Here is a 67,813-nt window from a genome sequence, read left to right as displayed (position 1 = left end):
TGATGATAATCCCCGTAGTGGGCTTGATTCTGCTAGTAAGGAAACTGCAAATTTGGAGGTGATAGCAACCTAGGCAACAGCAAGCCATGGTGCAGGCCTTGTCAGCCATCGAGGCTGGAACATCCCCCCAAGTGTGGCTAAGTATGCTGGATCGGTAGTCAACGACGGGTAAGATCGGTGGGGGAAATATACCAATCTAATACAGGACACAGATCATTGATATCTGCCGTCTGATGACGGGTAAGGATATTCCCCGCCACTGACAACCTAAGACAGGCACGATCCCTGCCATAAAAGAAAAAAGGGGGAGATGTCGGAGGCAGGCCCCTGGCCAGGGCGGCCTCCGCCATTAAAAGATGGCGCCTGGCTAGTTGCCAGGTTAGGATTGCCTCGTGAGACTAAGCGGAACGCCCAAAGAGGAATAAACAGCATTGGTTGCTAGCGAAGTTGTTCGTTTAGGTGCACAGCCTGATTCGCTACCTCCTGTACCCTGCTCGCTGATTGGTCATGTAAGCGTATATAAGTGTGTAGACTTGCGGAAATAAAGAGAGAGAAGATGCATCCGAACCAGGGTTCTTGTCGTCCTTGCGGGGCGAGGGCGATAAATACTTAGATACAAACACAGATAGGTGAGCAAGATGTGAAAACAGAAGAGATTGTTCCAAATGAAGGAACAAGATAAAACTTCAGGAAAAAAAAAAAGAAAATGGAGATAATTGATATAACTGATAGAGTAAGTGCTCAGAGTAATGGCATAAAGATACTCAGAAGAATGGGTGAACACAGTGAGAACTTCAACCAAAAATTAATAATAAATAAAATCTAAGAAAGTACCAAACAGAAGCCACAGAACTGTAAACAATAACTGAGCTGAAAATACATTAGCGGGTTAGAAAGATTCAACAGCAGATTAGATAAAACAGAAGAAAGAGTCAGTGATTAGGAAGACAGGGCAGGGGAACTCACACAGACAGAGCAGCAAAAAGAATAAAAAAATTTTGAAAAGTAAAGATAGTTTAAGGAACCTATAAGATAATATCAAACAGAATAACATTCACATTATAGGAGTCTCAGAAGGAGAAGAGAGAGAGAAGAGAGAAGAAAACTTATTTGAAGAAAACTATGGCTGAAAACTTCCTTGAACATTCAACCAGGTCCAAGAATCCCAGAAAGTTCCAAAAAAAGACGACCTCAAAGAGATCCATACGAAGACACATTTATAACAAAAATTTCAAAAGTTAAAGAGAGAATCTTAAAAGCAGTGAGAAAAAACAACCTGTGTAAATACAAGCCCCCCCCCCCCCATAAGACCATCAGCAGATTTTTCAGCAGAAATATTGCAGGACAGAAGAGAGTGGTGTAATATATTCAAAATGCTGAAATGAAAAAACTTCCAACCAAGAATACTCTAAATGTTATCATTTAGAACTGAAGGAGAGAAAAAAAGAGTTTTCCAGAAAAGCAAAAGTTAAAGAAGTTCATTGCCACTAAACCAGCCTTATGAGAAATGTTTTTAAAAAAGTGCTTATGCTGGAAAGAAAGGGCACTAATTAGTAACATGAAACAAATGATAGTAAAAATCTCACTGGTAAAGATATATGTAAAAACACAGTGGATTAATCACAAAGTTAGTATGAAGGTTAAAAATAAAATTAGCAAAAATTACTAGACTCATAATAATTAGTTAGGGGACATACAAAAATAAAAAAATGTAGAATGTGATATCAAAAACATAAAATGGAAGTAAAAATACAGAATTCTAGAATGTGCTCAACTGGATGGCTCAGTTGGTTAAGCATCTGCTTTTGGCTCAGGTCATGATACCAGTGCCCTGGGATCAAGTCCCGCATCAGGCTCCCTGCTCAGCAGGGAGTCTGCCTCTCTCTCTCCCTGTATATGCTTTCTCTTTCTCAAATAAATAAATAAATCTTTTTTTTTTAAAGATTTTATTTATTTACTTGACAGAGATCACAAGTAGGCAGAGGCAGGCAGAGAGAGAGGAAGGGAAGCAGGCTCCCCACTGAGCAGAGAGCCTGATGCGGGCCTCAATCCCAGGACCATGGGATCATGACCTGAGCTGAAGGCAGAGGCTTTAACCCACTGAGCCACCCAGGCGTCCATAAATAAATAAATCTTAAAAATTTTTTTAAATGTTTTCAACTTAGCTTGCTATCACCTTAAAATATATATATATATATATATATATATATATGTATATATATATATGTATATATATATATATGCCGTTATATGTGAAGCTCATGGTAATCACAAAGCAAAAACGCAAAAGATGAAAAAGGATTCTAATCATAACACTAAAGAAAGTCATCAAACAACACAGGAAGAGAGCAAGGAACAGAGAGGAACTACAAAACAGCCAGATTGTTAAGCATTGGACACTTAGACTCAGGTCATGATCTCAGGGTCAATGCTTAACCGACTGAGCACACCCAGGTGCTGCATGTCATCATCTAATTTATTATGTTTTATCTTCACACTGAAATAATCTTTTACTTTTTTATCCATATAATATCTGTTAATGAAAATCAAGAGCATTGATTATCCAATAAAAATGATTTGGGGGTGCCTGTGTGGCTCAGTGGGTTAAGCTGCTGCCTTCGGCTCAGGTCATGATCTCAGGGTCCTGGGATCGAGTCCCGCATCGGGCTCTCTGCTCGGCAGGGAGCCTGCTTCCTCCTCTCTCTCTCTCTGCCTGACTCTCTGCCTACTTGTGATCTCTCTCTGTCAAATAAATAAATAAAATCTTTAAAAAAATGATTTTAGAAATGTTAAAAAAAACAAAAAAACAAAAAAACAGCCAGAAAACAATTAACAAAAAGAGAATAAGTATATATCTATCAATAATAACTTTAAATCATTAAGTGGACTAAATTCTCCAGTTGAAAGTTGTAGGGGGTACCTGAGTGGCTCAGTCAGTTAAGCATCGGACTCTTGATTTCAGCTCAGGTCATGATTCAGGGTTGTGAGATCAAACCCTGTGCTGGGTTCTGCACTGGGTGTGGAGCCTGCTTACGATTCTCTCTCCCTCTCCTTCTGCCCCTCCCCTGCTCTCTCTCTCTCTCTCTCTCTGTCTCTAAAACAACAACAACAAAAGAGACATAGAGTGACTTCATTGATTAAAAAGAAGAAGAAAATCCAGACCCATTTATATGCTACTTACAAGAGACTCACTTCAGATGTAAAGTTACACACAAACTAAAAGTGAGGGGATAAAAAAGATGTTTCATGCAAATGAAAGAAAACAAACAAACAAAAGGTTGGTAACTATACTTATGTCAAACAAAATAGATTTTAAAATAAAGACTATGACACCTGGGTTGCTCAGCTGGATAAGCATCTGCCTTCAGCTTAGGTCATGATCCCAAGGTCCTGGGATTAAGCCCTGTGTCGGGCTCCCTGATCAGCAGGGAGTCTGGTTCTCCCTCTCCCTCTGCCCTCCCCTCCATGTTTGTGTTCTCTCTCTCAAATAAATAAATAAAATATTTTTTAAAAGACTGCAATAAAAGAGAAAGATGGACATTACGTAATGATAAAGAGTTCAATACAACAAGATCTAACATCTGTAAATATTAATGCACTCAATACAGGATCACCTAAATATATAAAGCAAATATTAACAGGGAGAAACTGACAGTAAAACAACAGTAGGGGACTTTAATAAGCTACTTACATCAATGGATTGATGATCCAGACAGAAAATCAATAAGGAAACATCAACATTAAGTGACACATTGACAAGATGGACTTGATAGATATACAACAGAACATTCCATCCAAAGCAGTAGAGTACACATTCTTCTTAAGTGCACATGGAACATTCTCTAGGATAGATTAAATGTTAGGCCACAAAGCAAGTCTCAATAAATTAGAGGACTGAAATCATATCAGGCACCTTTTCCAACTATGCTAGTAGGAAGCCAGAGATCAATTATAAGAAGAGAACTGGAAAAAAATCACAAATATGTAAAGATTAAACAACATGGTACTGAAGAATTAGTGCATCAATGAAGAAATGAAAGGAAAAATCAAAAACACATTGGGACAAAAGAAAATGGGACTACAATATACCAAAATCTATGGGATATAGAAAAAGCAGTTCTAAGACAGAAGTGCACAAGTGATACAAGTCTACCTCAAGAAAAAAAGAAAAATCTCAAGTAAGCAATCTAACTGTACTGAAAAAGACCAAATGAAATCCAAAGTTAGTAGAAGGAAGGAAATAATAAAGTTCAGGGCAGCAAAGAAATGAAATGGAAACTAAAAAGACAGTTGAAAGGACAACATAACTAAGAGCTGATTCTTTGAAAAGATAAACCAAAATTGACAGACCTTAAGCTAGACTCACTAAACAAAAGTGAAAGGGCTCAAATAAATAAACCAGAAATGTAAAAGGAGAAGTTACAACTGAAACCACAAAAATATAAAGGATCATGGGATGCCTGGGTGGTATAGTCGGTTAAGTGTCTGACTCTTGGTTTTGGCTCAGGTAATCATCTCAGGATTGTGAGAATGAGCCCCACATGTGGCTCCACATCCAGTGTGGAGTCTTCTGGAGATTCTCTGCCCCTCTCCCTCTGCTTGTCCCACTTGTACACATTCTCTCTCTTTAAAATAAATGAATAAATCTATAAAGTTTATATATAAAGGATGATGAGAGACTACTGTGTACAATTATATGCCAACAAATGGGAAAACCAAGAGGAAGCAGATACATTTCTAGAAATATAAAATCTCCCAAGACTGGATCGTAAAGAAACAGAAAATCCCAGAAGACTGGTTACTAGTATGGAGATTGAATCAGTAACCTAAAACCTCCAAAAAAAAACAAAAGTCCAGGACCAGACAGTTTTTCTGGTGAATTCCACCAAACATTCAAAGAAGATTTAATACTTATTCTTCTCAAACTCTCACAAACATTTCAAGAGGAAGGAATGCTTCCAAACTTATTTTTATTTTATTTTTTATTTTTTATTTTTTTTAAAAGATTTTATTTATTTATTTGACAGAGAGAAATCACAAGTAGATGGAGAGTCAGGCAGAGAGAGAGAGAGAGGGAAGCAGGCTCCCCGCCGAGCAGAGAGCCCGATGCGGGACTCGATCCCAGGACCCTGAGATCATGACCTGAGCCGAAGGCAGCGGCTTAACCCACTGAGCCACCCAGGCTCCCCCAAACTTATTTTTAGAAGAAGAATGAGGGGAGGGAGGGGAAGAGGGAGGAAGAGGAGGAAGGAGGAGGAGAGAGGGAAGGGAAGGAAACGAGAAAGGAAAGAAAAGGAAAGGAAAGAAAGGGAAAATTAATTACAGGCTAATCTGATGAATAATATGATGCAAATCTGATGCAAAAATCCTCAAGAAATTCAACAATACATTAAAAGGATCATAAACCATAATAGAGTAAGATCTATTCTAGGGATGCAAAGATGATTCAACATTCACAAATCAACTAACACAATACACCACATTAACAAAATGAAGGATAAAAGTCATATGATTATCTCAGTAGATACAGAAAAAGCATTTGACAAAATTCAACATCCATTTGTGATAAAAATTCTCAAAATGTAAATAGAGGGAATGTACCTCAACATAACAAAGACCATATATGAGACACCTACAGTTAACATTATACTCAATGGTGAAAAGCTGAAAGCTTTTCCTCTAAGATCAGGAAAAAGACAAAGATGCCCACTCTCCCCACTTTTATTCAACATAGTACTGGAAATCCTAGACAAAGCAATTAGACAAGAAAAAGAAAGAAGACATCCAACTTGGAAAGGAAAAGGTAAAACTATCATGGTTTGTGAATAATATGGTTTTGTATATACAAAACCCTAAGTATTCCACCAAAAAACTGTTAAAATAAACAAATCCAGTAAAGTTGTCAGGTACGAAATCAATGTACAAGAATCAGTTGCCTTTCTATACATTAACTATTATTGGAGAAATTAAGAAGTTGACCCTACTTACATGTGCATCAAAAAGAAAATATCTAGGAATAAATTTAACCTAGGAGGTGAAAAACTTGTACACTGAAAACTATAAGTCACTGATGAAAGAAATTGAAGGAGACTCCAAAAAACAGAAAGATATTCTATGCTCATGGATTAGAAGAATTTATATTCTTAAAATGTCCATATTACCCAAAGCAATCTATAGATTCAAGGCAATCCCTATCAAAATTCCAATGGCATTTTTACAGAAATAGAACAAATAATTCTATTCATTTTTTTTTTAAGATTTTATTTATTTATTTGTCAGAGAGAGAGTGAGCGAGAGCGAGCATAGGCAGACAGAGTGGAAGGCAGAGTCAGAGGGAGAAGCAGGCTCCCTGCAGAGGGCAAGGAGCCCGATGTGGGACTCGATCCCAGGACGCCGGGATCATGACCTGAGCCGAAGGCAGCTGCTTAACCAACTGAGCCACCCAGGCGTCCCAGAACAAATAATTCTAAAATTTGTGTGGAACCCTTAAGGCCCCAAATAACCAAAGCAATCTTTTTTTAAATTAATTTATTTATTTGACAGACAGAGATCACAAGTAGGCAGAGAGGCAGACAGAGAGAGAGGAAGGGAAGCAGGCTCCCTGTTGAGCAGAGAGCCCAATGTGGGGCTCGATCCCAGAACCCTGGAATCATGACCTGAGCTGAAGGCAGAGGCTTCAACCTACTGAGCCACCCAGGAGCCCCAATAACCAAAGCAATCTTGAGAAGGAACAAACCCGGAGGTACCACACTCCCTGATTTCAAACTATACTGCTATTGTAATCAAAATAGTGTGGTATTGGCAAAAATAGACACATAGATCACCAGAATAGAACAGAGAGCCCAGAAATAAACTCACATGTATATGGTTAATCAATTTATGACAAAGGATCAAGAATATATAATAAGGAGGGGTGCCTGAGTGTTTCAGTCTGTTAGACATTTGCTTTCGGTTCAGATCATGGTCCCAGGGCCCTGAGATCCATCCCTGCATTGGCCTTCTTGCTCGGTGAGCAGTCTGCTTCTCCCTCTCCCTCTGCCTACAGCTCCTCCTGCTTGTGCTCTCTCTTTCTGTCAAATAAATAAATGAAGTCTTAAAAAAAGGGGGGGGGCTGATAAATTGGACTTCATCAAAATAAAAAAAAACTTAAAAAAGGAATAGAAAATGAGGAAAGAACAGTCTCTTTAATAAATATTGTTGGAAAAAACTGGACAGCTACATGCAAAAGAAGGAAGCTAGACCTCTATGTTACATGATACACAAAAATTAACTCAAATGGATTAAAGACCCAAGTATAGGACCTGAAACCATAAAACTCCTGGAAGAAAATATAGGCATTTAGCTCTTTGACATTGGTCTCAGCAACAAATCTTTGGATTTGACTCCAAAAGCAAAAGGCAACAAAAGTAAAAATAAACAAGTGGGACTACATTAAGCTAAAATGCTCTATACAGCAAAGAAAACCATCAACAAGATGAAAAGGCAACCTATGGAATAGGAGAAAATATTTGAAAAATATTTTTCCAATAAGGGGTTAATATCCAAAATATATAAAGAACTTATGCAACTCAATAACAATAGCAAAAACAAACAAAAACAATAATAAAAACCCAAAACCCAAAAACCCAAACAAAAAACCCCCCAAACCCAAACAAAAAACCCCCAAATAACCCAATTTAAAACTGGACTGAGCATCTGAATAGACCTTTTTCCAAAGAAGACATACATATGGCCAACAGGCACATGAGCAGGCAGAACCTCAACATCACTCATCATCAGGAAAATTCAAATCCAACCCACAATCAGATATCACATTACACCTGTTAGAATGGTTATTATTTAAAAGATAAGAAGAGGTACACGGTAGTGAGAACGTACAGAGAAAGCAACCCTTGAGAACTGTTGGTAGGAATGCAAACCGGTGCAGCCACAATGGAAAACAGTATGAAGATTCATCAAAAAAATTAAAAATAGAGCTACCATGTGAACCAGCAGTTCCACCCCGGGAACTTATCTGAAGGAAATGAAAACACTAATTTGAAAAGATATATGTATCCTTACATCACTGCAGCTTTATTTACAATGGCCAAGATACAGAAACAACCTAAAGACTCATTAGTGGATGAATGGATAAAGAAGACATAGTGTATATGCACAGCAGACTACTATCAGCCATTAAAAAAGAATGAAATCTTGCCATTTGCGACACTATGGGTGGACCTCAAGGGAATTATGCCAGGTGAAATAAATCAGACAGAAAGACCAGTACCATATGATTCCACTTATACATGGAATTTAAAAAAACTAAGCAATGGGCACCTGGGTGGCTCAGTGGGTTAAGCCTCTGCCTTCGGTTCAGGTCATGATCTCAGGGTCCTGGGATCGAGCCCCACATTGGGGGGGTGGTGTCTCTGCTCAGCAGGGAGCCTGCTTCCCCCCCCCACTTCCTCTGCCTGCCTCTCTGCCTACTTGTGATCGCTCTCTGTCAAATAAATGAATACAATCTTTAAAAAAAATAAAAATAAGATAAAAAACTAAGCAAATGAACAAACAAAATAGATATGAAGAACAAATGGTTGGTTGGCAGAGGGGAGGAAGGTTGAGGGGTGGGTGGAGTGGGTGAAGGGAGTCAAGGGGTACAAACTTCCAGTTATAAAATAAATAAATGGAGATGTAATGCATAATATGCTGACAAAGGTCAATAATATTTTGTTGCATATTTGAAAGCTTTTAAAAGAGTAAATCTTGGGCGCCTGGGTGGCTCAGTGGGTTAAGCCGCTGCCTTCAGCTCAGGTCATGATCTCAGGTTCCTGGGATCGAGTCCCGCATCGGGCTCTCTGCTCAGCAGGGAGCCTGCTTCCCTCTCTCTCTCTCTGCCTGCCTCTCCATCTACTTGTGATTTCTCTCTGTCAAATAAATAAATAAATAAATAAATAAATAAAATCTTTAAAAAAAAAAAGAGTAAATCTTGAAAGTTCTTACGACAAGAAAATTTTTTTTGTAATTTTGTACAGTGATGGATGGTAATTAGACTTATTGTGGTGATTATTTCACAGTGTATAGAAATCTTGAATCATTACATTGTACACCTGAAATGTATATAAGGCCATATTTCCATTACTTGAAATGTTAAAGTCATTTTGTCAAATTATGTTGAATGTTAAAGTCAAAATGTCAAATTACTAATAGAATGTAACATTATATTAGTTTCAGGTGTACAACATAATATAATATATAACATATAATATAATAACATATTTTATTATAATACTATGTATAATATATATTATGTGTGTGTGGTATTTATATGTCTATGACTTGAATCGGATTTTAATATCAGGTATATTAAAATTTTGTCAATAGTCAAAACACTGTTTATAACCTTGGATTATTTTATTTCATGTACCAACTTATTAAACCATGCAAAATAGCCATAAAAAAGACACAATTTGTAATAACGTGAAAAATCAATTACTCAGGAATATATATTATAAAATATACATACGATCTCTATATTAATAACTGTGCATTACTGGGAGAAATTAAACAAAGCTTACCTAATGGGAATATTTATGATGTTCATCTATTAGAAATCTTCATATTGTAATATATTGATTCTACCCAAATTTAGCTTTAGAGTCAACGAAGTTCCAATTTATTAAAAAATAGGATTTGGGGGGGATGGAAACTACAAGCTGATTCCAGAATATTTATACAAAAGGCCAAGAATAATCAAGACAATCCTGAAGAACAAAGCTGGAAAATCTATACTACCAGATATGACTTTTTATAAAGGTATAGTAATAAAAATGCTGTGACATCGGTGCAAGGACGGACAGACAAATTGTATCTGTCAGAGTCCAGTGAGGACACAGAAACAACACTAGTGATGATGTTGACATGGATGGCCAAAGCCAAGGTTTTACATTTGGTCACTCCTGAATATCAGGTGCCTAGGAGGACAGAGGCTCAACCTTTCCAGTCCCCGATATGTCCCCAGCACCACCTGCCCACGGTCCGGCTCGGAATAGACACAAGCAGTTCCTACTGAATGAACCTCTGGACAAGCCAGTGAAGAGACCCCTTCCTGGACAGATTGACCATGAATGCTTATGGGCTGGGAGACAGAGCCTGCGTTTCCTTTGGAAGGCGAACCCCTGCCCCAGGGGGCACAGGAGACAGAGCCTAGGCGAGGGTCAAAGGCAGGGCTGATGCCCTGGTCCCATCACCTGTAGATGGAGGCCAAGGGGCAGGTAAGCCACATGTTGTTGGTCAACTTGCCCAATGGGTAAATGTCAAAGATGAAGTATGGCTGGTTGGTTTCCTTGACATGGTCGCAGGGTGCAAGACAGGCTTCCACCTGCAGTTCAGTCCGCAGACGGCTGGAGTGCGTCTTCTCCCCTCTCAGGTAGAGCCAGCACGGCATGGCTTTTTCCTGGGGCTCCTCGATGTAGCAGTAGCCCAGCCGCTTCCGCTCCCCAGGCTCCCCGCAGCGGTTACAGTCCTGCCAGGGTTCCCAGTGGGTGAAGACGAGCACACGACCACCCAGACTCAGGGTCTCGTTCTGCAGGGGCTTCTGGCCCAGGCCTTTGTGGGTGATGTGCAGGGTGCTGACATCTTGGAAGTCAATCTCGTACTCTACCACAAGGGCATTGTCACTGTCCTGGCAGTGATAGAGGCCTGTCTGGGAGGGCTGAGGGTTGGTCAGTTGAAGGCTGCCCCCAGGAAGTTTCTTTATGTTTGGCACAGAGGAGATCAGGAAGGGATCTTCCCCCAGAATGGGAGAGAAGTACCAGAGTGCCTTGGGGTAGTCACATTGCAGGACAACATCATTGCCCGAGACTAGGGCCTGCTGGCAGAGACTCTTATAGGAACATCTGATTAATATCTCTGCCCACAGACTGGGGAGAGAAAGGCTAAGCAGCCACAGGGGGGCCAACATGGTAGCCTGCTACAAAAGGATGCTGGGAACCACCCTGGGCATTATGAAGTCACCCACAGAACTCGGGCTTCAGCCCTGAGTGGAATGAAACCTGGTCCTGCCTCACTTTCTGGAGAAACAGAAATCACTGGTCTGTACCATCTCTAAAATCCACTAAGGAAATACAGCAAGGTCCTCCTGTCTCATAACTCGGGAGGACTGCTTCATTAGCATAGCACCAGATCAGCTCATGGAGGTGGGATGGAGGTGTTTTCTAAGTCTTTGGTCCCTGTGCTCATGTATCCCGTCTCCAGAGAGATCTCTCTTTTTCCATTACTGACCTTGGCGGCATCTGAGGTGGCATTGAGAGAGGTGTTCTTCTCCCCTCATGAGCAGTGTTTTTGGCCTTCTTCCTGCCTTCCAAAGTTTGGGATCTAAGGATTCTTAAAAGCCTCCAGCCAACTCCATTGCAAAAACCCACATCTGCAGTTTGGCTGAAGATGTTCCCCATCGGGCACCTGGGTGGCTCAGTTGGTTAAGCAACTGCCTTCGGCTCAGGTCATGATCCTGGAGTCCCAGGATCAAGTCCCACATCAGGCCCTCTGCTCATCGGGGAGCAGGCTTCTCCCTCTGCCCCTTGCTCCTTTCATGCTCTCTCTCTCTCAAATAAATAAAATCTTAAAAAAAAAAAAAAAGATGTTCCCCATCTCTCTCCCTCTCTCTTTCTCTGTCATTGCAGAAACACTGTATCAGGCATCTGTGGAGAGCCATATTCTCCATCTCTCTCTCACTGAGCCCTTTTGCCTACCTGGGAGTATCTTAAGGATTTTCCAGGAGTATCTTAATTCATTCAGAGATTTTAACAATGGTTAATAATAATTTAATTCGGGCTGTACCCTTGATTTTATCCTTGGCAGAATGGGAGTGCTCATTGGATTTTGTCTCTCAAAGGCCTTCCCAATTTTTGGCCAATTTTAGTGAATTTTCACTCCTATTCTGTATTCCAACTGTTTCCCTCAAAGCTGCAAGTTCATGAAGTATATTATTTTGCCTTTAAAAGTATCTCAAGCAACAGTCTCCATCCTGCTGCTTTCAAAGACATTTTCCTGTTCCCTTTGCTCTGTGTCAAAGCCAATGCCATGCATTTTTATTTTTGGTTACAGCAGCATGTCACTCGGGACACTGATTTCTGTATCATTCAAGGTAGTCTATTTGCTTCTATAGCAAACTTACCCCAAATCTCAATGACTTGCAAAAACAAATGTTTATTTCTCACTCAAGCTCCTTGTTCATGGTGGGTTGGCATTATAATCACTCAGGGAACCAGGATAATGGAGCAAAGTCATCTCAAACATTTCTAGTTTCATGCCAGAGGAGGAAGAAAGAGAGATCTGTAGGATTTCGTGTCTACCATTAAATGTTCTGGCCTTAAATGACAGTTGTCACTTGCTCACAAACCACTGGCCAGAAACAGTTACAGGGCACTACCACCAATCTACCAACCCAACAAAGGAAACAGAATTCTACACGCCCAGGAAACCTTTGGCAAAAGGAGATCAGTAATGATTACTGCAGTTGATGTTTACTACGAGGAGTGTTCTTTTATATCATAAAGTTGAGATCATTTCCAAAATTATCCCATCAGATATCCTAAAGTCTCATTGGCCAGGATTAGGTCCCGTGTACAGACCCACATCAATCTCCAAGAGAAAATAGAATTTCCATGATTGGCTTAACAATCAGATTGTGTCTCTAGGACTGGGGAGGTGTGACCTTCTCTGACTACAGAAATCATTGAAGACAAACAAAATCAGGGCTTTGTATACAGGAGAGATGTAGAAGAGAATGCTTGTTTGGTGAGAGTAATTCTGTTATCTAGAAGCTGAGAAGAATGTGGTGAAGCTAAGACAGTAGTCATGGGACTTGGGAGAGGAGAACGTTTGGTATTTTGTGGGTTGGACCATGTTCTTGTCTTATCTTTTCAGGCATGATTATAGATTGATCTCATCTTTTCTTGGTTCACAATAGTCACAGAGAGGCTTTGTGTGATGTTGTTGTGCTGTGGAATTGTTTATGTTTGACAACATAACATGATCTAGATGTAAGTTCTAGGCTAGCTTCTAGGAACACCGACACTGTTATTAGTGTCAGGTCCTCTCCCAGCTATCCGAGGCTGTTTTTTTCTCTTTCTCAGACATTTAAAGAACTGCAGTGAAGTCTCTTCCTGCAATGGAATTCTGATCAAATGGCTTTCTCTTTGGGAACTGGTTTCCTCATTTTCAAAATAGGTGTTTTAATAGTACTGGCTCCAAAGGGCACTTTTGAAGATTTGATGAGATTTTGTAAATAAAGTGATCACCCAGTGTTGTTACTGGGGAATGCATAAGAAGGACCTTGTCCTCTAAATATCGGGGTTCTATATTCTGGTTGCATATTACTACCTCTGATCACAGAAGTGCAGTCACAGAAGCAGACCACCATTGGTTTGACCCTCATTGGCTGAAGCAGCTCCCAGGAGATTTAAAGGGACAGCCTCTGGGTTTTCTCCCACTTTCCCCCCTTTTGGAAGCCAGACATTTAGGGATTAGGAGATTTGTAAGCAACCATACATAATGTAGGGAAACTTCATCGCATGAGCCCAGGGAAAAATGCCAACTCAGAAGAGCTCTGAGATGAACCCTAAGTGTGCACCTCAGGCAGACCCCCAGCATAGAGTTACCTTACAAAAACAAATACTGCTAGTAAGCCCTGGGGAAGGGAGGAGAATTATGATTTCCAGAGTTACCACATTATAAGATTCAAATGTCTGTTTTTGACAACAACAAAAAATCATAAAGTATAAAGAAACAGAAAAGTATGGCTCATTCAAAGGAAAAATATCCCCAAGGAAGCTCAGGTGGTAGACATACCAGACAAAGACTTAAATAGTCTCAAAATGCTCAAGGAGCTTGAGAAGATATGGAGAGAGACTGGAAAATGATGCATGAACAGAATGAAAATATCACCAGAAATGTAGAAAATATAAAAAAGAACCAAACAGAAATTCCAGAGCTGAAAAATACAACTACTGAGATGAAAAATTCATTCAAGCAATTCAGAACAGATGTGAGGAGACAGAAGACACAAACAGTGAACTTGAAGAAGGTAACCGAAATTACTGAGTCTGAGGAACAGAAGGGAAAGGAGACTGAAGAGTGAACAGAACGTAAGGGACCTATGGAAGATGATCCTGCACCACATCCGTATTGTTAGAGTCCCCGAAGAAGAGAGAGAGAGAGCTGTTACAAAATTACATTTGAAGAAATATTGGCCAGAGACTTCCTAAATTTTATGAAAGAATCTAAAAATCACAGAAGCTCACTGAACTTCAACAGAATTCACCCCAAAAGATCCACACAAATACATACTGTAATCAAACTGGTAAAAGCCAAAAAGACAAACTTGAAAGCAGGGAGAGAAGCTACTTGTTACATAAGGGTTTCTCCAGTAAGAGACTGGGAAGATTCCCCATCAGAAACCCTGGAGGCCAGAAGGTAACAGGTTGAAATTTTCAAAGTGCTGAAAGAAAAAAAAAAAAAATACGACCAGGAATTCTATAATTAGCAAAAGTGTCCTCCAACAATTAGAATTAAAATACACCCAGATAAGCAAAAGCTGAGAGTTAGTTTGTTGCCACTAGATCTGCCCTGAAAGAAATTGAAATGAAAGGGTGTTTTAAAAAAAATATTTTGTTTATTTATTTGACACAGAGAGAGAGAGATATCACAAGTAGCAGAGAGACAGGCTCTCTCAGCAGAGAGCCTGATGTGGGGCTCGATCCCAGGACCCTGAGATCATGACCTGAGCCGAAGGCAGAAGCTTAACCCATTGAGCCACCCAGACACCCTGAAAGGATGCTTAACAATAACCATAAGCCATGAGAAGAAATAAAGATCTCCAGCAGAGGTAAATATATGGACAATTATAAAAGCTAGCATTTTATAATGCTAATTATAATAGTTATAATTATAATTCCACTTTTAATGGTCTACATGACTTATAAGAAAATCCATAAAAATAATTATTACTCTTTGCTATTGGGAAAACAGTACATAAAGTGCAGTTTGATATACCAATAACGGAAAGGAGGTGATAGAGATGGACAGGAGCAGAGTTTTTATATGATATTGATGTTAGACTGGTATAAATTCAAACCAAAGTGTTATAACTCTAGGGGGCTTTATGTGTAATGCAATTCCCAGGATTACCACAAATAAGATTACCATAGAACACATACAATAGGAAATGAGAAGGAAATCAAACATTTTATTATAAAAACATTAGCTAAACACAGAAGAAGGTAGTCATGGGGTAAATGAGGAGCCAAAAAAAGCTATAAGGCATACAGAAAATAAACAGCGAAGTGGCAAATATAAGTCCTTCCTTATCAGTAATTTCTTTAAATCAAAAGACAGAGATTGGCAGACTAGATAAGGAAAATATGATCCAACTATAGGCTGTCTACAAGAGACTCACTTTAGATTCAAAGACACAAGTAAGTTGTAAGTGAAAGTATAGAAAAGGATATTCCATTCAAATAGTAACAAAAGAGAGTTGGAATGGCTATGCTAATATCAGACAAACAGACTTTCAACTGAAATTGGTTTCAAGAGACAAGGAACGACAGTATTTATTTTTTTAATTAATTGTTTATTTTTTATTAACATATAATGTATTATTAGCCCCAGGGGTACAGGTCTGTGAATTGCCAGGTTTGCACACTTCACAGCACTCACCATAGCACATACCCTCTCCAGTGTCCATAACTCAACCACCCTCTCCCTACCCGCCTCCTCCTGGCAACCCTCAGTTTGTTTTGTGAGATTAAGAGTCTCTTATGGTTTGTCTCCCTCCCGATCCCATCTTGTTTCATTTTTCCTTACCTACCCCACAAACCTCCCATGTTGCCTCTCAAATTCTTCATATCAGGGAGATCATGTGATAATTGCCTTTCTCTGATTGACTTATTTTGCTTGGCCTAATACCCTCTAGTTCCATCTACATCGTAGCAAATGGCAAGATTTCATTTCTTTTGATGGCTGCATAGTATTCCATTATATATATATATATATATATATATATATATATATATATATACCACTTCTTCTTTATCCATTTATCTGTTGACGGACATCTAGGTTCTTTCCATATTTCAGCTATCATGGACATTGCTGCTATAAACATTCCGGTACACATGCCCCTTCGGATCACTCCATTTGTATCTTTAGGGTAAATACCCAGTAGTATGATTGCTGGGTCATCGGGGAGCTCCATTTTCATCTTTTTGAGGAACCTCCATGCTGTTTTCCAGAGTAGTTGCACCAGCTTGCATTCCCACCAACAGTGTAGGAGGGTTCCTCTTTCTCTGCATCCTCGCCAGCATCTGTCATTTCCTGACTTGTTAATTTTAGCCATTCTGACTGGTGTGAGGCGGTATCTCATTGTGGCTTTGATTTGTATTTCCCTGATGTCAAGTAATATGGAGTACTTTTTCATGTGTCTGTTGGCCACCTGGATGTCTCCTTTGCAGAAATGTCTGTTTATGAAAGACAGTATTTATTAATAAATTTTCAACAGAGCAAGAAGCTATAACCAATATATTTATACACCTATAAAAAGACCCTCAAAATGTGAATAGAGTTGCACAAAGAAATAGGTAGTTCAACAATAACGGTTGGAAACTTCAATATTCTACTTTCAACAATGGATAGAACAAACAGGTAATAAGTAAGGAAATAAAAGACTTGAACAATACAATAAAGCAACCAGCCCTGATAGAAATAAACACTCTACCCAACAAGAAAATACAAGTGCACATGAGACATTTTCCAGAACATACCATGTGTTAGGCCATCAACTAAGTCTCAGTAGATTTTAAAAAATAGATATGAATCAAACTGTCTTCTCTGATCACAGTGCGATTATGTAAGAAATCAATAATAGAAGAAACAGAAAATTTACAACTGTGGAAATTAAACACTCTTAAACAATGAGTCAAAAAATCACAAGGAGAATTAGAAAATACTTAGAGATAAATGAAAATGCAATATACCAAAACTTGTGGGATGCAGCAGAGAGTAATTTATAGCTTTTAATGTCTATATTTTTAAAAATCTTAAATTAGTTACCTGACATTATACCTTAAGGAACTAGAAAAAGAAGACAAAGGATCGAGTCCCGCATTGGGCTCTCTGCCCAGCGGGGAGCCTGCTTCCCTCTCTCTCTCTCTGCCTGCCTCTCCGACTACTTGTGATTTCTCTCTGTCAAATAAATAAATAAAATCTTTAAAAAAAAAAAAGAAATAGAAAATCTCAATAGATATATAACAAGAAAGAGATTGAAGCAGTAATTAAAAACCTCCCAGCAAAGAAAAGCCCAGGAACAGATGACTTCACAGATTAACCAAATATTTAAAGAAGAATTAACATCAATCCTTCTAAAAAACTGAATAGGGAGAAAACACTTCCTAACACCCTCATTCTATGTAGCCCGCACTATCCTGATACCAAAGCCAGATAAAGACATCAGAAGAAAAGAAAATTACAGACCCAAGTTCCTCATGAATATAGATGCAAAAATCACAACAAAATATTAGCAATGCAAATCCAACAGCTTATTAAAAGACTACTCACCATGACCAAGTGGAATTTATCCAAGAATATAAGGGTGGTTCAACATAAGAAAACTAATCAAAGTAATACATCACATTAATAGAATAAGGAAAAGAGGGGCATCTGGGGGGCTCAGTCGGTTAAGCATCTGCCCTCTGTTCAGGTCATGATCTCAGGGCCTGGGATAGAGCCTCAGGTCGGGCTCCCTGCTTGGAGGGGAGCCTGCTTCTGCACTTCTAACTCCCCCAACCCCACACTCATGTTCTCCCTCTCTCTCAAATAAACAAATAAATTCTTTTTAAAAATTTTTTTAATTAAAAAAAAATTTTTTTTAAAGAATGAAAAGCAAAGAAACACAATTATCTCAATTGATGGGGAAAAGACATTTGACAAAATCCAACATCCTTTACTAACAAAAACTCTGTGAAAATCAAGAATAGAGGGAAAATTCTCAACCTGATAAAGGGTATTACGGAAAATCCACAGCTAACGTCACACTTAGTGGGGAAATATTGAATACTTTCCCTCTAAGGTCAGGAGGATGCCTACTTTCACTGTTGCTTTTCAACACTGTATTAGAAATCCTAGCACAGCAATCAGACAAGAAAAAGAAGAGGATCCATTCATCCAAATTGGAGATAGGTAAAGTTAATAAACTTGAGTCTCCTGTAGGGCTCCCTGCTCAGCAGGGAGAGCCTACTTCTCCCTCTCCCTCTGCCCCTCCCCCCGGGGCTTGTGCTCTCTCACGTGCACGCACTCTCTCGCACGCTTTCTCAAATAAATACAATCTTTAACACAACCACAACCACAACCAAAAGGTGGAAACAACACAAGTGTCTAACAATAGATAAACGGATACACAAAATGTGGCATATACGTACAATGAAATACTATTCAGCCATAAAACGGGAAGAGACTTCCATTGTGATATATCCTAAAACATGCACGAACCTTGAATACATGACACGAATGAGCCAGCATCATGAGCACATTATGAAGGCACACATGCGATTGCGTCTTTCCACAAGGTGAGCTCAATCATAAAGCAAAGTTAAACCACAACTCTAAAGCGGGTTCAGGATTCCAAACCCGATGACAACTCACCACACGATTGAACTTGGCTTCTTACACAGCGCACAGAGCTGGACCGAAGACAAGTCACACAACATAGTGGAGATGCGGTCTCAGTCTGGTCCGGGTCAGCTCTCCGCATTCACAGCTTCTGATGGTCAAGTGGGGAAGGATCTCGGTTATGTTCAGAGATCAATCAGGCAGAGCCTTTGAGGGGCAGCTGCCTTTTTTTTTTTTTTTTAATTTTATTTATTTGTTTGACAGACAGATTACAAGTAGGTAGAGAGAGAGAAGAGGAAGCAGACTCCCCGCTGAGCAGGGAGCCAATGCCGGGGCTCGATCCCAGGACCCTGGGACCATGACCTGAGCCGAAGGCAGAGGCTTTAACCCACTGAGTCACCCAGGTGAGGGGCAGCTGCCTTTTTTAAGTGGTCAGACATAAAGGGGTCAGGTTTGAAGAGTCAGAGTTTACTGGCCCAAATCCTTCCCTTTTCAAAGGGATTGAATCAGTTTTTGGTCTTTGCAGACCTCTGGTTCTGTTCCTTATCAGTTCTGGGGTGTCAGGTGACATTGGTCCCAGGAGTATCCCCTAGCTGTGGTACCTTCCTGTTTGAGTCATCACTTGACACAGGCTTCAGCTTGGCCTGAGCCTCCATTTTGCTCTCTACAGTCAGACATAACAAATGTTACATCTTTCCATTTATATGAGGTACTCAGATTAGGCAACTTGGTAAAGAAAGTAGAAAAGAGGTTATCAAGGGCTGGTGCAGGTAGAAATGGGGAGTTATTGTTAAATTGATAGAATTCATATAGGGGAGGATTAGGTAAGTCTGTGAATGTAATTAAAAACGCCACTGAATTGTGCACTTACAAGTGGCTAAATGTTAAGTATAATGGTATGTGTTTTTTACACCCCCCCCCCACACACACACAAGAGGTGAGGGAGGGACGTGAAAGAGTTGACATTTTAGAAGAAATGACCTTTAGGTAAATCCCTGAAGGAGATGGAAGGTCATATGGCCACTTGCAGGAAGGATGTGCGGGCAGAGGGAGTAGTAAGGGGAACAGACATTCCAGAACCGGGCGGGGGTTGGGGGAGCGCACCAGTGTGGCTGAAGTTGAGTGAGCCGGGGGAGAGGGAAAGGAGGGGCGGTGAGAGGTCTCAGGCCACTGTAGTTTGGCTTCTTCTGGGAAAGGGAGCGCCGCAGGAAGATTTGGAACAGATGTACGTGATCTGACCTAAATTCTAACAGGATGCTGCCGAACAAAGCATCCCTGGGCACTGCACGGGCCACCAGCGGCCAGTTCGCGACCTCCAGAGAGTCTCTCAGAAAAGGCGTCTAGGGCTTCCCAGGAGGCGCTTCCCCTCGCCGCCTTCGGGGGGCAGAAGAACCCCGCTGAACGCCCCGCGTTTCGGCGCCTCGACGTGCCCCGCCCTAGGGCGCAGGTGGCCCTGGCCCCTGCAATCCTTGTGCGGAAACCTATTCCTACTTACGCGCCTCCACTCGGCCCCTTTAAGAACCAAAGCGCCCCGAGCGAGGGATGCCCGGGGGCTGAACCGCGACTATGGAAGGGGCGGGGGAAGGCGGGGAAAACTTCCGAAAGTTTCCTGGGCCTGATTCCCCTCCGGCGTCCCTAACAGGGCAGAGCTTCCTTTCCGGAAACTTCAGTCGGTTCTTGCAAGTCGTCTAAGTGGAAGGCACCAGAGGCCCGTAGCTACTCGGCGCCCCCCGGACGGTAGCCTCTGCCAGCCCAAAGCTCGCTTAGACTCGCCCCTCCCCGCAGGGTGTACCTAGGCGGGTCCATCGCCAGCCGGGGAGAGGGGTGTGGGCAGAGCGGAGACAGGTGCAAGGAGGGACCCGCCCCCCGCAACAGGTGAATCACCCCATTTGGGCCTCGGTTCCCGTGAATCACACTCTGCTAGGCTCACCCGGGGAAGGAGAGGGCGGGACAGGATACCCAGTCTGTACGCGCCCTCCCGGCCTGCTGGTCACTTGGTTCCGACCCTTGGGGCCGGAGCGCACCTGGGTCAGCCCACTTCCGGGGAGGGAGGTGGAGGAGCCCCTCCCCGCCGCCCACCCCCTGGCCCAGCCCTCTGCTCTCACCAGTGTACCTGGGTCGATCCATTCCCAAGAGTGCACAGGGGGTGGAATGGCTCGGAGAGCCACAGTGGGTCAGGGAAGTTTGCCCCCGAAAGCTGGAAGGGTGCTCCTCATCCACGTTATTTCCTCTCATTAAAGTCCTGGAAGAGGGCAAAGTGGTCTTGGAATAGGGACAAGGAACGGAAGCGGGAAGGGGAGGAGCACGCACCCCTCCCAGCCTTGGTGCGCGCCGCGCCCCCGACCCTCTCGGTACCAAGTAGGGGACGCGCGGGCTGGACGCGCCCAGACGGCGGCGATGGCGCCGGTGGCCCGCGGGCTTTCTATGTGGATGGGCCCCAACCCGGCCTTTCAGGGCTGGGGCGCGGCCTTTTTCGTGTGGCTTTTTCTCACCACCTTGTGCACAGGTACGGAGAGCGGGGCCTCTGGTGCGGCGGAACGGCGGGATGGCACTATAGAAGGGGGATGGATGGAGTTGTACATCGCCGAGCTGGCTGAAGAGCTGGGGCAGGGGGAGAGCCGAGATTAGGATTTCCTGATCCCCAGGGTCTCGGGAAATCCCTTGGGTGCCAGAGGGAGGGAAAGTCCCCATTGGAGTCAGGGAGCGCTCCCCCGCCCTTGTTCAGAGATAGCAGGAAGTGAAACTCCCTGGACCGCGAACCCTGGAGCGGCAAGGAGAATAGGACCCTTTGTGGTGTAGGGGTGAAGGACCACCCGATCACTTGGCAAGGCCGGGATGGGGACTTGGGCGCACCCCAAGATTTCTAAGTCTTGGGGTAGCGGGGAGCGGGTACTCGAGGGCTGGATCAGACGTTTCCTGGAGAGAGAGTTCAAGAAACCATGCCCAGGCCTCAGGTGGGTGTAGAACTGGGGAGTCCCCAGCCCCCAGCCCCACCCATGTCCCAAAGTATCTGCTTAAGGGTCTGGTGGGATGGACGTATGGACTTGGTGTGAAACCATCCTGTTGGCAAGCTTTCACCTGGCTCGGGTGTTTGTTTGTTTGGATGGGGTTGTGGAGGGGACTTTATCTCTCCCCAAGCGCTTGTTGTGTTCCTTTGAGATGGCTTGGGGGAGGATGAGGTGGGACGCTGCTGGAGCATTATGGGAGCTTTACCTACTCCATGGCAAAACAGTTCAGTGAAACAATTCCACAATTCTGCGCCCACCACCGCACCCCATCCACAAAGCCCCGCATAACTTGGGACCTGTACTGGTTGTTTTTGCGACTGGACCTTGAGTGTGGGCGGCTTTGTGGTGGTCATTTGTGCCTTCCTGTACAGGCCACAGAGGGAGGTACTTTCCATGAAAGAATGGCTAAGGGAAGAGGGAGCTGGGTTCAGAGGCCACAGTCTGGGAAGAAGGATGGACGGGATGTTCCAAGAAATCTGGCTGTGTGACCTTGTACTTGCCACTTTAGCCCCATGGGTCTAGAAAATGGGCACGGTTATCAGAGCTTACCTCTCCGGTTCCAGGGATTAAGAAACAATGTATGCTAGGCACTCTGTAAAGCCATTACACTAGTAAATGTCAAGCGGGCGGCACTCATTCCTGCTGCATCTCACAGAGGCCCTGGTAACTCTCTTCTCGCCCTCAGCCCCAGCCAGCGCCATCCAGGTGACGGTGTCAGACCCCTACCACGTGGTGATCCTATTCCAGCCCGTGACCCTGCCCTGCACCTACCAAATGACCACGACCCCTACGGCGCCCATCGTCATCTGGAAGTACAAGTCTTTCTGCCGGGACCGCATCGCCGATGCCTTCTCCCCGGCCAGTGCTGACAACCAGCTCAGTGCCCAGCTGGCAGCGGGCAACCCAGGCTACAACCCCTATGTGGAGTGCCAGGACAGCGTGCGCACTGTCAGGGTCGTGGCCACCAAGCAGGGCAATGCTGTGACCCTGGGAGACTACTACCAGGGCCGGAGGATCACCATCACAGGAAGTATGTTGGGCGGGGCAGGGGGGTCGGAAGGGGCGGGGCTTGCTGGGGTGGTGGTGCTGGCTCCGTTGTACCTTTGCCTGGTGTTCCCACCGGGCAGCTCTTGAGCACCAGTGCCTGAAAGGATTGATGAAGGGAGGTTTCCTTCCTTATATCCATCCATTCATGCATCTATGCTTTATTGAACAGCAAAGATTTATTGAGCCCCTAAGATAGGCAGGCGCTCTTTGAAGCTGGAAATAGAGCAGTAGACGCATTCATCAAATCCTCTCCCTCCTGGAGCTTGCATTCCAGGCAGGGAGGCGAACAAGATAACACACGCTGTCAAGGGCTTGGAACATAAAATTGGGTAATGAAGAGAAGGAGGGGTTCTCTAATAATAGGAATACCAGCACCAAGAAGTAAAATTTATGTAAGGAACAACTTAAAAAGGGCCTCCTATGGGCCAGGCTCTCATCCAGGTTAGACCACACAGTAATGGTGTGAGTAGATTCTGTTGTCATTTTATAGAGGTCCAGAGAGGTAAAGCGACTTGTGCTGGGTCGCAAAGCTAGGAACAGGGCTAGGATTCTAAGTTAAGTGGCTGTCTAGGCCCACAGGTAGGCAGGGGCTGGAGCTGGGATTTGAACCCAGGCGGACCTCAGAAGACATGTACTTAGCTGTAACGCTGAGAGTTAATAAGTGCCTACTGGGACGAAGGGGGAGGTGGGGAGTCGTTCATTCATTCTTCTGGTATTTATCCAGCATCACCTAAGTGTCAGGAGCTTTGGTGCTGGGGATGTATGTGGTGATCAAGACAGCCAAGGTCCCTGCCCCCAAGAAGGTGACATTCTAGTGAGGCAGGCTATAAACAGGCAGATAAAGAGAGAGTTTCAAGGAGGACTGAGTGCTACCAAGAAAGCCAGCTAGGACCAGGTGCTATTTGGAATGATGACTCTGGGGTGCACACTTCCAGATTTTTCGCAAATGTGATTTTAGAAGGACCAGACCCTAAAGAATCTTGAGGAAGGTGATGGGCTGCAGTGGGCGAGTGATGAACCCTTAACCCACTTAATGGATTTAGCCTTTCACTGGGATTAGAGTATTAATCTTGGGGATGGGGACAGAGCAGGGAAGGGAGTGGCCCCTTACAGACCCCAAGGGACCAGGCAGGCCATGGAGCACAATCCCTCACTCCATCTAGAGACAGTGGACGAAAGACAGCTTCCAGGGACCCAGCCTTTTAATCATGTTTGGGGGAGGGACTGGACCTGCTTGCCCCTCATTTTCCTGAGAAGTTCAGCCCAAAGCATCTTGCTCTTTGGTGGTCAGAGAGCTTCTTGGGGCTTCAGCCTGTACAGGCCCCTCTCCTAGAGCCCTGTGACCTCTCGGGCCTGGACAGGCATGATGGCCCAGCAGCCCGGTCAGGACAACCTGAAAAACCGAGAGTGCCCTTGAAGGCTGGCTGAAATCATGCCTCCTCTGCTGAGTCTAAAATTCTAGAGTGACCCCCAGGCTCTCCTGGCAGTAGACTCTCCGTGTTCCAGAGGCCCCCAGCTTTCGGTGATCAAGCTGCCTTGAAGTGCTCTTGTGTTTGATACAGGCCATAATTTGTAAATATCCATTGTGTGTACGTCCTGTCAGGAAGCCTGGGAGCCGAGAGAGCTTCCTGCATTTCAGCTTTGAGCATGGAGAAAAGTGGACCTCCTTCTAGTATTCCTGGGTCACCATCTGTCCAGGTTTTAAACAAAAGCTGTCCTAGGCAAACTATAATGGTGTCCACGCTCAGTGTCCATTCGTCCCTGCTCTGGGTGATGTGGAGTACTGGGATGCTTCTCCCTTGCCAGGCTGCTGGGGGCTCCTGGGACCCCTGAGATGAGGGTTGCCTCTGCTCTATGCAGATAAGGAAGCAGAGACCCAGAGCTATAAAGAAGGCCCGGCATCTTCTCCTGGCACCTGAAACAATGAGGGCAATGCCCAGTCCAAGTGATGTCAGGACCAGACATAGGCCAGGAACAGGGTGTGCCTTGCAGGAAGGAGGTGGGCCCAGGCCTTAGAATTGATCAAAAGAAGCTGGAAGGCCATATTTTGTGTGGGTTTCGCAAACATTATGCAGGCCAAGCAAAACACACAGAGGCCTGGAGCCCAGATTTCAACTCCCGGCCTCTGAACTTTTGCAGGAGCAGGGGGTTCCCATCAAAGTCCTCAGCACTGCGCAGGGACCTGCCCCTGAGCTTTGGGGAGAGATGTGGTTGGAGTCTGACTTAAGGATATAGGTGGAAAATCAATGGGCCAGCAGGGTGTTACAGAGAAGCAGAAAGATTGGGGAGCATGTGGTTCTATGTTGTATGAGGGTTCGATGAAGGAGTGCATGGGTGAGGGACCCGGCGCAGGGACAGCTCAGTACTCGGTGACTGGATGCATGATGCCGAGGGGAGTCACGTCCTCTGCCCCTTCACGGCTCCTTGGAAGGTCACCTTCCCACGAAGGTTTCTTCCAGTTCCCCCTGAAATTTGTACAACTCCCCACTCCACTCTGGGACTTTCTCTCTGCCTTCCCTGATTGGTTTTCTCCATACTGCTTATCACCATGTGATATGTGATCTGTTGACATTTTTTTATTTGTCTTTCTCTCCCAGTTAGGATCTGAGCTCCGTAAGAACAGGGATTTATGTCAGCTTCTCAAATGTGCTGGGGGGCGGGGGGGGGGGTCTCTATGTTTTTTTTTTTTTCCTCTCTCTCTCTCAAATTCTTCCAAGAACCTTGTTTTTATAACTAGCGGACTGAGAGAAGTTTGAAAAATATTCATCATGACAATAACAAACTCATTATAGGTTGACATAAATTACATGCTTTTTATGAAAAAGATAACCCTATTTTCCAGAACACAGCAAAAGACCTCAATGAAAAGTATGGCATTGCCTCAGCTTTATGTTTTTGCACATCTCCTTCAAATCTGCCTGAATAGGAAAAGGTGGATTCTCGAAGCTGCTCCTGCATTCAGCTCATGGTGATGGCACACACTAGGCTCTGGAAGACTTCAGTGCCCACTCATGAGAGTGTCCGTGAAAAAGGCAGATGACATCTTAGTATTACTATGATAATAACTTTGACCTCAAGGATGCTCCGAAAAGATCTGGGGGGCTCCGGGGCCATAGATCAGACTTCGAGAACCATTGTTCTCTAGTACACCACCAGGGGCCTCGGATACTGCCAGGAACGTAGGCTGCATTTGGGAATTACACATTGAATATTGAATGAGTGTATCAGGTGCCTATTTGAATATAGCCACGTATGTGTCGAGAATGCTGGAACAGGTGGCAAGAGGGAAGGAAGGGGAGCATGAAGAGGGAAGGGGTCTACTTCCTGGTCCTGGCCAAGGTGTCCGTGTCAAGCACGGGGGTCTCGGCACTGGCCAAGAGAGACCAGATTCTGCTTGCATGGGGTCCGCATTCTCCCAGGTGGGAGGTCAGCCCCTCCGCCGGTGGACGCAGTTCAGCAGTTGGGTGGGGGTTATACTTGTAGGATGGAACCAGGCCTGTGAGCATCTGGGAACCAGTGCCGGCCAGAGGGAGTAGCACAAGCCCTGGCAGGTGTGGGCGCAGCATCTTGGGGGACAGTGAGGAGGCCAGTGTGTCTGGAGTCTGGTGAGCAAAGAAGAACAGGGTTGAGGCCGGTGTGGTAACCAGTAGCCGGATCTTGCCAGGGGCCTTGCTGGCTGGGGTTAGATGCTTGGAATGGTAGAGGAAGACATTTGCAGAGGGTTTTTTTTTTCTTTTTCCTTTCTTCTTTTTTTTTTCTTTTAGAAAAAGACTGTGAGTGTGGGGGAGGGGCATAGCGAGAGAGAGAGAGAGAGAGAGAGAGAGAGAGAACCCGTGTGCCCGCACAGCCCAAGCAGACTCCCTGCTGAGCGTGCAGCCTGACTGGGTCTTGATCTCAGGACCCTGAGATCACAACCTGAATCGAAATCAAGAGTCCAGTGCTTAACTGACTGACCCACCCAGGCACCCCAAGAGGTTTTTTCTGTAGACCTGAGGTCTTTCGAAGAAGGAGGAAGGCTCCCATTCTTTCATTCCCTCAGCAACGGACTGGTGCCCTGGTGGGTGCGGCCCGGTGCAGATAGAGGCGCACCCAGTTCCTGGCCTCCCAAGCCCAGTGGGGAAGGGCGGTGGGTGCAAGGGGTTGGGAGGGAGGCAGGTCAGCCGGAGCCAGGGAGAAGGAGCCGCTGGGGAGCTCTGGGGGTGCTCACCTGGGCCTGTTCCTGTCTGCAGTCGCCCGAGGTCCCGCCCGCTCCCACATGAGTGGATGGCCAGAAGGATTTAACTAATTAAGGCCTGAGGAGCAGAGAGGAAACCGGATGTGCTGACTTTCATTACTGCCCTAATTGATGGGCTCCTCACCCGCCTGAGCGTCCCAAGCCCTGGGCCTGACCTGGAATGTGGGGCTGATGACTTGGGAGCTGGGGCGGCCCTCGGCTCCCTCTTACAGCCACTCTTTCCCATGCCTGGGCAGCACCTGGTTTTGGAATCTGGCCTGTTTATGTCTGCCTCACCACCCAGGCCCCTTGCCCTGGGGGCTACACCGATCTCTGGGGTGGTTCGTGTTGGGGGAGTTAGCTTTGCTGTGAGAAGGGGTACCACGATGGCTCTAGGTCTGCCGCCCAGGCTCTAGATCAGCCCCATTCAGGATTCTCTGCTGGGGCGGATTAGGTCATCTTGCCAGACCTCTTTTCTTATCTACAAGACAGGAAAGGTTACAGGACTCACCTCACAGACTTGCTGAAACACCCTATGTTAAATAAGTGTTTACAACCGAGTCTAAAAAGTAGCCCGCCCTTGGTACAGATCATTGAATGCTCCCTCCGTCCATCTGCAGCCCCACTCTCCTGCCCCGTTCCTTCCTGATGTGCTCGTGGGGAGGCACCAGTCCTCCCCCTCGAGGTGTCCTCACCTCTGTCCTGTTGCAGATGCTGACCTGACCTTTGACCAGACAGGTTGGGGGGACAGTGGTGTGTATTACTGCTCCGTGGTCTCGGCCCAGGACCTTCAGGGGAACAATGAAGCCTATGCAGAACTCATCGTGTTGGGTGAGTGTGTTGGGCCGCAAGGGCCTGGGAAGGGGTTGGCGATGGGATCAGGGGCCCTTCTTCAGGCACCTCTGTACATCTGCCCTCTGCCCTTCCGCTCACTCTCTGCACTGTCGCCTGCTTCGCTCTCATGGCACCACCAGTCACTGGGGCTTCTCTGCCCTGCACCCCAGGCAGGGAGCCTTCCCTCCAACATGTCAAATAAGCCAGAACCAAGCTGAGAGTGGAGAGAATTGGGAGACTCTCCCTCTCCCCAGGCTCCTTTTTTAATAAAAATCCCCAAATTTTCAGAGGTAATTGGCAGTGAGTGGGGAGGGAAAATGGTGGGTCTCACTGAGGGGAGGCTGGACCCGCTCCCTGCCCCATCCTGGGGGCCACAGCTCACGCACATCCCTGGCCAAACTCAGGAACCTCACCCTCTGCCCCGAAGGGCTGGCATTGTGTGGCTGACACGGTGAGGCCACTGCCACGTGCTCAAGGGCAGGGTGGGATACCCACCAGCAGCCCTGCCCCGTCTGGCCTTGAGCCCCGCTGCCCCGTGTGGCTGGGATGCTGCCATTAGCCAGATGCTCTGTTCTCAGCCAACACATATGGTCTTCGGCAACGCGTGCTGTATGGGTGCTGCTGGGCTGTACGTTGCCATCATCACATGCATGATGCAAGGAAACGCATGTGTGAATGAGCACACATGATGGTGGGGGGGCGTGCACCAGGGTGTTCTGATCACGACAGAGCTCGTGTGTGGGTGACAGAACGCACGTAGCAGGGCCCTGGAGGACTCCGTGTGTGGCCACATGCACAGCCTACGTCCGCAGTTCCCAAAACACAGCATCAGGACCTGCTTGACACCGTAAAAAATTCTTGAGGATCTCAGAGAGTTTATGTATACATTTTTGTGGATGTTGATAGTTGCTTAATGTTACAAATGGAGAGCAGGCGGGTTTTTTTTTTTTTTTTTTAAGATTTTATTTATTTGAGAGACAGTGAGAGAGCTTGAGAGAGGAGAAGGTCAGAGGGAGAAGCAGACTCCCGGTGGAGCTGGGAGCCGGATGCGGGACTCAATCCCAGCACTCCAGGATCATGACCTGAGCCAGAGGCAGTTGCTTAACCCACTGAGCTACCCAGGCACCCTGAGCAGGTGATTTCTAAAGCACAAGGCACTCGAGCACACAATCCACTCTAATCAGAGCAGTGAGGTCACCCCTTCTCACAGAGCCTCTGGAACACCCATGGGAGAAGCAGCGCGAAAAAGGCAAACGGGACTTGGTGTTCCTCTGAAAGTGGTCTTGTCCTCCTGGGCAGGAAGGCGCTTTGGGAGCCCCTGCTTTGCATGCTAGAACCAGGGGCAGGTGGCGCAGAGAGGTGAGCCCTACTGGCTAGAGCTTTGCGGGCGTAGAGCCGGGTGTCCCCGTGATACAACGCTCACGGGATGCAGAGAACTGGGGGCACTTAAGGGGAGGCCCTAGGTGGGTCACGGAATTTGTGTGGGGGACAGAATGCGTGAAATGAGCTGGAACTCCGGGCCACACTGTGACTTGTATGGGCTGTCAGCACTTCTGCCTTCATGGGCCTCTTCCCTCGTGTTAAAAAATCAGATGTTTTGTGATTGCATTGCTGCCAAGACCACTCGTTATTATGGAATCGATATTGCTATTTTTCTCCTTCAGATTTTGAAATAAAACAAAAACATTTTCTTGGGTCCTAGGGCACTGTGCCTACCCTGCCTGATGGAACAGGACTAGCCCTCTCACGGGAGATGGAGCCCTTGGGGGTGATAGGACCCGTGTATATGGAGAAGATGGGGTGCCCACACTTGAGGTTGAACCTTCAGAACCCACGGGATGTATTCTGGAACACTTTGGGGTGACAGAATTCCCCAAGGCATGAGAGAGTGGGTGAATTGTGGGCCTGGAAGCCTTCTGGAAAACAGTACCTACATGGTTGAGGGCAGGGAGGGGAAGGAACCATGGAACCATGTGCTAGGACCCTCCTAGCCCCCCCCCCCCCACCGTTTCAGAACAGACCTTCACCCTGAAGAGCCTGGAACGAGGCTTCAGGGTAGGGGCAGGCTGGGCTGGCCCTTGCCAGCATAATCTGTCTTTCTTTTGTCCCTCCAGGCAGGACCTCGGGGGTGGCAGAGCTCTTACCTGGTTTTCAGGCGGGGCCTATGGAAGGTACGGGGTGGAGCCCCCCCCATCCTAAACCCCACTCGCTGTGTGGACCCCCACTAACCCCACCTGATTCCAACTCTGTGGCCTCTAGTGACCTGGCTCTGGGGTTTGGGGTGGGCTGGGCTGGCTGCAGAGGGGCCTGGGGTGTAGACAGGGGACTCCTGTTGACTGGTGCCTGCGGTGCTCTTCTAAAGGGTGGGATCTGGGCAGCTGGCTCTCTGTCCCTCCTGTCAGCTACATCCTGTTCTTGCTCCAGCCAGGTGACCTCTGGTTTTCTGCCTGGCTGGAGGAGCCCCGTGCTTGCAGGTTCCCTGAATCCGGGACTGGCCTGAGAGTGGGGGGGGGGTGCCTCTTTACTGCCGCGGCCCCTGCACTTGGCTGGAGAATCCAGCAGGGGTCGCAGCTTTCCCAGGAAGCTTCAAGAATCACCTTGCCCTCCCCCTGACTCTGCATCCCCCCTGAACAGGGACATGTTCCCTGTTCCCGCCCAAGCCTCCTGGGAGGAGGGCCTTCCTTCTCAGGGCCCGTTTCCTCTCTCTGCAGACTGGCTGTTTGTGGTTGTGGTCTGCTTGGCTGTGTTCCTCGTCTTCCTCCTCCTGGGCATCTGCTGGTGTCAGTGCTGCCCCCACACCTGCTGCTGCTACGTCAGGTGCCCTTGCTGCCCGGACAAGTGCTGCTGCCCGGAAGCCCGTAAGTGCCCCTCACGTGCCCACCCCTGCCCGCTTCCCCCTTGGGTTCCAGGACAGGAGGTGGCCATGCACTGGCTTCCCAGGGCAGTGCCATCGGTCTGGAGGGTATGGGGTGATCAGCCTGGGAGAAAGTGGGCCAAGGAGGATCTTGCTGTCTTAGGTGATCATTTACATATGCTTCCAACTTTGCATTCATTTTAAACTTTCACTTATTTTGAGGTGTTTTAAAAGCATCATTTATGCACAAGGTGAGAAATTATCAAATAGTATACAACATCATTCACTGGGAAGTACAGCTCCTTTTTTTTTTTTTCTTATTTATTTGAGGGAGAGTGGGGGTGGGATGGGCCAAAGGAGAGGAAGAAGCAGACTCCCTGCTGAGCAGGAAACCTGAGGCCAGGGGAGCTCCAACCCAGGACCCCGGGATCATGACCTGAGCAGAAGGCAGGTGCTTAACTGACTGAGCCACCCAGGCGCCCCAGTAAAGCTCCCTTTAAAAATAAACTCTTAAATGGAAAAGCTAAGAAAACAAGGTTTACAGCACTAATATAATCTATATAATTTTCAAATCCCACATCCACACAAGCACCCTGGTCTAAGGACACCTCTAGCATATCAGAGTAGGTCCCTGGGGGCTGGGCGTGGAAGTGAGACTGGAGATGAAGGGGAAAGAACAAACAGAACAGGGAAGGGGAAACCAGAGGAGAAGGCGGGGTCTCCCTCTTGCCACTGCCCCCCACTTCCCCTCCTCAGGGATGGCTTTGTTGCCATTTCCTCCCAGAGTGCCCGAGCAGGGCCACAACTCTGCTCAGTCCAAGAGGCTTTCAGGGTGAAATCCCAGGCAGCTGTCGTTGGCTTGGGCAGGTGGAGGCTGGAGGCCTGGCTGGGTGTTTTCCCCACTGGAAAGCCCAGGCAGTGACTTCCCCTCGTGCTTCTGGCACTCAGTGCGGGGCTCGGCCCACATAAGTGCTCCGCACCCTTGAGCTGCTGGCCATGTTACTGTCAGCACTGGTCATGACCAAGGGCCAGGAAGCACATTGGAGCCATGCCTCAGCTACCACGTGGCCTCAGACAAGCAGAGCTCCCTCTCCGAAATGGTTTCCTTCTTTATAGGGTTCCCACGTGGCGGTGTGAGCATTAGAGGAGGATGGTGTGTGAGCACCCAGCACAGGGCCGCCGCTCGATGCATACTGGCTAATTTCCTGAGCACTGAACACCCCAGTGGACCGCCCCGTCCCGCCAAGTGTTGCTGCCCTGGGAAAAATCCACTGTCCTCTGGAGGCGGATGCTGGCCCTCCTGTGTCTCTTGTCGTTTCTATTTGAGGGCTTAAGCCTCAGGTGGTGGGCGCTGGTCTCAATTACAGGTGTGATCCCCACCCCAGGAGGGGGATCTGCAACCAAGTTTGCAGTTACCCCACTGATTAAGGCTGGGCCCAGGATGTCCAGTGTCTGTCCCAAGGCCATGCTCCTTCCATCCAGAGACCCTGATACCTCAAACAGAGGACCCATTAACTCCTTGCCAGAGGCCCTGTTACTTTTGCCAGGGCCACAGCCCTGATGAGGCAGCTGGGAACAGCAACTCCCACAGCTTATAAAATGCCAGCTCCCCCGAGCTCCTGAGGGGGCCACTCCTGGGGCTGTTGAGCCCTGAGCCTCCTGCTTCCAAATTGAATCAGAGGACGTAGCTTCCCCGGACTCCCATCTCCCTGTCACAATCCCAGGGAGGAAGCGACTTGCTCTGTCAGGCCCAGTGACTTTGACAGGAGAGCAGCCACCTGAACCCTGCCTCTTGCGGGAAGGAAGAGGGCAAGGAGGATTTGCCCTTGAGCTGTCAAGCCTAGCAGGCGGGGGCGGGCTGGGAGAGGGTGTGGCCCGGGGTTGGAAACACTAGAGGTACTTTGAGGAGTTGCTGAGCTGCTTGGCCGCAGGAAGTGAACGCTGAGGCTCCCACGCTTTTGCCTTGGAATGAGTCCCACTGCATCTGAGCCTAGAGAACCCAGCTGCCATGAGGAGTGGGCATGGGATTCCCCCTGCCCAGATGATGCATTTTCTGGAATGGTGGCCCAGCTGCCAAAGGGGAATACTGGAATTTGGTTAGAGGGTCCAGCACGTGGGCTTTCTCTAAAGGGGCATCTTTGCTCCCTATTGCTCTGTAAGAACTCGGGCCAGCGTGGCCACCTCTCCTGATGGAGTGGTTAGAGAGCTGGGATTTTTGATAAAACCTCATCAAACGAGGGCAAACCATCATATAGTCAAACAACCATAGTGTCTAGCCAGATGGGGCCATGGGCTGCTGGTGTGCAACCCCCGCTGCCCAAAAACTGTGAAAAAACACAAACAAGGTGTGAACCAATGAAGTCGATGGCCTGAGTCTCAGGAACCCTCCAGAAACCAATCCAAGTGCCTAGGGAAACCCCATGGCTCAGGGGTTGGGAGGAAGGTGCAGGCACATGGCCCTCCTGACACTCTAACAGAGCAAAGGGTGGCATGGCTCCCAGCTGCTTTCTCATACTGTGTGTCCTCCCCAGTGTATGCTGCAGGCAAAGCAGCCACCTCAGGCGTCCCAAGCATCTACGCCCCCAGCACCTATGCTCACCTCTCCCCTGCCAAGACCCCGCCCCCACCAGCCATGATTCCCATGGGCCCCATCTACAATGGGTACCCTGGCGACTTCGACAGGAACAGCTCAGGTGAGGCCTTGAGTAGCCGGGAAGGGGCTGGGGCAGGGGTAGGCTGGGCATTTGGGCACTAAGGGGCCTGGAGCCAGAAGAAAGGGGATTGGAGGCTGGGTCTGGAGGGCTTTGATCCATGCAGGCGGCCACTGACAGTCCAATTTCCCCAGTTGGCGGCCACAGCTCCCAGGTACCCCTGCTTCATGACACAGACAGCAGTGTGACCTCTGGTGAGAACCAATTGTTACAAGGTTGGATGTGTCTTTATGGGAGGGGGCTGGGTCAGCATCTCTCCTCCTAAACTTATCACCTCCATCTCGTGTCCTTAGAAGTCCGCAGTGGCTACAGAATTCAGGCCAGCCAGCAGGACGACTCCATGCGGGTCCTATACTACATGGAGAAAGAGCTGGCCAACTTCGACCCTTCTCGACCTGGTGCCGCCAATGGCCGTGTAGAGCGGGGTGAGTGGGAGCCTTGTGGTTTGAGGGGTTTCTGAGTAAGGAGGGAGCAGCTCCAGGTATGCTTGCTGGAAATCCTGGACATAGTACCTCCTTTCCTACGGTGGCCACAGTGAGAAGTGTACAACACTCTGCATGTCAACACTTAAAAGATGAGAAGTCCAGGGCCCCCTAGAAAATACATGAGCCAAGTGGGTGACTCTCCTGGGCCCTGGAGTTCCGGACCTCCCAGCAGTCAGTGATATCCCCCCTTCCCTACAGCCATGAGTGAAGTCACCTCCCTCCACGAGGACGACTGGAGATCCCGGCCTTCCCGAGGCCCTGCCCTTACCCCAATCCGGGATGAGGAATGGGGTCGTCACTCCCCTCGGAGTCCCAGACGGTGGGAGCAAGAGCCCCCTGTAGAGCGGCCAGGGAGTGGTTGGGGGGCCGGGCGGCCCCGTGCCCGATCTGTGGATGCTCTGGATGACCTCACCCGGCCGGGCTCTGCTGAATCTGGGAGGAGGTCTCCCCCAAGTAGGGGGAGGAGAGGTCAAGCCTATGGACCACCCAGAAGCCGAAGCCGAGATGACCTCTATGATCAAGATGACCCAAGGGAATTTCCACCCTCCCGGGATCCCCACTATGATGACTTCAGATCTAGAGACCGCCCTCATGCTGACCCTAGGTCCCGCCACCACCGGTCCCGGGACCCTCGGGAGGATGGCCCCAGGTCTGGGGACCCCCAGTATGATGGGCGGCTACTGGAAGAGGCCTTGAGGAAAAAGGGGCCAGGTGAGAGGAGGAGACCTTACAGGGAGGAAAATGAGGAGGAGCCCTACTACCCTCCAGCACCTCCCCCTTACTCTGAGACGGACTCCCAGGCATCACGGGAAAGGAGGCTTAAAAAGGTGAGAACAACCCTTCCTGCTTTCAGACCCTTCCTGGATCCTCTCCTCCAGTCCTCCCCTGCTCACACCCATTTTCTTTCTCCCTTGCAGAACTTGGCCCTGAGTCGGGAAAGCTTAATCGTCTGATCTCACGTTTTGTATGTACCTTTTGTACTTTTTTTTTTAATTTGAGGGACTTATTGATGATCTGCCCTCTTAAGACTAATAAAACTTTCGATCACAAGGCTTGTGTCTAGAGGGTGGTGTTTCTTTTGCTGCACGAGGTGGGTAACCCGGCAGCTGCTGTGTCTATGGGTCTATGTGTGCGCGTTGCATGCCTGCGAGTCTGCAGAAGGCCGCGTGTCCAGCTTTCTCCCAGGACTTGCATCCTGGGCCAGGAGGAAAGCACCGGCTTTGCCTTCCTCCCCGGGCCAGGAGTACGTGCCCCACGCTGACTCCGCCCGGCCCTGCGTGCGCGCCCCGGCCCCGCCCGGGCGTGCGCATGCGCCCTGGACCTCCGCCTTCGCGCACCCCCGACCGGCTGCCGGGAGCGCGCGTGCGCGCTCCTCTCCCCTTCAACCCGGTTCACCTCCCCCCAACTCCGACCTACTTTACTGTTTCCAAACCCCGCAGCCTGCCTCGTCCCCGGCGACCAGAGCCCCTCCTCCGGGTCCCCCGGCGTTCTATCCGGGGCCGCGTTCCACTCGGTCGGCCCGCCGGCGAGTGCCGGGCGGCCGCGGAGGCGGCGACGGCGACCTCGCGCCCCGCCGAGACCCGGGCCCGCGCGCGCCCGCCCGCCGTCGGAGACACACAGCGCGCGCGCTCCCCGGGGGCTGCCCTCCCCCCGCGCGCGTCGGCCCCGGGCTCGCGCCGCCGCCGCCGCCGCCGCCGCCGCGCGCGCGCAGCTCAAGTAAAGGAGGAAAAAAAAGGGGGAAAAAATAGAAAGCAGCGGCGGCTGTAGCAGCGATCCGCCGCCGGACTGGGCCAGGCCGGGCGGCGGACGCGCGAGCCGGCGATCCAGGGGAGAGGCGGCAGCCATCCAGGGCGGGCCGGGTTTAAAAAAAAAGTCGCGGCGGCGGCGGTCGCTGCTCAGGGAAGGAGGCCCGAGGGCCGCGTGCAGCGGGCGGGGGGCGGCTGCGCCGCGTCCCGGAGCCGGGAGCCGCCGGGAGCCGGCGGGCGGGCAGGCGGAGGCGGCGGCGGCGGCTGCAGGAGCAGCAGCGGCGGCGGCGGCGGCGGCGGCATCTCCTCCTCACATGACCCCACTGTTTGTCCCCGTGATCAGCGCGAGCGGCTCCCGTGTCTCCTCCGTCCCCTCCTGCCGCGCGGCGTGAGCGCCGGGCTCGGGGGCCCCCCCCGGCCGCCCGCCCCCTCCCCTCCCTCCCCTCCCCTCCCCTCCCCCCCCGGGCCCCGCGCCCCCCCCGCCCCCACCCCCCCCATGGACATGCTGGACCCGGGTCTGGATCCCGCTGCCTCGGCCACCGCTGCTGCCGCCGCCAGGTAAGAGTGCCCGACCGGTCCGTGCCCCCGCGCGCCCTGGCCCCGGCCCTTCGGCCTGGCGCCGGGGCCGCCATGATCCCGAGCGGCCGCTGGGCCCAGCTCAAAATGGAGGCTGCGAGGGAGGGGGAACCCGCGCTAATAGCCTCGGCCCCGGGTCCTAGCGGTGCCCTAGCTCCAGACTGGGCCGGACGGGACGGGGGCCGTGCACCTGGGCAAAGGGGCGGGGGCGCGGTTGGCCCTGACCCCCTCTTCTTCCCGTGCTCCCCGCAGTCACGATAAGGGACCCGAGGCAGAGGAGGGCGTCGAGCTGCAGGAAGGTGAGTGCTCGCGGGTCTCACCGGGGCCGCGGCCTGCGCCCGGGGAGGGGACTGGGGGCGCCTTGGCCGCGTGACCACTGACCATGCCCCCCCCCTTCGACCGCAGGCGGGGACGGCCCTGGGGCGGAGGAGCAGACTGCGGTGGCCATCGCCAGCGTCCAGCAGGCGGCGTTTGGCGACCACAACATCCAGTACCAGTTCCGCACAGAGAATAATGGAGGACAGGTGAAGCTGCGGGTCGGGAGCCCGCGGGCAAGTGGAGGAGGGTTGAGCCGAGGGTCTGACCGGCGAGCTGGGAGGGGCTCAGACCTGGCCGCGGCCGGGACCCCGGAGCCGATCTCGCTGCTCTGCCGCCCCCTGCAGGTGACGTACCGCGTAGTCCAGGTGACTGATGGTCAGCTGGATGGCCAGGGAGACACGGCTGGCGCCGTCAGCGTCGTGTCTACGGCTGCCTTTGCCGGGGGGCAGCAGGCTGTGACCCAGGTGGGTGTGGATGGGGCATCCCAGCGTCCTGGCCCCACTGCTGCCTCTGTGCCCCCAGGTCCCGCAGCGCCCTTCCCACTGGTAGGTGCCCACAAGCCCTGTGGGGATGGAGAGGGGACACTGACGCTGTTCTTGGGAATCCCCAGAGGGTGGGGCAGGTGGTACACTGATGCTACCTTTAGACCATCGGGGGGGTGGGTCAGATCCCAGTTCTTCCAGGTGAAACTTGGGTCAAGAGCTTTGATACCATTTTTTCTTTCCTTAAGATGGGGATGATGGTAACAGGGAAGCCTCCTAGATGTGAGAGTGGATCATGCTGTCAATTGATTGCTGGGCCTGTGCTCAGTTCTCCGGCTAAGAGACAAGGCAGAGTGGCACACACAGAGGGATTTCCCATGGTCCTGAGCGCGTGGGGAACGTCCAACATGGCAAGAAGGGGATGGGTTGGTGAACAAAGATGGCTAAGTGTGGCCTCTGTGTCCTCCTACTCCCCAGGCCGTAATCCAAAATCCCTTCAGCAATGGCGGCAGCCCGGCAGCTGAGGCTGTCAGTGGGGAGGCCCGGTTTGCCTATTTCCCAGCATCCAGTGTGGGAGATACCACAGCTGTGTCCGTACAGACCACAGACCAGAGCTTGCAGGCCGGAGGTAAAGGAAGGGCCAGGGCGGAAGGCAGGGGAGGCAGCAGGCTAGCAGGGAGGGAAGCCCCCCCAAGCTGTTTCTAACTGCCCCTCCCCTCCAGTTTTGGCCCTAACTCCCGCTTTCCCTGCAGGCCAGTTCTATGTCATGATGACGCCACAAGATGTGCTTCAGACAGGAACGCAGAGGACGATTGCACCCCGGACACACCCCTACTCCCCGTACGTGCAGGGGTCCCCAAGAGCGGCTGGTGTGAGGGGTCCAAAGGAAGGGAAGGTTTTCTGGAATGGGAGCCAGACAGTTGTGCACACAATAAGCAGTCAGTATATTTTCTGATTTCTAATTTCTAATTTTCTAATTTTGCTTTTTGAGTGTAAGCAAGGGAATTAGCATTTTTCCTCTTTTTGCACTGGAGTTTACTTTGCAGGGATAATTTTTAAGTCTGACTCCTTAACAGATGTGTAGACAAATGGGACCTGAAGGAACCCGTGCCTATCTTCTTCCTCTTCTAGGAAAATTGACGGAACCAGAACACCACGGGATGAAAGGAGGAGGGCCCAGCACAACGAAGGTACAGTCTGGGGGAGTTTCTGGGCCCCACAGCCACCACCAGGCCCAGTCCTTTGTGTCATAGATCGCCAACACGCCATGAGTGCTTAAGACGTGTTTGGTGAATGCTGGAAATGTAGAAACAGGTAGAAGTTCGTTGTCAGGAACAGATAGGCAGGAGGTGTGAACTGGAGGTTGTTTTTTCATGCTGGCTAGTGACCTTGAACTCACGGTCAGCGTCTTAAGTGGCAGACTGCATGTTTACCTGTGGATTTTCTGCCTCTCTTGAAAAATCGGTTTGCTTTGGTTTCCCTAGGACTGCCTTCCCATGTGGCAGCTGTCGTGCTCTTGTCTGTCAGTTTCCCCTGTTCCCCTGCCCATCTAATTTCTAGAAGCAGCTCTGGTCTGCTGGGGAGCATGTCAGAGATTGCAGCTCCCAGAAGCTGTGCCCCTCGCTGGCCAAGGCTGCACGTCAGGTCCTTCCATTAAACACTGGATCCCACCTTGAAGTCATTTTGGTTCTTAATACTGTCCCTTAGTCCTCCACTGTGTTCCCTCCTCCCTGTCATGGTAGCATGCATGTCCAGGGGAGCACTATGCCTAGACAGTCATCCCTCTGCGAGTGTTCCCTGAAGTTGGAATCTAGGCTGGGTGGCGTGCACCCTGGGCTGGTCTGGAGCCTGGTCTGCGGTACCAAGGAGGCTGGTGTCTTTCACAGAGAGCTGGCCTTTGGGGGAGACTGTCAGGCAGAGGAGAGCACCGGCTGGGGGGAAGGCAGAATGAGACGAGGCTGCTTCGGGGAGTGCTGATTTGGTCAAGACAGAGGTTGTGAAGTGTTGGGGGTGGGGGACCAAGGAGGACTAAGGCAAGTGTTAAATGTCAGGGTGTGGCCTTGAGAGTCCTGAAGGTGTCCAGTTGGGTTTGAGCCTTTTCAGCTATGACCCGAGCAGCTCACTGGGCTCGGCCTCTAATACATCTGTACCCCATATCTGCCTGGCTTTTAGGCCCTCGGGTCCTGGGGGTGATAGAACAAATGAGGTCTTGGCTCTCACAGTGTTCCTCCTGGTGAGAGAGACAGATTACACAAGGCTGTGGTGTGATGTGAGGTCACGTAGGTCCCGAGGAGGAGATAAGGCCCCACGAGAAGCTGGAGAGTGATAGCGGCAGGGCGCTCTGTGGGCCTCTCAGAGATGTGACGTTGGAGCAGAGAGGTCTGAACGGGCCAGCCAAGTCCCTGAGGAAGAGTCCCAGGCAGAGGGATTGGCAAGTGCAGACCCCCAGGCCCGAGCCAGAGCAGACTGGATGTGTTTGAAGAAGAGTGGAATTCAGAGAAGGAAAGAGGAAGTTGGTGGCGATGCGGGAGGGCTGGCCAGGTCACGCGGGGCCTTGTAAGAACAGCATCCCTACTCCAGGGTTTTTATTCTAGTCAGAGGGGAAACCAGCAGAGGGGTCTGTGTATGGAGGTGACAGGACACCAGAGGCTGGGACATCAGAGGAGGTGACTGTAGCTGTCAGCCTGAGACAGGACAGGGCATGAAGTAGGGGAGTGCGTGGGGCAGAAGATTCCGAGGCTGGAGAATCAAGGTTTCGTGGTGGCGTCAGGTTGGTTGGAAGGGAAGAGGGGAGGGTCCGAGCTTGGTTTTGGGGCACGGTGTGTTTGAGGGGCCTCCAGTAGGCTACCCACGCAGTCCCGGCCTGGCTGCTTACTGGCTCTCTGACGTCGGGCTGCTTCTCAGACCCTGCATCTGTTGAGTTGCGTGTGAAATGGCCTTGGCTCGACTTGCCCCGACGCTCGTGGCCAGTTCTGCTACTGCAGACACGCAAGCCTGTGGCCGTGCAGTGGGCCACATGGTAAGGCTGCGGCCTGTGACTCAGGGCCCCCCTCCACCCTGCTCTGCACGCTCTGCCTGTTGCCTGCAAAGTCTTGAATCTTTCTCATCCTGCAAAAAGCAGTCAGCAGTCTTTCTCATAACCTTGTCCTTCCACTCCTGCTGCATCCATTCTCTTGTCTCCCAACCTGCACACGTCTTTGATCCATCCTCTGTCCCCCCTCCCTGGACCCTGGGCCATTTGGCTCATTTCTCTACCAAAAGAGGTCTGTCTGAGGTCACCCATGACGACCTCATTGCCAAATCCACTGGCTTCCTTTCCTGTCTGTGCTCCAAGCCTCTGACCCTGCCTGTTCCTTTCGGGAATGTTCCTTGCTGCTCTGTGCACACTCATTTTCCTGCATTCTGCTTTTCCCTCCCGGTTTGCTTAGAGCAGAGCTTCCCAGTAGCTCCAGGAAGCTTGTTAACAGTCACGATCTCCAGGGCTGTCCTCTCAAGGTTCAGAACGAGTAAGTCACAGGAAGGCCCAGGAGCTTGGATTTGAACAAGTTATCCATGTGATTCTTCCCATTGGGCAAGGCTGGAAACTGCTTTGACTCTTGGTGTCCCTAAAGGTCTGGCCTGTCTTCCGTTGGCCTCAGGAGAGTTGAAGCCTTTGGGATGGGACTTCATCCCGGGGATGGTTAGCATCCCCAAACCTGTCCCCAGTTGTAGGCATTCATCATTGCTCCAGAAAAGAGTGATTCTGACAAGGGGAGTCCTCCCAGGGCTCCCCGTCGCCCTGGCCCCTGGCTGTGTACAAAGCTGTTTCTATTCCATTCTTCTCTCCTGAACTCCAGAGCCATAATTTGAACCACCCCTTCAAAATCTTCATATCTGGGTGTCCTTGAGACACCTCATAACTCAGCTTGTCCAAAACAAAGTCAGTCCCACCACCCCTACCCCCAAAGGCTCCCATGCAACATGTCCTTTCCCAGAGGGAAAAGGCACCCCTGTTAGAATTACCCAAGCCAGCACCAAAAGTCAGGGCCACCCTCCACTCTGCCTGGGCTCCTTCCCCCACATCTACAAATCCCAAGATTCTGTGCTGAAGTAGATCTCAAATCGGCTTCTCTTTCTCCTTTTTCCCCTCTTTGCCACTGTTTCTTGGGAACGTCAGAGCCCATCTCCAAGCCCCGTGGGGAACTGGAGCCTGTGGGGCCAGCCCATTGCAGCCGGGTCAGAATTTGGGCCACTGTCACCGGGGACCTCTGAGGAGCCAGAAGTCCAGATCTTTATGTGAAATCTGATTTTCAAATGCCGGATGGGATTGCTTTTTCTATTTCATTAGTTTCTCCTCTCAATGTTGCTAATTCGTTCCATCTACTTACTTTGGGCTTAATTAGCTTGGAGTTTTTTCCCTAGCCTTTCAAGATGATTTAAATCTTTCTTTTTTCCCAACACAAGCCTTTCTAGTTGTAGATTTCACTCCAGTGGTGCTTCAGCTGAATCCTTTTGGATATATTGGTTTTCATTATCATTCAGTTTAAAATACTTTGCAATTTTCCTAATGATTTCTTCTTTGACCCCTGGGTTATTTAGAAGTACATTGCTTAATTTCAGAAGGTTTGTGGCTTTTCAGGATATTTTCTCGTCACTGATTTTTAATTTAGTTCTGTTCTGATGGAAAATGCACTCCTAGTATATAATGTTAGTCCTTTGAGATTTGTTGAGACTCATTTTATGGCCCTGAATATGGTCTGTGTTGTGAAAGCATCCACATGTGCTTGGAGAGAATGTGTGTCTCTACCACAGTGTGGAGTGCTCCCTCGGGGTCAGCCAGCTCAAGTTGGTTGACACTTGTCAGGTTTTCTTTTTTTTTTTTTTTTTTTTAAGATTTTATATATTTATTTGATGGAGAGAGAGAGAGATGATAAGTAGGCAGAGAGGCAGGCAGAGAGAGAGGAGGAACCAGGCTCCCTGCTGAGCAGAGAGCCTGATGCGGGCCCCAATCCCAGGACCCCAGGATCATGACATGAGCTGAAGGCAGAGGCTTAACCCACCGAGCCACCCACGTGCCTCATTTGTCAGGTTTTCTATCCTGACTTTTTTGTCTGCTGCTTTCCTCCGTTACTGAGAGAGGAACAATAACATCTCTAAGCGTGTCTGGGACTTTGTCCGTTTCTCCCCTCTCCTGGAAGATTTCATTTCTGGCTAGTTTTCAGTATCCTATGGGTGTAACTGAAGCTTGTCTCTGGAATAGGTGTGGCTTTGGTCTTGACGGGTCATCTTGTTTCAAATGTGCCAGGATGGTCTTCCCCAGCCACAGGCCTGCCCACCGTACTACCTGCTCAGTGAAAGGGCCAGGGCCCATCACCAGAGCATTCGAGGCCTTCACAGCCTGGTCTTTTCCACCCCCAGCTGCACCCCAGAGTATATCCAGACATTTCTGCATGTTCCATGCCTGTCTGCCTGATGCCCCTCCCTTCAGAACCAGCCCCAATGTGCTCTCTCCAAGTCTTTCTCTGAAGGCCCACCATGCCCCAGCGCCATGCAGAAAGCATTGGCTCACCCTGGCATGCCCCCTGGCATGTGGTGCAACCTTCAATCTTAACACTCCACCGGTATCCATGTCCCCTGTTCATACGCATTGCATGGGGTGCCACGAGCACCAGCGGGGCGGAGCCAGAGTCCGCCACAGACTCTGGGCTTGCAAGGTGCACCCCTGCACACAGTCAGGCAGGCAGAAAGGTTTTTTGGTTTGGGGTTTTTTGGGGTTTTTGAATTTTTATTTATTTGGGGGTGCAGAGGGAGAGAATCCCAAGCAGACTTCCTGCTGAGTACAAGCGTGACCTGGGGCTCAATCCCACAACCCTTTGATATTGTGACCTGAGCCAAAACCATGAGTCAGACGCTGAGCCTCCCAGGCGCCCCGGGCAGTCAGTAAGTTTAAAGTGAATGCAAACTGGAGAAGATGTGCCTGCTCTCCACCCCCACACCCCTGCCCTCTGCTGGCTGGAAGGGAAGAATACAAAGTAGGAGGCCTGGTGCCCGGGCTTGAGAATGCCAGACCGCATGAGGGGAGAGCAGGAAGCGGAGAGGCCGTCTGCTGTTGCGTTCCTCTGCTGAACCCTGGACATAGAGCGCACTGCTCTATTTGGGGATGGGGTGGCCAGCGCCACCAGGCCCGGGCAGACTCTTGGTTCCACTGAGGTATTTAGCCACAGAGTTCCCAGGTTGTAGGACATGGCCATCCTCCGTGGGGAGCTGCAGCTCTCCCCAGGGTGATGGGACGTGGGCATTGCACACTCACCCCAGGGCGACTGGTGACTGAAGTGGAGGCCTGGAGAGCAAGGGAGGAAGAGGGACCAGGGAGGAAGCGAGTCCCTGGAGGGGGGGGGTGTGTCATAATCCAGACCGGAGCAGGGGGAACCTGGACGTGGGAGGGGACTTGCGATGGGCAGGCAGAGCCAGGTGCCAGCAGCCAGCATGGGATTAGCTGATGAGCAGCCAGGCATGTTTGTGAGAACAGCGGGGTCAATGGCGGGGACCTCAGAGTCCATGAGGAGTGAGGGGTGTGATTCTGGCCCACCCTGCCTTTTCACTCTTCCCCAGACCCCTTCTGGCAACCCCCACTAGCACTGCCCAGCCCCGAGAAGATACTCCTTTGCCCCGCTTTGCACATCCCACCTGTAGGCGGCGTCTGTCCCTGAGCTGTCCTGGCAGGAGGGAAGACCAGGGTCTGTGATGGTTGGGGAAGGTGTCTGGACCTTCTTGGGTGTGTCCACACCGGCGCCTAGGATTGCGCTTGGAAGGTGAGGAAGATTCTAGCCCAGCTTTGCTTCTGTGGGTCCTGAACCCTAGTGTGAGGTGCCAGTGAGGGCAGATCCCAAGCAGCTGTCTCGTAAGGTTGTGACGTGAGCCTGATGAGAAGCTGGAGGGAAGGCACGTGCCCCATCTGGATGGGGTACCTGCCACTCAGGTCAGCTGACAGAGTTTGGGTGAGATGGCTGAGTGTTAAGAGAATTAAATCACAAGTCTGAATTTTTCAGAAGTCGTCTTCCATTGGCCTGTCAGCCCTGGCCTTCAAGGTAGAGTTCACATTGCTCTTGGGGGACTCAGTGCCTGGTGGGGCCAGGCCCCCGAGAGCCACAAGTGCCAGCCTGGGACTCACTGCCCGGGCTCTGGAGAGGGATTTTAGTTAGGGGCAAGACATGGTCAGACTATGATTTTAAAGATAAAGGAAAAACAAACTTGGGGAGCCCAAAGGAAGGCCTGAGTACTGAAAAATGGAAGGCAGCAGCCATGCGGGAGCAGATGGGGGTGCCGGGGTCCTGTGGAAAGGGGCCCTGGCTCATTCCAGCCTCCTAAGAACACAAGCCACAACTCCCATTTTTCAGAAGATGCCAATTACTACGTGAAATTTAATTTCACGTAACATTAATTTAAATGTTGGCTCCGATTTTTTAAATCTGCCAGGCTGGTCAACAAAATGAACCCACCGTCCCCAGCTGTTGATTCTGCCCTAAAGGTGTGTGCGTGGCCCTTGAGGCCGAGACCTTGTTCCTCTCGAGAAGCAGCGGGAGGCGGGGCACAGGTGCCTGCGTCTGGGCACTGCTGCGCTGTCCCCGTCCGCGCTGGTGGGAGAGCGCCTGGCACGCAGAAAGGTTCCAGGAGCCCTGCCGCTGATGCTCCTCTTCCCTCTTGCAGTGGAGCGGAGGCGGAGGGACAAGATCAACAACTGGATCGTCCAACTTTCCAAAATCATTCCAGACTGTAACGCAGACAACAGCAAGACGGGAGCGGTAGGTGCCCCCCCCTCCGCCCCACTCCCACCCTGGCCCTCCAGACCCCCATACCGCCCGGGACAGGGCCCTGCCCGAGCCTGGCCGGGCCCCTGGGCTTGGGCAGGCACCATCCGGGGCCAGCTGGCGGGCGGCGCTCACTGGCGCCCTTGCCCACCCCCCAGAGTAAAGGAGGGATCCTGTCAAAGGCCTGCGACTACATCCGGGAGCTGCGCCAGACCAACCAGCGCATGCAGGAGACCTTTAAGGAGGCCGAGCGGCTGCAGATGGACAATGAGCTCCTGAGGCAGCAGGTGAGGGGCGCGATGGGAGGGGCCAGGGCGGAGCCAGCCCAGGTGTGGGGAGCCAGCCCCTGGCTCCTCGTCCCCTGGCGGGTCCCCCTGTCGTGTCATATGTGCCAGATCGAGGAGCTGAAGAACGAGAACGCCGTGCTCCGTGCCCAGCTGCAGCAGCACAACCTGGAGATGGTGGGCGAGAGCGCGCGGCAGTGACGCCCACCCCACTGCGCGGCGGGGGCCCCTCCGGCCCTGCCGCCCCTTCCCCAGCCCTTAGCACAGAGAGGGACAGACGCCCCTCCCCCAGCTGCGTTTTTTTATAGTAGATTTTTAACAAAACGGGGAGAAATAATGCATTTCTGTGGATAAGCACCCACTGCTCTCCTCAACTTGGGAAACGATATCCTCCCTCCCCTCTGTCTGTCTCCCTTCTCCGGCCCCCACGAAGCCCCAGCACTTCTAGTGGTCTTGCCTGGAGGCACGAGGGAAGAGGACAGAGACCCTGCCATATCCCACTGCCTCCTTGGTCTCTAGAGGTACTGAGACAGGGTGCTTTAGGGAAGGAGGGGAGTCTTTAGGGGGCCATCCCCGGGGCCTGGACCTACGCAGGGAGGCCATGTCCCACCCCACCTCTTGTTTCTGGATCCCTGCTCCCCTTTGAGTGTGTGTGTGTGTTTTAATTTTCTTTATGGAAAAGTGGACAAAAAAAATAGAGAGAGAGGTATTTAACTGCAATAAACTGGCCCCATGTGGCCCCGCCTTGTCTGTCTGTGTCTCTGTCCATCTTGGGTGTGGGGAGGGAGCCCGCCGTCCATGCAGAACTCCGTGAGGGCAACTCTGGGAGCATGGCCTCGGTGTGTGTGGCTGTGGACCCCGGTCTGTCGGTGGGTCAGATGGGTGGAGAAATTAAGGACTATCCCCTTTGAGGCTCCAGGTGCGCATATGTGGTGTGGGGGCGTGGGGCACTAGGGTCAAGGACATGTCTCATGTTTTCCGAGGAGAGGCTGGGGTCTCTCCTGTCATCTGTTACTAAAAACAGCACTGGCTTCTGACCCTGCCCTTAAGGGTTGAAGCCCTCCCCTCTGTACCAGCCAATGGTGGAGCCTGGCCTTGAGCCCCCCACCCCCAGGAAGGGCAGATGGCCAGGAAGCCGGGCTTGGCCCGGCAGCCTGTCGCCTCACCCTGTGGCTCTGGCGCCTGCACTGTGACCCCTGCCCCGGCTAGTGATGAAACCTGGCCTCAGCTGCGATGCGGTGCTGCCTGGGGCTGCTGGGGGACGCCACTGCGTCTCCCTGGGGCTGAGTGTGCAGCGTGGCCCTGTGCAACCCCCAGGACGGAGGCCGGTCCTCCTGCTCACCTGGCCCACCTCTCCACCTGCTCCCCATCCCAAATGCTCCCAACGGCTCCCAACTGGTCTGCCCCCTGATGGGCCCTGTCTCCCTTTACCCCTCTGACTGAGGCCGTTAGAGCAAAGATGTTTGGCGCAGGGGGCGGCCTGCACTTCCCAGACCCCACTCCCTCCACTTCCCTGGTTTCAAGTGGGCCTTGGCAAGCAGGTCAGGGCTGGGAGGAGTGTTCATTCCTTGGCAGCATTGCCCACAGGCCGTTAGGCTGGAGCTGACCCTGCCTGGGTGGTCCCCAAGTGAGTCAGGGAGGCAGCGGGCCAGAGGCCTGTCTTCGGAATCAGGGTTTGTGGTTCCCTGGACTACATGCACCCAGAGACGGCTCAGAGTTTGTGGGAGTGAGGTTGCCAGGTCAGGCCACCTGTCTCATCTTTCCATCGGCGCCATACTGGAGAACCAGCTCTCAAGAAAAAAGGCCCAGGTTTATAGAGTCAGCCAATGTCTAGGGTTGAAATATTCCCAGTGCCAAGGTGGGCCCTGTCTAGCACGTTCTCCTGTGCCCTCCTGTGCTTGAGGGGAGACAGCCAAATGGTGAGAACACAGGCCCCCGTGTCAGGCAGCTCAGGCTGTAGCACTAGCTCTAGCCTAGCTTTAACCCTAGCCCTGGCCTCCGACCGGGGGAGTTGAGCAGTGTCCCAGTCTCTTCCTACAGTTCCTAGAAAGTGAAGATGACAGGCTGGGCGCTGTGCTTAGAGGGAGCACGGTCTGGGCAGCCAGGCCTCGGGGGATTAGTGGCAAAGGAGGCAGCCGGGGTCCCTGAATGCAGAGCAGAGCCCAGCACAGGGCCGGCAGGAGCTGCTCGGAGGACAGGTGGCTGGGACGTGGGTCAGTACATCTGGCATAAAAGAAGCAGCGTCCAGTGTTAGTAACTAATGAATACTGCCGGCTCCTATGGGCAGAAGTTCCAAAGAAATTCTGATACTCAGGAAACCACCCGCATGCTGGGGGCTTGTGCTGACACAAACTCGTGCATCTAGCTGCCCAGTGTTTCCTGCTGGGATCTGCGCCCTGTGAGAGGGGAGTCTGAAGCAGTGGCCTGTAAGTGATGGCCAGCCTCCCAGGGGATGAGGACATTGAGAAAGGGTGGGGAATAGGAGGTCACTTCACTCCTGCTCATCGACTGGTTCAACTTCTGGGTCAAAGGGGGAAATTCTTTTTCTGAGGTCAACCGGGTGATGCCCTGTCAGGGAAAGTGTTTCCCAGGTGGCCCTTCTGCCCCACCCCCAGACACACCTCTGCTAAGGGTGACATAACACTGTTCCCTGTCACTCTGTTCCCGCTTATCTCCCGTCTTGTCGGCGCCACTACCTTCTTGGAAATGAGTTAGGACAAAAGGGGCGGCGAGGAGCGGGGGGGCTTACCACCCCCGCCTCCTCCAAAAGCACCCATAAAAGCCACTGAAACGGGGGACCAGACACCACAGCCGGTCCTGAACCTAACAGCAGGACAACCTAACAGCCAGACAGACAGCACGATGGTACTGAGCCCGCGGATCCAGGCTGCCGGCCTCCTGTTCCTCCTCCTGGCCAGTCTGGCCAGTGGCTCGGTTCTTCCACACCAGGTGAGTCCGCAGGGCCTGGATTCAGCTCAACGACCGAGACCACTGGAGAGCCAGGCCCTAGGGGGGGCAGTGCTGAGGGCAGCTGGAGACCCCTCAGCATGGGGCAGAGCTTACGGCAGGGCAAGGGGGGTCGGGGAGTTGCCCAAAGTACAGAGCGGGGGGCCTGAGTATCAGGGACCGGAGGCCCCAGACGAATTCCACAGCGGGCGGCGTGCCTGCTCCGTGCTAAGCCCAATTCTGGACAGTGGGGAGTGCCCCGCAAACAAAGAAGAGTTTTCCTCTTGCGGAGTTCACAACCCAGTCAGGGAATTAGTCCCTGAACCATCAAAACATAAATGAGATCATTGTGTCTCGGTAAATGCGTTCCATGGATAACAGAAAATGATGATGATACTAGAGGGACCAGGAGGGGTCAGGGGAGGACTTCAGACGGGATGAAGTGCTGGCGGCGAAGCGGGAGGCATTTGGTGAGAAAAAGAAATTTGACCTAGGACAGGGAGGATAAGAGAAAGGGACAGCAAGCAAAGGCCTGGGAGAGGGCAAGTGTGGTGAACGTCCCCAAGGATCAGAAGGTGTCATGAGTGAAGGGGACGGTACTTGGAGAGGAGATGGAGGAGGGGACCTGCCGAGTCTTGTGGACAACTGCGGAAGTACTGACTTTGCTCCACGCGCAAGGGGAGCCCCCCAGGCTTTTAAGCCGACTGATAAGGCATGGGGAACACAATGTATGTGGCAAGACCCAGGAAGCCTTGTTCCAGGTGGTGGCAGCAAGCCAGGGAGGGTGACATTCCCAAGGAGAGTAGCTGTGGAGAGAGGAGACAGATCTGGGGCGTCTATGGGAAGAGCTGTGTGAGCAAGGGGGAGCAAAGGCCAGACCACGGGGCAGCTCCTAGGATACCCACGGAGCCGCAGGACACCGACCCTTGGGGAGGAGCTGGTGTGTAGGGGCAAGTCTGAGAGCTCCGCGGGGCCCTGGCCATCCTCACCACCCCTTCTGCTCCCGCAGACAAGACAGCTTACAGCCCTTCAAGCCCAGGACACAGCCGGAGCTGAGGCTGGCTTGACGGTAAGAGCACCTGCAACCCCCCTTCCAGGCCTCCCCAGCCCTTGCCTGGGCCCAAGGTCCGCTCACTCTCCCTTCTTCCCCACAGCCCACGCTCCTGAGGCTGAGACGAGACACCCACTTCCCCATCTGCCTGTTCTGCTGCAACTGCTGTAAGCGATCAAAGTGTGGCTTTTGCTGCAAGACATAGAGCCTCCCCGGCCTGCCCCCCCCCCATCCTCCCCGACCCTCGTATTTATCTGCCTTGCCTTCCAACCCTCTGTGACCAGACTTGGAATAAAATGGTTCTGTCTGTTGTTTTCCACACTAGAGTGTCTGTTGTCTTTTCTTCCTGCCTGAGGCCTATGCCAGAGGCTTCTTCTGGCCCCTATTTGGTCCAGGTGTGTGGGGTCGGTGGGTACCGGAGTCGGCACTGAGGTTTGGTGAAGGAGATCTGTTTCCTGCGCTTCCTTTCCTTCCCCTCTTCAGAAGACCTAAAACCTATGTCGCAACAGCAGGAGCTAGAAGTTAAACCAGGTGTCCTCTCCCTAAATAAAGCCTTCTTGAAACAAGGGTGGCAAATTCAGTGACCTCACAAGGGTTCTCAAAGTAAGGTCTGGGGAACCCCCAGCAGGGCTCCACCAGGTGGAAACCACTAGAATGTCCTGTGCCTTTCTCACTCCTGTCGCAGGTCAACAGGCTCTGTGACGTGGGATCCACATCATCACTCTGACAGGAACAGGCTATGTGCCCGTGTGCCTTGTGCTTTCCCAATATCCTGGTCTCCATTTCTAAGAGTTTCTAAGACGTGGAGCAGCTAGAAACAGAACCCACGTAAACAAAATTTCTGGGGGGAGTCCTCGATAATTTTGCAGAGTAGAAAGGGGTCCTGACACCAAAAAGTCTGAGAACCACTGGCTTTCCAAGCAGGCATAGTGACCGAATGAGGGGTGCTGGCTGGGTTTCAGAGGACCACGGTAAGGGGCATCCACTCGGTAAGGACATATCACCCTGCGAGACACTCAGGAGAAGACTGCTCACCTCCCCAAGGGGTTAAGTTCCCCCCCATTCTTCTTGAAACCATGTCCCTCTCAATGTATCCCATTTCCCCACTTTTGACAGAAACAGAGACAATGCATTTCACTGTCTTCTTAGCGCCTAAGAAACCGTCAGCACTAGCAAGGCAATACACGGCCTTGGCTATTTGGGCCTGGTGAGGAATATCAATGGGGAGGCCTGGGTTAGACCATGAGAGGGACCAGGAGTCGGGCTTGTCACACCCAAAGAACTAGAAGAGTCTTCAGTGTTCAGCTCATCGGGCCGTGTGACTGCTAATGAGTTATGAGTTGAACTCTGTGTCCCCCACCCTCCCAAATTTAAATGTGGAGGCCCTAACACCCAGTACCTCTGACTGTGACTTGATTTAGAGGTAGGGTCTTTATAGAGATAGTCAAGTTAAAATGAGGTCAGTAGGTTGGGCCCTGATCCCAGAGGACTGCTGTCCTTGTAAAAAGCAGAGATTTGGACTCAGAGGTCTGTCTGCAGGGAGAAGACTGTGTGAACATGAAGACCGTCATCTAGAAGCTGAGCTGAGGAGCCTAGAACAGATCCTTCCCCCACCCCCAGCTCTCAGAAGGACCAACCCTGCCAACCTCGATGTCAGACCGTGGCCTCCAGCACCGTGAGACCATAAATTCTGTTTTGTAAGCCACCCAGTCTGTGGTACCCTGTCACACCTGCCTGGTTTTGAAGGCTCGGCTGGATGGGAGCAGTGGCTCCCCCTTTGGCCAGACACAGGCCCTCCAGTGCCCCATCCTCCTGGGGCCTGGGAACCTGGGATTGCAGATTTCAGTGACAGTGGCCCCACACTGGCTTGTGCGTCCTGCCCCCAGGGACAGCCTACGGTTCACACCTAGAGAGGGGATGGACCCCCAAACTGTGCAGGCCCAAGACTCCAAGGGGGTTGGCATTGAGGTTGAAGGCTGTGACATAGGAGTACTCCAGGATCTCAGTGGCCTCCTCCAAAGCCCAGGCACCAGGGCCCTCTCTTCTCTAGGACCCAGGCGTCCAAGCCCCACCCTGCTCTCAATGGGCCTTTGTCCCTGTCTGGGAAAGGCACGGGCAGAGTCTGACATCATGAAGCCTGAGGTGGGGGGTGGCACTCCCCCTCCCCCTCCATCCAGCCTTCTCTGACTCCGCACACTTGGGTCTGAGGGATTTCCCTGCCCTTCACCCTCCCCACCCTGGTGAGGTTCTCCCCTTGGAGAAAGGACCCCCCCACCAACTCCCCGAAAACCACTCTGGCCTAAAGGACAGAAGATACCCCAATGTGACTGAGCAGCTCATGGTCAAACCATTACTACACTTAGTCACAGTACCATGGCTCCCTCCATCGCCCCCCCACACGAGCACCTTGCAAAGGTCAAGACCAAGGGGAACAGTTGGGCTGGGGGGAGGGAGGATCACTGTAAAGTCGGGAATCTGTCAAGCATCATGCTTCATAAGCCCCGCTGGGCACCTGGCACTGTGCTAGGGGACCGAGGGTGAAGCAGACAGGCAGGCAGAAACCCAGTCCTCTGGGAGCTCCCACACTAGTGGGGAAGGAGGGCCCCCGGAGTGTGGTCAGCAAACGCACAGAGGCATGTGGAAGGAGAGGGCAGCATTTGAATGGAGGGGCTTGGTGTGGTGAGAGGGGCAGGGCAGGCTCCAGAGGAAGTGGCATCTGGGCTGAGAGCCTAATCGATGTGCCCGGCTGTGGCCTGTGGCAGAATGGGGTGCGGGATGGGGTGGGGAGGCCTGTCCAGGAGGAAGGAGCAAGCGCACATGTCGCCAGTCAGAAGGTGCCTCTGGCTATTTGAGGAACAATGTGTGCACCCACCCTGTGGTTTTGAAGCTTAGCCTGCTGCCAGGAGCCATTCTACAAACAGGTTATTGCCGGCTGATCATGTTCTTGTGAGAGGAGACAATCAATGCATACGTTCATTTCCGATGGCAAGAAGAGTCTGGAAAAGAGACCAGGATGTGGGCACCAAACATGATCCAGGGACGTGATTCAAGAGAGGGTGGAGGCGACGCTGAAGCCAAGAGTGGGCAGGTCCTCTCTCCTGCTCGGCTCTTCGGTGGCCTCTTTGGTCTAAGGTCATACCTGTCCCGGCCACTAAGATTCCCTAGATGCTGAGAACCATGCTTTTGTTTCTTAGCCTGAGACTTCCAGAGATACTAGAAGACCCTCCCAGGGACCCAGGACCAGGGTGCATAGTGATGGAGGAGGGAGAGCAAGTGAAGCTGCCTCCCCCCATCCCCTCCAGGAAGGAGCTAGTAGAACCCAGGCATCAGACTGCCCAGTTCCAGCAGTGGTGACAAGGGCCCCTTTGTGCCCCCCTCCCTCGGGGGCAGGGAGGAGCTGGGCCCTGGAGGCAGGCGGCCCCTGGCACCCGGGGGGAGGGGACGGGCTTGCAAGTGGGGGCCTGGACCCTAGGAGGCCAGGGGACTGTGAGCGGGGCTGGTGGAGCAGAGGGACAGAAGCAAGAACATCCAAGTGAGTACTCAGCCGAGAGGGGCCGGCGACCCGGTGGAGAGCGGAGGATCGGGGCTGAGAGGGTGGGGCAAAGGGGGCCCAGAAGCACGTGCGAGGCAAGGTGCTCTGGGCCATGGATGGTCACCGGGAGCTGCCACAAGTTTAGGATGGGGCAGCGTGCTGCTCAGGACAGCTCAAGGAATGGGCTGGGACCGTGGCAGGGACAGTGACCGGGCTTAGGGAATGAACCACAGAAAGGAAGAACACAGGGGTCTTCTCAGCATCCCTGGGGTCTGCAGGAACAGCTGCCCTGGGGCTCCTGAATTTGGGGCAGACTGGGGTGGGGAACGGTGGTCTGGGCCTGGAAGAGGAGCAGAGGGATAGATTGGGATCCTGCCATCTGTGAGGGGGCAGGGGCAGAGAGCTGTGGGTGCTGAGAGTTGCGAATGAGGCTGTGTTAGCACCGGGGTGCACGACAGGTGTGTGTGTGTGTGTGTGTGTGTGTGTGTGCGCACGTGTGCACGCACGTACCTCCCCTGGGTGAGCTTCCATCTACATCAGCGTTCCTCAGCCTTATTTTCATTATATTCCACTAGGGCACAATTTTAGAGCTCTTTTTCCTAATCCCATTCCCACCGTGAAATTTTATGACCACAGACGTACAGTGTTTGTGTTTATGAACTGTGGCCCTTCAGAGAGTCACAGCTCACCCTTACAGCTAAGACAAGAACCAGTCTTTGCCCCCATTACAAACAGGTGGGTTGCCCGCTTACATCCCAGGTGTGCCCGGGCCCGGTAATCGGCCCTCCCCGGGGCCCCGTCCCCTCCTGTCACAGTGTGTCCATCCGCCTGCATCCAGGTGGGTCTGTCCTCGGCCACCCCCTGGTGTGTGTGTGTGCGCGGGTCTGTGCATCTTTGTGAGCACGTGTGTGCCTGAGTGCCCATGTCAGCCCCATGGTGTGGAGGGCAGGAAGCAGGACAGTGTAGGGGTGCCTCTGGACTGTGTGTGGGGGGCAGTCTGTGGGTGCAGGGGGCTCGCTGCCCTGCCCGGGTGTGTGCCTGCGTCGCTATTGTGTGAGCCTGTTCCTTCTGGTTGGGTCTAGATCTGTCACATTTCAGACCGGCATTTGCATGTGTCTGACTATGCATGCGTCCGTGTCCGTGGGAAGAGGGCGGTGTAGGCCAGGCAAGGCAGCCACTTGAAACCATGTCTTTGACCCTGGGGCGACCCACAGAGCAGCCGGGTGCCAGTGACTCATAAACTCCCAACCCCAAGGTCCTTCCTGGCCCTGCTCCGAGCCCAGCCAGGACCACCCGACTCTTCTTTCATCCCACCTACCTCTAGAAGCCCCCCAAGATGAGGCACCCTTCACTTCTTCCCTGAGGGAACAGGGCTCTTTTGTACCGGGCCCTGGCCTCTGTTGAGGGTGGGGACAGCAGGGGCCATCTGTGGGGTGGGAGAGGGCGGCAGGAATTCCCGCGGCATGTTGGGAATGCTGATGCTGTGAAACCCAGTCATTGATGGGCTGGGTCCCTGCCCGCCACCCCCAGCCCTCAGCCGTGGGACATCTGCTCCCTCACCCCACTCACCACACGGCCTGCTTCACCCCCCACCCCAACGCGCTGCTGCTCCCCCTTCCTCCCCAAAGTTCTTCGCAATCACAACTTGGGGGCGGGCAGGCCATGACTACAGAGTAGCTTCCAGGCTATGTGGGAGCGTCCCCAGCATCCCCAGGCAGCGGAGACCACGTGGGCAGCCTCACAGCGGGCCACCACTCAGAGCGGACGCAGAGAGAGGGCGGCTGGCCGGGGCTACACCTGTCTGGCTCTCATTCCAGGTCGGCTGGCTGACAGCTTCAAGTGAGACCCGAAGGCGTTCCCAACTCAGGGAGACTGAGGTGAGGGGCAGGGTTCCAACTTCTCTTTCCCCCTGGTTTCCCCTGCTTCCTGCAGCCGGTCCAGCCCTGGCTCTGTCCTTACTTTCTGGAGATGCCCCGGGGGGGGCACGATGGCGATGAAGATAATTATCCACATGTCATTACGAAGTGGTGGTTAAGTGTGCAGACCTGGAGCTTGGCAAATGGGGTTTGAATTCCAACTCTGCCACTTACCAGCTGTGTGGCCTTGGGCAAATGCCTTAACGTCTCTGGACTGCAGCTATAAAATGCTGGTTCTAACTGCCACTTTCTCAAAGGGACCAAATGAATTAATACAGCGGAGTCAAGCATTAGGGCCTGGGGCATGGTCAATACGTTAGAAATGTTTGTAATTCCAAATAATGATACCAGCAGTAGCCAACTTCTGAACAGGCCCCTCCTGAAGCCTTACCAGGGGCACCCTTCACTTCTTCCCCGTGCCTTTAGTGCTCTCCTCTCCCCTCTCCAGCTGTCGCTCACTTGCTGGACAAAATGATTTTCCTCACGACCCTGCCTCTGTTTTGGATTATGATTTCAGGTAAGGACTAGGGGTGCAGGGGATCCTGGGGCCTTGGCCTCTGAGCGGGCTGGGGCTATTTCTGTGGGTCCCTGCAACCTCCAGGGGGGTGGTGGAAGGTGATAGGAGTTGTGTGCCTTGAAGGGTGGGGCGTGATGACCTGGGAAGGACATGTCGCTCCACCTCAGTGGTCCTGCTTGCCCACAGCCTCTCGCGGTGGTCACTGGGGTGCCTGGATGCCCTCATCCATCTCTGCCTTCGAGGGCACGTGCGTCTCCATCCCCTGCCGCTTCGACTTCCCCGACGAGCTGCGGCCGGCTGTGGTGCATGGCGTCTGGTACTTCAACAGCCCCTACCCAAAAAACTACCCCCCAGTGGTCTTCAAGTCTCGAACCCAAGTCGTGCACGAGAGTTTCCAGGGCCGCAGCCGCCTCCTGGGGGACCTTGGCCTGCGTAACTGCACCCTTCTGCTCAGCAGCCTCAGCCCGGAGCTGGGCGGCAAGTACTACTTCCGCGGGGACCTAGGGGGCTACAACCAATACACCTTCTCGGAGCACAGTGTTCTGGATATCATCAGTGAGTCCCCAGAGCGCCTGCGCGCGGAGGGTGGGGGTGGCACCAAGTTTTTCCTGCCTTTCCAGGGAGGTTGGGGATGGCCAGGCCCGAGGTTTCTCAGTCTGGCCTGGGGTGCACACCCCCCACACCCACACAGAAGAGGAAGATGAGAGAAACAGACAAAGCAGGGCCCCCAGTCTTGCTGCCCTCAGAGGAGAAAACGAGGGTTCTTCCTCTTCTTCTAAAAACAACTGGAAGAAAAGCAGTGGGGCCCAGGGGTTAGAGGTAAGGCCTCTGGATCCCTGGGTTGTCTGGGTGACTATGGGCATGTTACTTAATGTCTCTGGACCTTGTTTTCCTCCTCTGTAAGATGGGGAAAAGACTAGCACTTACAGCTCAATGAGTGAATCCTTGTGGGGTGCTCCGAGCTGCGCCTGGCTCTGGGTGACCAGTGCTGGGGGACAGTGTGGACATACTGCTCTCAGACAGTCTGAATTTTTAAGAGAAACCAGAACTGCCTGTTTTTCTGTGCAATCTCCTAGTTCCTAAACATTGGCTGCTGATTCTGATTTTTAAAAACAAATCCTAAATTTAGGCCAAAGAGCATGCAGTTCTGGGCCAGATTTGTCAATCAGAGCAGGGCACGCCGCCCAATTTCCAAGAGGCCCTATAGCATGGAGCCCCTAGATTCCCGTTCCCCATCTGCATGGAGTTCTCATGAGCCAGATCACAGCCCCAATGCAGGACGAGACCCCACTGGCACAGCCAGACATAGATCTCCAAGACATCACACACACACACACACACGCATGCACACTGACATATGTGACAGGAAAATAAACCAAAGCAGACATGGGAAAGGAGAGAAATTTCTTGAGGAGGAAGCCGGAGTGAGTTTGAAGTTCATTTCTACTCCACACTAGCTGTGGCTCCAGTTTCATCATCTAAAAACTGAGCAAAGTAATGTTACCCTCCTTCTAGCTTGGCTGGAAGGACTGGCAAGGGAACCACTGTCAAGTATTCAGCCCATTATACTGTGATTTTCATTATTACACGTCTGTGGTCAGATGAGGAGGGCCTCCAGGTGAAGGGTATCCAGGGAGAGAGAAGGTTGTAGGGAATTCTTTTGGGGAGGGGACTGCGAACTGAGAACGCTTCCTGGACCCTTTTGTTCCCTCCCTCTCATCTAGACACCCCCAACATCGTGGTTCCCCCAGAGGTGGTCGCAGGCTCTGAAGTGGAGGTGAGCTGCATGGTGCCAGACAACTGCCCGGAGCTTCGCCCGGAGCTGAGCTGGCTGGGCCACGAAGGGCTGGGGGAGCCCACCGTGCTGGGTCGGCTGCGCGAGGACGAGGGCACCTGGGTGCAGGTGTCGCTGCTACATTTCGTGCCCACTAGGGAGGCCAACGGCCACCGGCTGGGCTGCCAGGCCTCCTTCCCCAACACCACCCTGCAGTTCGAGGGCTACGCCAGCCTGGACGTCAAGTGTGAGCCTGGGGACTGGGCGGGGGGCGGGGCGGGGAGCAGGGCCGGGGGCGCGGTCTGCGGGCCCGAGCCCGCTGACACCCGCCCCCTCCTCTTGTCGCGGGCCTTAGACCCCCCGGTGATCGTGGAAATGAACGCCTCGGTGGAGGCCATCGAGGGCTCGCACGTCAGCCTGCTCTGCGGGGCGGACAGCAACCCGCTGCCGCTGCTGACCTGGATGAGGGACGGCACGGTGCTCCGGGAGGCCGTGGCCGAAAGCCTGTTCTTGGATCTGGAAGAGGTGACCGCCGCGGAGGACGGCGTCTACGCTTGCCTGGCAGAGAACGCCTACGGCCAGGACAACGGCACCGTGGAGCTCAGCGTCATGTGTGAGTGGCCCCGGTGTCCGGCACTGGCTGGACAGAGGAGGGGACAGACAGAGGAGGGGAAACCGGCGCCCGCCTGCCCAGCTGGGCGGGGGCGGGGCCGGGAGCTGGGCCGGGAGCGGGGGCGGGTGCGGGCGGGCCCACCCGAGCACCGCCAAGGTTGAGGCCAAGGTGGAGTGGAGGGCTGCAGGTCAGGGCGTTCCCTCCTGCGTCCCACAAGTATCTGATGAACACCTACTGCGCACCACTCTTCTCCCCAGGGCGAGGTGGGAAGACGGATGGGTCCCTGCCGCGCAGGAATGCCGGTGAAACTGACCAGCCTCGCCTGGTCTGGGAGTGGATCTGGGCCCTGGAAATCCGCATTTCCCAATGAGCCCCCTTGCAGTTGCAGGCAAAGGGACAAGGGACCCCAGACCTCACCCAGCCCCTCGCCAGCTGTTATGTTCTGGAGTCCCCCGCGGGACTGACTGGTCAGATAGGGTTCTTTGTTAGGAACCAAGGAGAGGTCATTCATTCATTCACTCATTCACAAATATTTATTGAGGCAAAATGCCCAGGCCTGTGGATAATAATAATGAGAGCTGCCGCCAGCATCCACTCAGCAGTTTCTGAGTGCCTTCCACAAATACTCTTCCCCCAGACATCCCCACGGCTAGCCCCGACCCTCCTCTTCTCATCTCGGGGAAGCCTTCCCTCACCATCCTAGTTAAAACTCCAACTACCCTGATTTCCCATCACCATGTTTGTTTCTCCCCAAAGCCCATATCCCCGTCTAGCCAACTACATTTATTTATTAACACAGCGTCCACTCACGTGGTTAGGAATCTTCATCTCACCTTGCTCAGGCTAACACAGCTCCTGTCATTTAGGTTCAATGTGACTCCTGTGAGGTTGGGACTATTATTAAGCTCATTTTGCAGATTAGAGAGATGAGGCCGGGAGAGGTTAGGGCGTGGATACGCGCACAGCTGGGGAGGGGTGGAGCTGGGATTGGAGCACAGCGGGCTGGCCACAGAGTCTCTGTTCTTATAAATAGGATAGCCGGACAGGGATTATCTGAACCATCGGAGCCAGTGTGCTCAGATTGGGGTATATAGGGTCACATTGGGGATGGGAGTTAGCTGGCAGAAGAGGCACCCTTGGCTTCTGACCATCGCTCCCCCCGCCGTCCTGCCCCTCCCAGATGCACCCCGGAAGCCGATGGTGAACGGGACGATGGTGGCTGTGGAGGGGGAGACGGTCTCCATCTTGTGCTCCACACAGAGCAACCCGGATCCTATTCTCACCATCTTCAAGGAGAAGCAGATTCTGGCCACGGTCATCTACGAGAGCGAGCTGCAGCTTGAGCTGCCTGCCGTCACTCCCGAGGATGACGGAGAGTACTGGTGTGTGGCTGAGAACCAGTATGGCCAGAGGGCCACCACCTTCAACCTGTCCGTGGAGTGTGAGTACCACCCCCCTCCTCTCCCCTTGTCCTGCCGGAACCAAGCTGGACTTCATGTCCTTCCTCATTCCCCGCCTTAGTGGGTGGTTCATTGGGGGCGCATGGGTCGCTGGGAAGCATCCACGCATTCCAGCCAAGGGTCGGCTTTACCCCAGCAGATGAGAATGGGCAAGGTAGGGAAGCTGAATCCACAGCAACAAATTGAAAGTCCCACCTGAGAGTACTGTGTTTCCACATCCTGGGATGCGCTTTTGACCAAGAAGATTTCTGGATCCTGTGGTCTCTGCCCCCTTTGCAATCACCAATAACCAGGACATCTAACCCTTGTGTTGCATTGCTATGTACCAGGCATTGCTGGAAGCTTTGTATGGGGACCCATTCATTTCAACCACATGACATTCCCAGGATGGAGGTTCTGTTACTGTCTCCAGTTTCCGGAGAAGCAAACGGAGGCTCAGAGAGGTTATGCCATTACCCAAGGTCACACAGCCAGAGAACGGCTCACATCCAGACAGTCTGGCTCCACTGTTCTGCCGTAATTGACCTCATCCTGTTGTTACATCAGAATACACTGATGGAGCTGTTGCTGTGTGCCAAGGGCAGCGTGACTGTGGGGAACGTGGGGGAGAGGACCAAGAGGACACCAAGCTGATGAACAGGTGGAGTTCAGCCAGAGAAATGGGATGGGAGGGATATACGTAGAGAGCTTGGAAGTCTTGGAAATGAAGCTTATCATTCCACTGGCAACCAGCAGCTGTCCCAACCTCTTCACCGATGACACGGCCAACACCCCCCGCCCCCCGGCCATGCATGGCTGTAGCCCCCAGAGAGTGGTTTCCACTCCCTCTCCTGCAGCAGCTCCCTCTGGAATGTCACCCCCATGTGGCTATCTCCTCTGCTTCCTCTTCAGCTCCTGCCTGGTTTCTGGCACTAGTTTCCAGACCTGACCAGTCCCTGCCTCCGTTATTCTACCTCCAGTCCCCATCCCCTAGGTTTGCCAGAAGGTAGTGAGCACCACCTAGACTCAGTACTCTGAATGTGGTAATAATCAGTACGTGGCAGAGACAGGCTATTTCGAGTGCCACCTTCCAAGGCAAAGGGATGGCCATGCACTGCTGTGCTAACCTTTCACTCTGGAGCACGCTCCCTCCCAGCCCCTGCTCGCTCGCAGTACCCAAGGCGATCATGCATTGTGGGGTGTTCTGCTTTCTCCATCCTCGCCCTCCTGGGCTAGCTTCCTCCTTCTGCTACACCCCTTTTCCCTGTCACACCCCAAGCCAGTGGCCTCATAAGTCAGAGGGTCAGAGAGCCCCCTGAGAATCGGGTAGAAATCCCTGAGCCTGAACACCATAGGGTCTCACGTACACAGGAGTCACAGGCTCTCCTGGACAGTGAGAGGGGCGGCAGCAAATGGTCATTCATGGTATCCTCTGGGCAGGACCCTGCAGTGTTCTTCTCCTGAGCCCGTGTGGTCACCCTGTGAAGCAGGTACACGTTATCATCATCTCCTCTTTGACGGAGCAGAAGACAAAGGTCAGAATCCCCCAAGACCATGCAGCTCAGAGGGTCAGTCAGAGCCAGGAGTCTTCTGGACTTTTCTCTGGCACAGCTCTTAACCCCCCCTGGCTGCTTTGCTGCTCTGCAGCCCGCGGCGCCCAAGGACTTACCTAATCAGGCTTCTTTTTGGAAACAAACCAATGGATTTGGAGTGGAAGGCCTTCAGCCTGCTGGAGCCGAGGAGCAGCTGTGCCACCCCACCGGCCCTCGCCCCACCTGCTGAGCCCTGCCAGCCTCACCCAGGCCTGGGTCACAGGCGTGCCCTATGGCAGGGCAGCCTCAGGCTTCTGGCCACGGCATCCCTCAGGCTCCTCTCTGTCCCTGAAGTCCATGTCCCCTCGCACCAGGGATTTGGTGCCCACTGACAATGGCAGGTGCTCCTAGAGCGGGTCGTCCTTCTGACCCATTGATCCAGGGCCCAGCACGGTGAGGAACATGCGGCAAGACTCTTGCCTCTACTGAGTGCTTACACGCAGGGGACTAGTCTGAGCCCTCGGCGCACGCTGACCTATTTTGGTCTCATCACAATATGATTGTGAGGGACTGTTCTTCATCCCAGTTTAAGAAGGAAACCTAAGTGTGAGCTGGTGTCCAGCACCAGACAGAGCTGAACCCACCTGGATCAGAATCCCTGCTCTGTCTCCATCGTGCGGTGGCATGATCCCAGACAAGTGACTTCACTTTTGCAGAGCCTCTCCACTGAAAAACGGGTATATGATAACCATAGCTGACCCCAAAGAAGGCTGTGAAGAGTCTGGAGGTTATGCTGAATGCCCACATTGCCTGACACCATTTGCTCCGAAAATCATTTCCCTTGGACTCCAAGCTCCTGGCCCTCCTGGAGTTCCTGTGGCCAAGGCTTTGCTCACATGCTCCCCCTGCTGGAATGGTTCCGTTTATTGCATCCTGAATCCTTGGGAAGGAAGTTAAGCCAAATGGCATGATCAGGGCCAGTAAATGGCAGAGCTGGGCTCTGCCAAAGCTGTCGCACCCCAAACTCCCCATTCTTTGTGGGACTGGGGGTTTGTATAGGGTCAGTCAGAGTTCCCCAGGTCTCCCCGGCTGCCTGCAAAGCTGCGGAGATACCGAGCACATGGAGGCAGGGTGGTGGCAAGGGGTTGAGGGCGGATGCTGTCCCTGGAGCAGAGGGGTGCGGTCTTGAATGAAAGGTTTTCTAAAAAAATGTAACAGCTGTTGGTTCGGGTTTGTCATTATTCTTCAGGGTGTTAATTCATTAACACTACAACAAGGCATAGTGCATGTTTGCCTGTACAGATTTCGGGCTATATATTTTTAAATTACTAGATTTAGATGCAAGTACACATTGAGGTTTCAACTGGAACCATCTCGAGCTCGAATCAGGTGACGTGACTCCCTGGCCCGTCACTGTTACTTGCATATTCTTTTTTTTACCGGAAACTGGAAGTAAATGGCGGTAGGTGGCCCGAGGGTCTTTTGGCCATGTGTAGGGGGTTTCTGGTCGGAGCTGAGAACCAGAGCTCAGTCTAGAGTGAGCAGACTCCAGTGCTGGATTCTTTAGGAAGGGAGAGAACATGGTTTTGAAAAGCAACATTCTATGTTCTATTATATTATCATATTTTAGAAAATGAAAGAAACCAACACCCCCCCCAAAAGCCCCCCACAAAACCCAGACCAGTACCATTTTTGTAATACGTCAGCAAAGGAAAGCTCAGCACAGTGACCTTGGGTGGAGGATGGGGGTTGGTGCCAGTGGCAGTGGAAGAGCCCAGGACAGAGGGACAGTCAGGGTGCAAGGGGGCTTGAGGGAGTCAACAGGGGCATCTACAGGTGGCCAGGGAGGGGAGCCGGCAGGATTCAGTAGCCCATGGCAGTCTTCGCAGAGCTCCGCTATGTGAAAGGCGGGTTCTAAGGATGGGGATGGAGAGTAGGCAGAGCGAGAACCAGTCTTGACAGCAGCAAGAGCCCAGCCATGTGGGTATCTCACATGGGTAGGGATACGTTCTGGGGAGCAAAACCCAAGCAGGACTAACCAGCGAATGGTTAGTGAAGTGAGGCACAATTTCTGTGAGTCGTCAAAAAAGATATCATCTGAGTAGAGCCCCGGGCACAGAGGGAGGGACTGAGTTCAGCAGGTGTTAGGGGAGTGTTCCAGGGTGAGGGAGAATCTCCAAGACCCTGAGCTGGGAAGAAGCTCCATGAGTTTTAGAAAGACTGAGGAGGCCAGTGTGACAGGTCAGGAGCCATGGCAAGAGAAGACCCGTGCGGCTGGGTCCCGCGGGGCCTTGCCAAGCCAGGGAAAGAATTTGGGTATCATTGTCAGTGACCTGGGGGCAGCGGAAGGAGGGTTTTGAGCAGAGAGCCTCGTGATCTCATTTGTTTGACAAGGTGAACAAAGAGGGGGGGGCCAGAGCTAGTGCGAAGGGGGAAATGCAGCTTGTCTCATCTCCCAGACAGCTACCACCTGCTCCACCACGGAGTCCCCTGAGGCTCCACCTCCAGTTGGTGTCAGTCCCCTGAGTCCTGGTCCTTTTGCTCCTGCAGTTGCCCCCATGATCCTCCTGGAGTCCCACTGTGCAGCAGCCCGGGACACGGTGCAGTGCCTGTGCGTGGTGAAATCCAACCCGGAGCCGTCCGTGGCTTTCGAGCTGCCCTCACGGAACGTGACTGTGAACGAGACTGAGCGGGAGTTTGTGTACTCGGAGCGCAGTGGCCTCCTGCTCACCAGCATCCTCACGCTGCGGGGGCAGACCCAGGCCCCGCCCCGGGTCATTTGCACAGCCCACAACCTCTACGGCACCAAGAGCCTGGAGCTGCCCTTCCAGGGAGCCCGTGAGTGCTGTGGTGTGGCGGGGGGCGGGGGGGAGAGCCACAGAGGTGGAGGGGGCTTCTCTTGGATCCAGGCTTCCCTCCCCAAGGCAGACCATCAGCCACCCAGTGTGGGTCGGGCGACGCAGGTGGAGGAGGTGGTAAAGATGCCCTTTCCAGTTGGTAAGAAGAGACTGCCCTGGGTTTGCCTGTGCTTCATGGGCCCTCTCCTGGACCATCTGGCCACTAAGCCCTCCGGGCCAGTCAGGCAGTGCAAGGCTGTGCCAGCTCTGGACACGTTTTCACCATCATCTCTGCCCCAGCCCATCTCCCAAGACCCCGAGTGTCCTCACTATCACCAGCATTCCTGAGGGTGTCTGGGTCTTCTGTCCTCAGACCGCCTGATGTGGGCCAAGATCGGCCCCGTGGGAGCCGTGGTAGCCTTTGCCATCCTAATTGCCATCGTCTGCTACATCACCCAGACACGCAGAAAGTGAGTGGCTTGCCAGGGCTCATTTGCGGGATTGGGGACTCTCCCGGGGCTGGGGAGGCGGGGAGATCAGTTAGAGGTAGCAGGTGGCCAAGCGAGGGCAGCCCTGTCTGCGATTCTGCTCTGTGCATGTTTGGCTGCATGGAGGAGAGAGGCTCCTGCTAACATTTCGGGGTGGGCCAGTGCCTGGGCTGGGCACTTTCCCCTGTTGGTTACCCAGTCCCCACGTTCTGTGGCCACAGACCCTTGCCCTCTAGGAACCCTCCTGCACACGCTCCAGTGCAGTGGGGGAGAGCCAGAGACCCCTGGCTCATAGCCACGGGGCCGGTCACTGTCGGTTCCAGGGCCTGGATGCTTACACACAGCATCTCTGGCAAAAGGACACTCCCCAGCCCCAGACCAGCCCCCACAACAACTCTGCTTATTCTCCCTCCTTGTGGCACACACATCAGCTTCCCTGAAAACAAATTTATCTTTCTGCTCCATGTCCTGGCAGCAAGAGGGGAGGACAGAGCCAGAGCACATGAGAAGAACCCCAAGAAACTAAGCTGGGGTCCCCAAAAGTTGCAGAGGCCAGGAACCTGATGGAAGGATGGGCACAGGTGACAGGAAGAGGCTGGTCCTTCTGGAAATGACCAGAAGGGGCCATCTATGCCGTCTTAGAGAGATGGGTGGGAACTGCCCTGGGGTCCGTTGAGCCAAACTCCTCAGGTAGATGGGATGCAGAAAGAGAGCGGAGAGGGAGGCCTGGGACTCCTGCTGGGGCTGATGTGTCCTGCCCTGCAGAAAGAACGTGACAGAGAGCCCCAGCTTCTCGGCGGGGGACAACCCCCCGGTTCTGTTCAGCAGCGACTTCCGCATCTCTGGGGCACCAGAGAAATATGAGGTGAGGGCCGGAGCCTTGTGGCTCCAGACTAGCTGGAAAACCTGGGTGCCGGGGACCCTGAGGGCCTGGGAGGGCCTGGGAGGCTAAGGGACAGCGGGGAGGCTGGCCCCTTCAGAAGGGAAAGGGAGGAAGCGTGGAGGGCGGGCTGCCCCCGGGCCGGGAGGGGTGCTCAGGCTGAGGCTGGGATGGGGGCTGAGGGGCTCAGCAGAGGGCAGCCCCCTCCTCCCCACCCGGGTCTATGACTGCATTTCCTTCTCCAATAGTCCAGAGAGGTCTCTACCCTGGAATGAGCGGCCCAGGAGGTAGGATCCAGGGAGCTCAGTGTGCCCGCCTCTGGGCCCTTGTGGGCCTCGGGGTTGGCGTGCATGTGTGTGCGTTCTCGTCAGGTGTCCAGGGTGTTCCCTGGCTAAGTCTGGCCCTGCCCAGCTCTCCTGGCTTTGTCTATTCTGGCATGTTGCTGCTCCCTTCTGTCTGTGGTCACTGTCCCATGTCTGTGTCCAAAGACCCCATGTAGGGGTGGGGGCGGGGTGGAGCACAGGACAGGGAAGATGAAGTCACCCCTGCAGGATCTCCCAGACTGAGGAGGGAAGTCACCCCAAAACGAAACATGGGAGAAGGTCATATGGAACCAGGCACTTAACACATTTGGGAAGGCGGGATCCCAACCGAGTGACTTTATTCTGACAAGACGCTATGGGTTGAATCGCCTGTGCCCCAAATCCTTAACGTTGAAGAGGTCTTCCTGGACACACTGAATTTGTGAGTGACTCTCAGGCTTAGCAATGAAGAGGCTGTCGTGCGTGGGGGCACCAGCATGGGCAAAGGCCCCAGGCTGCACCGGCAGGCCTTGAGAAAGGAGGTCTACACGGAGCTTTGGGACTTGACTTTGGAGCTGTGGGGGTGAATGTGACTGCAGCTGTTGGACCTGGAAAAGATGGAACAAGACTCTTCTATTGGGCTCTTTCTGTTTGCAGAGTGAGAGGCGACTGGGATCTGAGAGGAGGCTGCTGGGCCTTCGCGGGGAGCCCCCAGAGCTGGACCTGAGCTATTCTCACTCGGACCTGGGCAAACGACCCACCAAGGACAGCTACACCCTGACGGAGGAGCTGGCCGAGTATGCTGAAATCCGTGTCAAGTGAGGGAGCTGGGGGCCGCCTGTGCGGCCACCCCTCCCTCAGGACCTTCACTGGCCCCTACTGGTTATGGGCTCCCTTGCTCCCCAGAGTGGAGGGGGCTGGGGCCGTAAAGGAAGGGGGCAGGTGACAGTGAGGTCCTAGGGGCCTGGCCTCCCCTCCTTCCCAGCCGTCCCCGGCCCGGCCAGCACCCACCCCACACTGTGGCTCTTCTCTAACCTCCTTTAACCTCATGTCTGGAGGGGAGCTCCGTCTGTCCGTCCATGTTATTTATTGCTACCCCCTGCCTGGTCTCCTGCCCCCACACCCGGCCCCAGGGCCTGTCCAGAGGGACGTGAAATAAATGCCACGAAGCCAACCACTTGTCTAGATCCTGATGGTTCCTGATCCATCCTAGTGAAGCCTGCTGCCCCTCTCCTCGCCCTCTGCGAGGTCCTGGCCCAGGAATTCTAGCCCCGAGTCCAAGGCCACTACCTTGGCTGGCAGCTGTGGGCTGGGTCTGGCCCCTTCACTCACTCACATCCCCTCACGCCCCCTGCCGGTCAGGGTGTTTCGTGAGCCTGCGCTGATTTGACCGCCATCCCTCACACTCACACCATATTTCACAGCCTCAGCCTTCCCAACTTTACTTTTTTTGGTTTAAGAAACATTAAGTAGGCACCAGCTGTGTACAGAGCCCCTTCAGGAAGCTCAGGCCATCTGGGGTAAGGAACGGGACAAGGCCGCGATGATGACACTGGAGCTCAGAGAAGCTAGGGGATTTTCCTAGGGCCCCAGAGCTAGCAAATAGAGTGGCCAGGCCCTGGACACCATTCTTCTCTTTTCCCTAACCCCTGTTGGCAATCTGAAGAGGGCCAGACTCTCTGGTATGAATGATATTAATAACTAAGAGCTGTTATGTGCCCCATGGTTCTACCTGATCTACGTTATTAATCTCCACTTCCCTTCCCTAACTAGCATGACAGTGGCTCTCAAAGTGGGGTCCCAGCAGCATCCATATCAACTGGGAACTCGTTAGAAAGGCACATTCTTGGGCACCTGGGTGGCTCAGTCGGTTAAGTGTCTGCCTTCAGCTCAGGTCATGATCTCAGAGTCCTGGAATTGAGCCTCACATTGGGCTCCCTGCTCGGTGAGGAGTCTGCTTCTTCCTCTTCCTCTCCCCGCCAATGCCTGCCGTTCATGTGTGCTCTATCTCAAATAAATAAATAAAATCTTAAAAAAAAAAAAAAAAAGGAAAGAAAGAAAGGCCCATTCTCAAGTTCCCATGCCAGACGGCAGGAGCCCCAAACTCGTTTTGACAAGTCCTCCAGGTGATTCTGATGCACGAATGTTTGAGAACCTAGAGAAGCTGAGGTCCCCCAGGTGGTAACTGCACAGCCCCGACTTGAGCCCAGAGCCCAGAGCTCTCCCACCGTGCGCCCCGCTGTCTTGGTGAGAAGCACCTGAGCTCACCGGCCCAAGAGCACTGAGGGAACCCTGAGAGTAGAGTTGCTGTTTGGGAGTGGCTCCTGAACAGGGCTGTTTTCCCCTGGTTTTTGAAGAGGGCAGAGGATACCACAGAGGCCATAGTGGAGACTGAGGGCAGGACTCATCAAACCACGTGGGCAGGGAAGGTGGTGAGGACACCTCGGCTGGAATGGGAGGTCGACTTGCAGGACAAGAGCTGTGGGTGCTAGTGGGGTTGGGAGCAGCCAGGAGGGGACTGACCCCAAGGCCTGCCCGGGCTCTTTCCTGGTGGGACTCTATCCTGTAGAGAGGAAGACATTGAATCAAGGACTTCATGCACAACGCCCGACTGCAACCCGTGACACCTGCTCCCGGGACCAGGGCAAGGGGGGCTTTCAGAGCACAGAATGGAGGTGTGTCTGGGGGTCTCAGGAGCCAGGGAGGTGTCCCACTGACAGGAAATCCCACAGGGACACTGTGTGTGAAGGCTCTAAGTGGGAACATATTTGGCAAAATTTCAGGCGCTGAAAATAAGGCCAAACAGTGGTCCAGGATTGGGCAGAATCTAGTAGGGGCTGCCCAGCAGCTGCGGAAGCAGTCCCCACCGGATGCACATGCATGGGGACCCCGCCCTGACACACCTGTCTTCTGACAACAGACCCTGGCTCCAGCAGGTCTGGCCTGGGAGGAATGCTCCTAAGGACTTCGCCCTGAGGAGCAGAGCAGTGTCAATAATGA

General features: G+C 52.2%; 5 protein-coding genes and 1 long non-coding RNA gene across 12 annotated transcripts; 4 read left to right on the top strand and 2 right to left on the bottom strand.

Annotated features, from left to right (window-relative positions):
- Positions 1-10,225: 10,225 nt before the first annotated feature.
- Positions 10,226-11,447, bottom strand: LOC116578993 (protein FAM187B-like). Its single transcript, XM_032323764.1, has one exon. The coding sequence runs from the start codon at positions 10,940-10,942 to the stop codon at positions 10,226-10,228; it is 717 nt and encodes a 238-aa protein (XP_032179655.1). The 5' UTR covers positions 10,943-11,447.
- Positions 11,448-16,480: 5,033 nt separating this feature from the next.
- On the bottom strand, positions 16,481-20,852 carry LOC116579014. Its single transcript, XR_004281105.1, has 3 exons — positions 20,748-20,852; positions 18,676-18,793; positions 16,481-16,496 (listed from the first exon to the last, which is right to left on the bottom strand). It is a non-coding gene; the product is annotated as an uncharacterized LOC116579014 (long non-coding RNA).
- LSR (lipolysis stimulated lipoprotein receptor) lies at positions 20,265-34,841 on the top strand. 3 transcript variants are annotated; one of them, XM_032323657.1, is made up of 10 exons: positions 20,265-20,517; positions 22,336-22,680; positions 27,622-27,741; positions 29,859-29,915; positions 30,456-30,602; positions 33,130-33,291; positions 33,444-33,503; positions 33,603-33,734; positions 33,993-34,621; positions 34,712-34,841. In XM_032323657.1, exons 2-10 carry the CDS (start codon positions 22,425-22,427, stop codon positions 34,745-34,747), a joined length of 1,599 nt encoding a protein of 532 aa, XP_032179548.1. In that variant the 5' UTR covers positions 20,265-20,517; positions 22,336-22,424; the 3' UTR covers positions 34,748-34,841. The 3 variants fall into 3 exon arrangements, with proteins under 3 accessions (XP_032179548.1, XP_032179549.1, XP_032179547.1); XM_032323658.1 differs by lacking the exon at positions 20,265-20,517 and adding an exon at positions 20,908-21,148; XM_032323656.1 differs by lacking the exons at positions 20,265-20,517; positions 29,859-29,915 and adding an exon at positions 20,908-21,148.
- Positions 34,842-35,990: 1,149 nt separating this feature from the next.
- On the top strand, positions 35,991-45,736 carry USF2 (upstream transcription factor 2, c-fos interacting). Of its 3 annotated transcripts, none has more exons than XM_032323710.1 (10): positions 35,991-36,097; positions 36,368-36,414; positions 36,521-36,639; positions 36,778-36,897; positions 37,393-37,543; positions 37,668-37,755; positions 38,047-38,105; positions 44,602-44,696; positions 44,861-44,989; positions 45,098-45,736. In XM_032323710.1, exons 1-10 carry the CDS (start codon positions 36,036-36,038, stop codon positions 45,185-45,187), a joined length of 960 nt encoding a protein of 319 aa, XP_032179601.1. In that variant the 5' UTR covers positions 35,991-36,035; the 3' UTR covers positions 45,188-45,736. The 3 variants fall into 3 exon arrangements, with proteins under 3 accessions (XP_032179601.1, XP_032179600.1, XP_032179602.1); XM_032323709.1 differs by having other exon boundaries at positions 36,778-36,978; XM_032323711.1 differs by lacking the exon at positions 36,778-36,897.
- A 1,885-nt stretch (positions 45,737-47,621) lies between these two features.
- HAMP (hepcidin antimicrobial peptide) lies at positions 47,622-49,304 on the top strand. The gene is made up of 3 exons (XM_032323784.1): positions 47,622-47,935; positions 48,942-49,001; positions 49,087-49,304. The coding sequence occupies exons 1-3, from the start codon at positions 47,849-47,851 to the stop codon at positions 49,186-49,188; spliced, it is 249 nt and encodes an 82-aa protein (XP_032179675.1). The 5' UTR covers positions 47,622-47,848; the 3' UTR covers positions 49,189-49,304.
- Positions 49,305-52,185: 2,881 nt separating this feature from the next.
- On the top strand, positions 52,186-65,990 carry MAG (myelin associated glycoprotein). Of its 3 annotated transcripts, XM_032323653.1 has the most exons (12): positions 52,186-52,515; positions 54,333-54,392; positions 54,880-54,948; positions 55,135-55,503; positions 56,673-56,969; positions 57,078-57,335; positions 58,516-58,776; positions 62,857-63,144; positions 63,517-63,613; positions 64,397-64,496; positions 64,760-64,798; positions 65,471-65,558. In XM_032323653.1, exons 3-11 carry the CDS (start codon positions 54,903-54,905, stop codon positions 64,784-64,786), a joined length of 1,743 nt encoding a protein of 580 aa, XP_032179544.1. In that variant the 5' UTR covers positions 52,186-52,515; positions 54,333-54,392; positions 54,880-54,902; the 3' UTR covers positions 64,787-64,798; positions 65,471-65,558. The 3 variants fall into 3 exon arrangements, with proteins under 3 accessions (XP_032179544.1, XP_032179542.1, XP_032179543.1); XM_032323651.1 differs by lacking the exon at positions 64,760-64,798 and having other exon boundaries at positions 52,189-52,515; positions 65,471-65,990; XM_032323652.1 differs by lacking the exon at positions 64,760-64,798 and having other exon boundaries at positions 52,189-52,515; positions 54,858-54,948; positions 65,471-65,990.
- Positions 65,991-67,813: the final 1,823 nt, after the last annotated feature.

Source organism: Mustela erminea, chromosome 19 (genome assembly GCF_009829155.1).
Source record: "Mustela erminea isolate mMusErm1 chromosome 19, mMusErm1.Pri, whole genome shotgun sequence".
Lineage (NCBI taxonomy): Eukaryota > Metazoa > Chordata > Mammalia > Carnivora > Mustelidae > Mustela > Mustela erminea.
This window is presented reverse-complemented; position numbering and strand designations above follow the sequence as displayed.

Coding starts and splice junctions, on each gene's coding strand:
- USF2 (XM_032323709.1), top strand. CDS start 36,036: ATGGACATGCTGGACCCGGGTCTGGATCCCGCTGCCTCGGCCACCGCT. Junction 37,544..37,667: donor CCAGAGCTTGCAGGCCGGAG/GTAAAGGAAGGG, acceptor CTTTCCCTGCAG/GCCAGTTCTATGTCATGATG. Junction 37,756..38,046: donor CGGACACACCCCTACTCCCC/GTACGTGCAGGG, acceptor TTCCTCTTCTAG/GAAAATTGACGGAACCAGAA.
- HAMP (XM_032323784.1), top strand. CDS start 47,849: ATGGTACTGAGCCCGCGGATCCAGGCTGCCGGCCTCCTGTTCCTCCTC. Junction 47,936..48,941: donor GCTCGGTTCTTCCACACCAG/GTGAGTCCGCAG, acceptor CTGCTCCCGCAG/ACAAGACAGCTTACAGCCCT. Junction 49,002..49,086: donor GAGCTGAGGCTGGCTTGACG/GTAAGAGCACCT, acceptor TCTTCCCCACAG/CCCACGCTCCTGAGGCTGAG.
- LSR (XM_032323658.1), top strand. CDS start 21,040: ATGGCGCCGGTGGCCCGCGGGCTTTCTATGTGGATGGGCCCCAACCCG. Junction 29,916..30,455: donor TCAGGCGGGGCCTATGGAAG/GTACGGGGTGGA, acceptor CTCTCTCTGCAG/ACTGGCTGTTTGTGGTTGTG. Junction 33,292..33,443: donor CTTCGACAGGAACAGCTCAG/GTGAGGCCTTGA, acceptor CAATTTCCCCAG/TTGGCGGCCACAGCTCCCAG.
- LOC116578993 (XM_032323764.1), bottom strand. CDS start 10,942: ATGTTGGCCCCCCTGTGGCTGCTTAGCCTTTCTCTCCCCAGTCTGTGG.
- MAG (XM_032323651.1), top strand. CDS start 54,903: ATGATTTTCCTCACGACCCTGCCTCTGTTTTGGATTATGATTTCAG. Junction 58,777..62,856: donor CTTCAACCTGTCCGTGGAGT/GTGAGTACCACC, acceptor TTGCTCCTGCAG/TTGCCCCCATGATCCTCCTG. Junction 63,614..64,396: donor ATCACCCAGACACGCAGAAA/GTGAGTGGCTTG, acceptor CCTGCCCTGCAG/AAAGAACGTGACAGAGAGCC.